The sequence below is a fragment of the Elephas maximus genome, chromosome 7 (assembly GCF_024166365.1).
Source record: "Elephas maximus indicus isolate mEleMax1 chromosome 7, mEleMax1 primary haplotype, whole genome shotgun sequence".
Classification (NCBI taxonomy): domain Eukaryota; kingdom Metazoa; phylum Chordata; class Mammalia; order Proboscidea; family Elephantidae; genus Elephas; species Elephas maximus.
In genome coordinates this window covers 110,146,470-110,218,558 of record NC_064825.1, presented here as the reverse complement: position 1 = coordinate 110,218,558, position 72,089 = coordinate 110,146,470, and the positions used below count along the sequence as shown (strand labels likewise).

The window sequence follows — 72,089 nt, the reverse complement described above, 5'->3', positions numbered from 1 at the left end:
CACTATGGGTACATTACTTTTTCTACTTCACTGCTACATGCACTAAGAATTTTTCTTTACTCACTTCTACTTTGCAGATAACCCATTGCATTCAAGTCCATTCCAACTCATAGCAACCCTATAGGACAGAGAACAGCTGCTCCACAGGGTTTCCAAGGAGCGGCTGGTAGGTTTGAACTGCTGGCCTTTTGGTTAGCAGGCATAGTTCTTAACCACTGAGCCACTAGGTCTCCATTTTGCACGTAGTCCCTATATAATACGTGTCTGCTTACGCCTGGCCAGAGATGATTAGTATGGCAATACCCAACATGGTCCAGTCAGAGCACTTCCCTGTGGCTGTTTGAATAAATGCTAAGATTGTAGTTATAATTTTTTAAGCTTGGGAATTACTGGCCATGTCTCCTCCTGTATTAGCTATGGTAGAACTTTAGGGACATAGAGGATAATTAAAAAAGATGCACATTCAATAGCAGAGATAAGACAAGGAGATAGAATCCTATGTTGTATATGAGTCCTTGCTTCAAGTTGTTCCCTGAATCCAGCTACTGGGTTAGACCCTTTTATTCATGCAGTGTACCCCAGAATCTTGATTAGAAATCTAGCTATTGTAATGTCTCTCCCATGCCTACCCTCCCTGAAGACAGACATAAAACTGGACACTAATATTCACTGTACATTTGAAATGATTCATCTCTGGCCTCTGAAGTGCAGCAAAAATTTGAAGATGGAGCCATTCTCCTGCTAAGAAAAGTGATACCTTTGACAATGACATTGATGTTTATATTCAGAGAAGATATCACAAAATAGTAGCAGAGAAATGGTATGAGAAGGCTGGAGGAGAAAGAATTCATGTGGGATAGTTCATGGATATCTCTTTGCTCTTTATCTTGTGCATCACCTCCTTTCGGAACATTTAAAAGCCTAAGTAGGTGCCCTTTCTCATCCTCAACTGAATCAAGTATCATCGCCTTATTGTAGTTGCATGGGACAAAATCAAATGTATAATTTTAAAAACCTTATCATATATCTGATTTTCTCCTATGATTTTTTTTTCTTTCTGCTTTTCATATAGTTTCTTATTCTTAACTTCTTAATTATGTAAGGCAAATTTGGATGATATTTATTCCAATGTCTGTTAATATTAAAAGCATATAAACTTCTTTCAAGGCTTAATAATAGACTGGGGTAGAGTATGGTGTATCTCAGGAGAAATCTCTTTAAATAGTTTCAAAAAGACATTTTGGAGGAATGCTATCAATTCCACACAGCTGTGAGCTTGGGATTCAATATCTGTACTCAAAGCTGTTGCTTCATAAGCTCATGCTAATTTTCCTTAAGAACCAGCTCTATCAACTACGTTGATGCATGGTGTGAGCTGATCAACAACATTGCTCAAAACTCCAAAGTACAAATCAGATCTCCACGTACACTGCTTGGCCTGGGAAGGAGATCACCTACTCGTGAAAAGGTGCAGGAGTCTGTGAACTTGTATGGGAATTCTAGAGTGTTAGAAAAAGTAAGACCCTTCTAAGTAGGGTCAGCACAGCAGAGATCTTGTTCCTGATCTTTGTGGACATGTCTATAGGTTTCCCTCTATTCAGTAAGACACCGGTTTAAATCTACTAAAATAAATGAATATGATGATGGACAATAGATGACAGATAGTGGCTTAGTTATCTAGTGTTGCTATAACAAAAATACCACAAAGGTATGGCTTTAACAAAGAGAAATTTATTCTCTCACAGTCTAGTAGGCTGGATGTCTGAATTCAGGGTGTCAGCTCTGGGGGAAGGCTTTCCTCTCTATTGGCTATGGTGAATGGTTCTTGTCATCAATCTTCCCTTGGTCTAGGAGCTTCTCTGCGCTGGAACCCCAGTGCTGTTTTCTTGGTGGTATGAGGTTCCCTGTCTCTCTGCTTGCTTCTTTCTTTTATATCTCAGAAGAGATTGACTTAAGACACAATCTAATCTTGTAGATTGAGCTCTACCTCACGAACATAACTGCCGCTCATCCCACCTCATTAAGGTTATTGAGTTAGGATTTACAACATATAGGAAAATCACATCAGATGACAAAATGGTGGACAATCACACAATACTGGGAATCAAGGCCTAGCAAAATTGATATACATTTTGGGGGAACATAATTCAATCCATAACAGCTAGATAGGTAGGTAGGTAATTAGGTAGAGATATACATAGACAGAGAGAAAGAAAAAAGATGTTCGATAGATGAAATCATGCCAAAATATCCATCAAATTCTATTTTTAGGTAAACCTGTATTATAAGGTAAACTTGTTGAATTATGTAAAAATGCTATTCACAATCTATGGAACTATGTTTTGCACCATTGCTACAATGTGTGCAATTCAAAGGGAAAAGAATAGTTACTATGGGTGTTTACTTGCAAATCAAATTTAAATTTAAATATCTTGAATTTATAATCCTATAACTGGATTACGTATCTAGTTTTTTTCCACAATTTTTTGAGATATAAATCATATAGAATAAAATATACTCATTAAAACAGACTTGTGAAACTTTCACTATGGTCTAATTTTAAAATATTTCATCACTCCGAAAAGGAACCTCATACTCATTTGGAGCTACAACTCATCCTTTCTACCACCCTTCCCTCCTCAGCTATAGGTAATCTACTTTCTGTCTTTTTAGATTAGCCTACTCCGGACAGTTCATAAAAATGGAACACAAATGTTTTGTGTGTGTGTACATATGTGTGAGTGGTTTCTTTGACTTGGTATTCTTTTTTTTTTTTAGGTTCATCCATTTTGTAGTATTTTTCAGTATTTCATCCCTTTTTATTGCTGAATAATATTCCATAATATAGGTAAACCATATTTTATGTACTCAATTGATGAACATATGAGTTGTTTTCACTTTTCAGTTATAATGAAAAAATACTGCTATAATATATATGCTAATACAGTTAGAGATATCAGTATGAGCTAATGTTTAGTTTAATATAGATATTGATGGTTACATATGGAAATATTCATACACACGTGTATTTACACAGGGGCTCTGGTAGTGCAATGGTTAAGAGTTCGGTTGCAAACCAAAAATGTCAGCAGTTCAAATCCACCAGCAACTCCTTGGAAAACTTATGGGGAAGTTCCACATTGTCCTATAGGGTAACTATAAGTCAGAATCTACTCAATGGCAGTGGATTTATATATGTATATATATATAAATAATGTATAAATATATATACACACAAGTTAATATACACACAGATATTTCCTTGCTCTATCAGCTCTATCAGCTGAGATGGCCTAGAAGCAACGACATTTCAGTAGCAATGAGCACAGCTAGTTCCCAGATCTTTGTTTCTAATGTCAGTTTCCAATCAAGAACTCTTTGAAGAAACGGCTAACTCTATGCCTAGGGCAGGAAATATACCAGATGACTCTGGAGCAGCTTTTATTGTAGAAAAGAAGGAGTGCTAAAAAAATCCAGTCAAATTACAAAAACAACAATGAAAAGACACACATTGATGCGGGTGTGTCAAAGGAACAGAGGAGTCTACTTTAAGAGCTCCTATTGGCCAAAGAGAAACAATTTGTGTAAAAAACCTCTAATACTTAATAGCTAATGGTATTAATAGCTAATAAAATAATAATAATAATAAAAAATAGTATTGTATTATAATCCAAACATTAAAGTAAATGGAGCCCTCATGGTGCAGTGGTTAACAGATTGTCTGCTAACTATCCATGAGCCCACACTTATATGAATAAAGTATTGAATTAATAAATAAATTGGGTAGAAGATGTAAATCACTCATGCAGAATCATTCCAAATGATTTAGGTAGATATTCTACATGTGGGTATTCAGTGATGCCAACATCATTTACTGAAAATACTATTTTTTCCCCATTGGATTGTTTTGGCATTGAAAATCAATTGACTACAAATATGAGGTTTTATTTTTGGACTGTCAGTTTTATGCTATTGATCTGTATGTCTATCTTTATGCCAGCAATACAGTGCCTTGGTTAGCATAGCTTTGTAATTAACTTTTGAAACTGGAAAGGGTAAGTTGTACAATTTTTTTTTCTTTTCCAAATTGTTTAGGCTGTTTTTGGTCCCTTGCTTTTCTGTATATTTTATGATCAGCTTGTCAATTTCTATAAAACATAGTCAGCTGGGATTTTGATAAGAATTATTGTGAATCTATAGATCAATTTGAGGCATATTTCTACCTTAACAATATATTAAGTCTTCTGATCTTTTAACATGGGATGTCTTTAAATTTACTTAGATTTTATTTAATTTTGTTCAACAGTATTTTCTACTTTTCAGTACACAGGTCTTGCATGTTCTGTGGTAAATTCATTCTTAAGCGTTTTATGCTTTTCTATTCTTCCTTGCTACCATAAATAAATAATCTTTGCATATTGATCATGTGTCCTTTAACCTTGACTTCTTGGATGTATAATGTGTTTCATCAAATTTATGAAGTGTTTGATTATTAATTCTGCAAATAATTTTTCTTTCCCCCTTTCTTTCTCCACTTTTTATGGGACCACCATTAAGCATATGTTGGTATGCTCAATGTTGTTCTGTAGATCTGAAGCTTTGTTAATTTTTCTTCATTCTTTTTTTTCCTATTCCTCAGGCTCAATGTTCACAATTGACTTATCTTCATGATCGCTGATTATGTTTTCTACCAGTTTAAATTTGCTGTTTACATCTCTAGTAAAATTATCATTACACTTAATGTATTTTTTAACTGCAGAATTTTTGTTTAGTTATTTTTAAACATAACTCTTCACTGATTTTGTCTATTAATAAACCATTTTAATACAATCCTTTAATTCTTTGGACATGATTTCCATCAGTTCTTTGAACATGTGTGTAATCACTAATAAAGTCTTTGTCTTGTAAGCCCAACATTTGGGCCCTATCTGCAACGGTTTCTCTTAACTGCCACTTTTCCTGTGTTTGTTGCTCTGTATTTCTTTATATGGATTTGAAATTTTTCTTGTTTCATGGTACGTTTCATAATTTTTTTGTATAAAACTAGAAATTTTGATAACATAATGTGGCAACACTGGAAATCAGGTCCTGCCACTCTACTTTCTTCTCACCCTTCCCACCTCCCCCTGCCACACACGCCCCACACCCCACCCACACTTACCTGTGTGCTCATCATGGTTTTTTGTTGTTACTGGCTTTTCTGTTAGTTCTTAATTTTTGCAGTTTTTGCTATAGTTTTCTGTTGCTGTTTGTTAATGATTTGCATACAATTTCTCTAAAGTTTGCATTTCCTCTATTCTGAAGTAATTAGAGTGTGTTTTGCTTAGTTATCTGAGGGGTCAGCTAATGATTATTCAGAGATATTCTTAAAAGTTTTGATCCAATAAGTCTTCCATCCTTTGCTGAGCAATTGTGTGTGTGTGTGTGTGTGTGTGTGTTGGGACATTCCTTCAATACTCAACTTATAACTTAAAATGTTCACTTTCTGATTGTACGAAGTCTAGAGATCAGCCCAAGGTGACAGATTGGGGTTTCTCATTTTTTCCCACACAGCTATTCAGATCTGCATGTGCATGGGATCCTATACAGCTCAAGGAATATTTCAGAATTTTTCAAAACCCCTATCGGTGTCTCATTCACCAGATTTTCTTTTTAAGTTTTCAATCAGTCTCTTCTTGGCTTCACCTGGCATTGCTGAGTCAGACAGCTGTGATGTTAAACAACTGCTTATTGATATTTTCCCCAACAAATTCCCTAGGGATATGACCATTTGCACTGAGTGAACTCTGAGTCAAGTAAATTAACAGCACTTTATGAAGAGGACTTTTCAGGAAGCCTTGAGACAGGTCAAGTAACAACAGTAGTCTGGGGTTGGGTAATCCTTATGAGATGCAAATAGAGTCTTCACCCTCATTTGGCTGAAAGATTGCAGCTTCTCACGTTTATCAGTGTGGCCAAGATGCTGGCTTTCAAACCTACTGCATAGCTGCAGAGAGTGGCATGGCATTAGGTTAAATGACCATAAACCTAGCTGTTCTTAACAAAGTTTATAAATTTTTATTAGTTAAACACTCCTCAGATAGTTTCAAAACTTTGGTTTTCAGAGTTCTGCAAATGTTTATTTGGAAAAAAATTTTTCAGTGCATCGTTGTTTTATTGGAGGGACGAATTCTCAGAGATCCTCATTCAACCATTCACAATTCCATCACATTTTTATTTTTCTTTATGAAAAAAAAAAAAGATCACCTATTAGAATCTTTAATAATCAAATATAAGCACATATTTTGATCCTATGGACAGCCAGGGAATTGAGTAATTATTAGAGGAAATGAAAAATTTGTCTTATTTGGATATATGGTTTACTCTAAGACTATGTGGTGATAAAATTTTTCAAAGGTCATTTTGCCATTTTCTATATAAAGATGTTAAAAGTGTTAAGATTGAAGATTAGAAAAATGTAAGTATGACATATAATCCATGGATTGAAGATTATAACTATACCAGTATTTTAGAGTGTTGTTCATGTAGGCCCTACTGCAAAAACGCCTGTGTCTTAGTTGTACAGTGCTGTTGTAACAGAAATATGACAGGTGGATGGCTTTAAGAAAGAGAAATTTATTATTTCACAGTCTAGGCTAGAAGTCCAAATTCAGGGTGTCAGCTCAAGTGGACGGCTTTCTCTCTGTGTTGGCTCTGGAGAAAAGTCCCTGTCATCAATCTTCCATAGTCAAGGAGTTTCTCAGTGCAGGGAACCTGGGTCCAGAGAACCCACTATTCTGGCTCTACTTTCTTGGTGGTATTAGGTGCCCCTGTCTCTCTGCTATGTTCTCTCTTTTATATATCAAAAGAAATTCACTTAAGACAAAACCCAGCCTTGTATATTGAGCCCTGTCTCATTAACATAATTGCCTCTAATCCTGCCTCATTAACACATTTGTGGTGGTATTTACAATGCATAGGAAAATCACAACAGATGTCAACATTGTGGACAATCACATAATCCTGGGAATCATAGCCAAGTTGATGCATATTTTGGGGGAACACAATTCAACACATAACAGTATGTAAGAGTTATATATGAATTTTCCTAGAGACTATTCCAAGAAGGCTTGAAGTTGCAATGTTTAAGAGCTCAGCTGCTAAGCAAAAGGTTGCTAATCAGAAGGTTTGCGGTTCAAACCCACCCAGCTTCTCCCAAGGAGAAAGTTCTAGTGATCTTCTTCCTTAAAGATTGTTGTCTTTGTTAGGTGCTGTCAAGTCAGTTCTGACTATTAGTGACCCTATGTACAACAGAATGAAACACTGCCCAGTCTTGTGCCATCCTCACAATCATTGTCATGCTTGAGACCATTGTCGCAGCCACTGTGTCAATTCATTTTGTTGATGGTCTTCCTCTTTTTCGCTGACTCTTTACTCCACCAAGCATGATGTCCTCTTCCAGGGACTGGTCCCTTTTTGACAACATGTCCAAAGTATGTGAGATGAAGTTTTACAATTCTAGCTTCTAATAAACATGCTGGTTGTACTTCTTGGAAGACAGATTTTTTCATTCTTCTGGGAGTCTGTGGTATATGCAATATTCTTTGCCTACGCCATAAGTCGAAGGCATCAATGCTTCTTTGGTCTTCCTTATTCATCGTCCAGCATATGGAGCGATTGGAAACACCGTGGCTCTTTCACAGCTGTAGTCAATTTTTTTTCCTGTGTATTCCACCTGGGGTGTTCACATGTATAATTTCAGTTTATGTTGTTGAAAAAAGGTACTTGAGATGAAGAAGTCTTGCAAAATTCTATCATGTGATCTCCAATGTCATTTCTATCAACAAAGACATGTTTTCCAAGTAGTGAGCCATCTTCTTTGTTTCCAGCTTTCACATTATAATCACCAGTAATTATCAATGCACCTTGATTGCATGTTTGATCAATTTCAGACTGCAGGAGTTATTAAAAATCTTTAACTTCTTCATCTTTGGCCTTAGTGGTTGTAGCATAAATTTGAATAATAGCTTTATTAACTAAACTTCCTCACAGGTGAGTGAATATTATACCATCACTGACAGCATTGTATTTCAGGATAGATCTTGAAATGTTCATTTTGACGAAGAACAAGATGCCATTCCTCTTCAATTTGTTATTCCTGACATAGCAGACCACATGTTGTTTGATCCGAAATAACTGATACAAGTCCATTTCAGCTCACTAATGCCTAGAATATCTATGTTTATGCGTTCCATTTCATTTTGGACAATTTCCAATTTTCCTAGGTTCATACTTCATATATTACACTTTCTTAATTATTAATAGACATTTTTAGCTGTTCTCATTTTGAGTTGTGCCACATTAGCAAATGAAAATTTCAAAATCTTGACTCAATCAAGATCATTAAAGTCAACTCTACTTGAGGGAGGCAGCTCTTCCCCAGTCATCTTTTGAGTGCCTTCCTGCCTGAGGGGCTCATCTTTCAGCACTGTATTTGAAAATGGTCCTTTACTATTCATAAGGTTTTCAGTGGCTAGTTTTTTGTTTTTTTGGTTTTTTTTTGAAGACGTAGACCTCCAGGTCCTTCTTCCTAGTCTGTCTTAGTGTGAAAGCTCAGCTGAAACCTGTCCACCATGGGTGACCCTGCTTGTATTAGAATACCAGTGGCATAGCTTCCAGCATCACAGCAACATGCAAGCCCCCACAATACAACAAACACAGATCCATGGGGGCACCTAAGGATTACAGACTAGAAAACCCTATGGGGCAGTTCTGCTCCATCACATGGGGTCACTATGAGGCAAAAATCAACTTGACTGCATCTAGCAAAATTAACAGAGACCATTCCAGACCTACTAAATCAGACTACATGATGTTAATGGCTGATCATTTTCCAATTGAATCATACAAAAAAAATACATGACGTATATATGTCATATATATCATATATCTCATATATATATATCACTTCAGCCATCTTTGAGCTTCAATCATCAGGAATATACATGTGTGGTGAAATAAGCAGAGTTTGTTGCAGGTAGAACATTAAAGGTATACACAGTAGTAGAAAAGATTGACCAGTACTGGAAATGGAAGAGAGAAATGTGATTGTAAGTATAGGAACACCCTTAGCAGTTACAAAAACACTGGTAAAGAAAAACAATTGTTCTTTTAACTATTTCACTTCAAATATGTATGTGATGGACATTTAAAAAGTTTATGATGATTTAAGCATAGAATAACCAAAAACACACAGACTTTTGAGTTTATTAAGAAGACAAAATACACAAACATGCTTTTTTTTTTTTTTTTTTGCTTCATCAATCCATTTTCATAAGTTGATGGTTCTTGAACCCCCAATAATTAGTGGAGTATTATTTACAAGAGTGTTGTATCTTGCTCAATGCTTAATTAAGCTAAATGTAGCTAGATGTTAATTAGTGCAGAATTTCTCTTAAAATAATTTAACAAATTGTAGCTCCCAAAATTAAGTATCAAAATGAATAAACAGTAAAATAATGTTGTCCTTGGTGCCATTATTTTTATTTTTTTAAAATTGCACTTTAGATGAAGGTTTATAGAACAAACTAGCTGCTCATTAAACAGTTAGTACATGTATTGTTTTATGATATTGGTTAACAATCCCACAACACGTCAACACTCTCCCTTTTTGACCTCAGGTTCCCTATTACCAGCTTTCATGTCCCCTCCTGTCCTCTAGTCCTTGCCCCTGGGCTGGTGTGACCCTTTTATCTCATTTTGCTTTACGGTCTTGTCTAATCTTTGGCCGAGGGGCGAACCTTGGGAGTGACTTCATTATTGAGCTAAAAGGGTGTTTGGGGGCCATACTCTCAGGGTTTCTCCAGTCTCTGTCAGTCTTTTTGCTATTGTAAACAATGCTGCAATGAACATGGATATAAGTATGGTATTTTTTTTGAGAGTTAGAATTTTGTTTTACTTTTTTCTCCAGCTCTGTCTGGGACCTTCTACTGTGATCCCTGTCAGAGCAGTCAATAGTGATAGCCACATCAAGCTGTACTGACTCAGTCTGGTGGAGGCCGTGGTAGATGTGGTCCATTAGTCCTTTGGATTAATTTTTCCCTGGTGTGTTTTTCTTTAGTCTTCCTTGCTGCCTAAGGGGTGAGACCAGCGGAGTATCTTAGATGGCTGCTCACAGGCTTTCAAGACCCCAGACACCACTCACCAAGGTAGAATGTAAAACGGTTTCTTTATAAGCTATGTTATGCAATTGAACTAAATGTTCCCTGAGACGATGGTCCCCACAGCCCTCAGCGCAGCAATTTGATCCCTCAGGGAGTTTACATGGGACACCCTGGTGGGGTAGTGGTTAAGTGCTATGGCTGCTAACCAAATGGCCGGCAATTCAAATTCACCAGGTGCTCCTTGGAAACTCTATGGGGCAGTTCTACTCTGTCCTCTAGGGTCGCTATGAGTCGGAATCGACTTGATGGCATTGGGTTTTTGGTTTATGGAGCTCCTTTATGACTTTCCATTGTACAAGTTGTGCTGGCATCCTCAGTATTGTATAGTGTCTTACCCTTTACCAAAGTTACCACCTACCTATTGCCTGTTTAGTGATTTTCCATCTCCACCTCTCCCCTCCCTTGTAACCATCAAAGATTGTTTCTTTTTTTGTGTAAACATTTTCATGAGTTTTTACAGCAATGGTCTCATACAATATTTGTCCTTTTGTAATTGACTTATTTCACTCAGCATAATGCCCTCTAGGTTCATCCACTTTATGAGATGCTTCTCAGATTCATCATTGTTCTTTATAGTTGTGTAATACTCCATTGTATGTATGTACCATAGTTTATCCACCCATCTGTTGAGGCACATCTAGGTGGTTTCCATTTTTTGCTACTGTGAACAATGCTGCAATGAACATGGGCATGCATATGTCTATTCATGTGACGACCCTTACTGAGCAAAGTGTTTAACTTTTAGAAGATTCCAGTCATCTAGCTTGTATTCTGGAGTTTGTGTGTTGTTGGTTGTGGTTTGCCATGTATTAGGGCCTCTAGCGTTGATCCTATTTTTTCGTCTATGAGCTTTATAGTTTTGGGTTTTATGTTTAGGTCTTTGATCCATTTTGAATTAATTTTTGTGTATGGTGTGAGGTATGGGTCCCGTTTCTTTCTTTTTTTTTTTTTTTTGCAGATGAACATCCAGTTTTGCCAGCACCATTTGTTGAAAAGACAATCTTTTCCACATTTGATGGACTTTGGGCCCTTGTCAAAGACCAGGTGACTGTAGGTGGATGGGTTTACATCTGGGTTCTCAATTCTGTTCTATTCGTCAATGTATCTGTCATTGTTCCAACACCAGGCTGTTTTGACTACCATATCTGAATAGTGGGTTCAGAGGTCAGGCAGTGCAAGTCCTCCTACTTAATTCTTCTTCTTCAATGGTGCTGTAATTACCTGAGGATTCTTCTCTTTCCATATAAAGTTAATGATTAATTTTTCCACCTCTTTAAAGAATGATTTTGGTATTTGGATCAGGATTGCATTGTATTTATAAATTACTTTGGGTGGAATTGCCATTGTCACAGTGTTGAGTCTACCTATCTATGAGAATGATTTTTCTAGATATGTAGATCTCTTCCGGTTTCTTGCAGTAGTGTTTTGTAGTTTTCTTTTTATAGTTCTTTTACATCCCTTGTTAGAGTTATTCCTACGTATTTTATTTTTTTAGGGGCTATTTTTTTTTTTTTAATAAATGGTATTGTTTTCCTGATTTCCTTTTATTTGTTTTTTTTTTTTTGGTGTATAGGAATCCAACTGATTTTTTTATGTTTATCTTGTATCCTACTATCTGATGAATCTTTTTCTTAGTTCCAGTAGTGGAGTCTTTTGGGTTTTCTATGTATCATCTGCAAATAGAGACAGTTTAATTCCTTCATTACCAATTTGCATGCCCTTTATTTCTTTTTCTTGCCTTATTACTCCAGCTAGAACTTCTAGTAAAAAGTTAAATAGAAGCGGTGATAAACGGCATCCCCTAGTGTTTTTATTTTAGTCCTTACCCCATTCACAAATCCGAGGATGCAACACTGGTAAAAAATGTGAATCCAAACATCAAATGGATTCAATTAATCCATTAAGATCCTTGATATGAATGATGCTGGTGCTGACAAAATACGATAAAGAGAACAGGATTAAAAAGGTAACTTTGATAAGTAAAGTATATTTGGGAAAGATATGGATCACAGAGCATTTTGAAATGTGTCCTGGCAACTATTTTGGACAGAGCATACTTTTGGTGACATAGTCTTTGGTATCAAGGCTCCCAGTAGCATGTTTTTATTGTTGTTATTGTTAGGTGCCATAGAGTCAGTTTTGACTCATAGCAGCCCTATGTACAATGAAACACTGTCTGGTGCTGCACCTTCCTCACCATCATTGTTATGCTTGAGCCCATCGTTGCAGCCAGTGCCGATCTGTCTCATTGAGGTTCATCCTCTTTTTTACTTACCCTTTTCTTTACAAAGCATGATGTCCTTCTCTAGGGATTAGTCCCTCCTGACAACATGACCAAAGTATGTGAGGAAGAGTCTCACCACCCTTGCCTCTAAAGAACATTCTGGCTGTACTTCTTCCAAGACAAATTTGTTGTTCTTTTGACAGCCCATTCAACGTTCTGCACCAACACCACAATTCAAAGACATAAATTCTTCAGTCTTCCTTGTTCTTCATCCTGCTTTCATATGCATATAAGGCGATTGAAAACGTCATGGCTTGGGTCAGGTGCACCTTAGTCTTCAAGGTGATATCTTTGCTTTTCAACACTTTAAAAAAGTCTTTTGCAACAGATTTGCCCACTGCAATGCATCTCTTGATTTCTTGACTACTGCTTCAATGAGTGTTGATTGTGTATCCAAGTAAAATGAAATCTTTGAAAACTTCAAACTTTTCTCCATTTATCAAGATGTTGCTTATTGGTCCAGTTGTGAGGACTTTTGTTTTCTTTTTGATGAGGTGTAATTCACACTGAAGGCTGTGATCTTTGATCTTTGTTAGTAAGTGCTTCAAGCCCTCTTCACATTCAGTAAGCAAAGTTGTGTCATCTGCATAATGCAGGTTGTTCCTGAGTCTTCCTCCAATCCTGATGCCCCATTCTTCTTCATATAATCCAGTTTCTCAGGTTATTTGCTTAGTATACAGAATGAATAAGTATGGTGAAAGGACACAACCCTGACACACACCTTTCCTGACTTTAAACCCCTTGTTCTGTCCGAACAACTGCCTCTTGATCTATGTACAGGTTCCTCACGAGCACAATGAAGTGTTCTGGAATTTCCATTCTTCACAATGTCATCCGTAATTTGTTATGATCCACACAGTCAAATGCCTTTGCATAGTCAATAAAATACAGGTAAACACCTTTCTGGTACTCTCTGTTTTCAACCAGGTTCCATCTGACATCAGCAATGATATCCCTGGTTCCACACCCCCTTCTGAATCCGGCTTGAATTTCTGGCAGTTCCCTGTAGATATATTACTTCAGCCACTTTTGAATGATCTTCAGCTAGATTTTACGTGTGTGCGATATTAATGAAATTGTGTGATTTTCACATTTGATTGGATCGCGTTTCTCGGGAATACATGTAAATATGAATCTCTTCCAGTCATTTGGCCAGGTAGCTGTCTTCCAAATTTCTCGGCATAGAGAAGTGAGCATTCCAGTGCTGTATCCATTTATTGAAATATCTCATTTGGTATTCTGTCAACTCCTGGAGCCTTGTTTTTCTCCAATGCCTTCAATGTAGCTTGAGCTTCTTCCTTCAGTACCATCGGTTTGTGATTATATGCTACCTCCTGAAATGGTTGAACGTGGACCAATTCTTTTTGGTACAGTGACTCTGTGTATTCCTTCCATCTTCTTTTGATGCTTTCTGCATCATTTGATATTTTCCCCATAGAACCCTTCGGTATTGCAACTGAAGGCTTGAGTTTTTTCTTCAGTTCTTTAAGCTTGAGAAATGCTAAGTTCATTCTTCCATTTTGGTTTTCTATCTCCAGGTCTTTGCACATACTTTACTTTGTCTTCTTGAGTGTATTAATGTCTTTAAAATCCCATGGTTTCTTTTTTTTTTTTTTCCACATCAAATGTATTATGTTGGTCTAGGCAAATGGGCATTAAATCGATACTTCATATGAGTGTTACAAGAAGCTATCAGCCTATGCCCAAGGGAAAAATATTATATATATTATTACTGTAGGAAAAAAAAATCAAAACTATGAAATAGAAAATCACTGGCAATGGTCTATTTAAAAACAGAACTTGTTGTTTGTTGCTCTGTTTCTGATCTTTGACAACCTCATTTTAATAGTCCAAGGTTGGCTAGAAAACTACTATCAGGGAATAAAGCTATGCCATTACAATTAGCCGTAGTATATCTGTATCATTTGATCTTTAAATGTGTTGTTTGTTCCTTCTGACTAATGCTCACATTATCTAGATCTCAAATGATTTTGATACAGAATCATCTTCTGTAACACCTGATTTGGGGATGATGATTACATGATTTGTGAAATGAAGCTTCAATTTTTCTTTTATCTTTTTCATGCTACTTATGTAAGCATTGTGTTTCCCAGGAAAATAAGAATTCTATTTCAATACTCCCTCTGAATTGGCACTTTTTTTTCTACCTTGCCTCTTCTCTTATATTAACAAAATCTTACATTCCTCAACACAAACTCAATTAATAAATTGCATTTTATTTATTTTCTTTTATTTGTTTGTTTTATAACACACACAGTTAAAATGTTCATACAAGTTCTAGGGGTTGAGAGCTTCTAACTTTGTAAGAAGCTCGGAGAAGTTTTTGACAAAAATCTTAATTATGCTGATGGTTTTCTAGAAAAATTTTGAAATTCTGTGGTCAATATTCATCATTTTATATGTTAGTAACAAAACTGGGTGTAGTAGTTCTTGCCAACACGCCCAGCTCTTCTAACATGATGAATATGTGTATTGTTTTCACAAAAGCAGTAAAATATAATCATTTAAAGATAATCTTGAAGGCAATATGTACAAACTTCCCAGACAGAGCAGTGAATCGTGTCTAAATTAAGCAACAAGTGACTGTACTTCTGCTTCTAGATGCCAAACATTCTATTTGATATACATTCTATATTTACCCAAAAACCAAACCCAGTGCTGTCGAGCCGATTCCGACTCATAGCGACCCTATAGGACAGAGCAGAAATGCCCCCATAGAGTTTCCAAGGAGCGTCTGGCAGATTCAACCTGCCGGCCCTTTGGTTAGCAGCCGTAGCACTTAACCACTACCCCACCAGGGTTTCCCATTCTATATTTACATTACAGCTATTAAGTCCTTTGTGTATTCCTCTTTTATAGATTATGTATTCTCACAACAGCTCAACTATACTACATTTGATTTATTGTTCCAAACATGTGACCATTTTGGGGACTATCTCTTTGACTTAATAGTGTGTACTTCTGCCCCCTAAATATGTTGGCTATAAATGAAATGCACTATCTTTGGTTTTATTTGAGCAGCTTGAATTTAAATGGGATCATTACTTCACTTAATGGGGACAGTAGCCTTATCTTACAACTGTTAATGGAAAACATGACTTCTCATATTTATTAGAGCCACATAAAGTATGTTATACATGTTAGTTGACATCTCACAAACCAAATGCAAAATTATTTTTATGCATTAACATGCATTTTAATAAATTATTAATTTGTTTCTTGCTTAAACATGGAGCTCTATCTCTTAATATCATTGTTTTTGGTTTATTATTTGGGTTCATGTGATTCTCGAATCTTGATTCCTTTATTTCTTCAATTTGCTGCTCATTTTTCCAGATTTGTGACCTTTACATGTTTTATAAATAAGTCTTTTTTTGATCTTATCTAATCACTAAGGAGTATGTTGCCCAGAACAAAACCTAGTGGCAAATATTTTAAACTTTATTAATTTTAACATATGAGTTACTCAAAAAACATTGAGCAAAGGCAAAATTAATTAACAACTGGACATATTTTAGGAATTGGGTAACATCAAACATCCAAACTAAAGGAAAGACTGGGAAAATTAAAAAAATAAATAAATAAAAACAGGAAACAATAGAGATACCATAGCAAAGAGACAAAAGGAACATTACATATCATAAAGGAGGGTTTAACAAATAATACTAAGCAAAGAAAGGGGTAAGAAAATAACATTTGCTATAATAATTAGCAGTTTCTTTTTTTTCATTACTTCTAATAGCTAAATTTCTTTGGAACTAGAGTAAATCAAAAAAAGTGCAGGATTTGGAGTTCTCCCCCCCCCCACATAAATGCATTAAACAATAACCAAGAAAGTGGGAAAATAAAAAAAAAATACTATACTACTAGCAATTATGAGCCCTTTCGGCCCAACATTTTAGCACTTGGCTGCAAACCAAAAGGTTGGTGATAAGAACCACCCTGTAGCTCTGCAAGATGAAGACCGGGCAATCTGCTCCCGGAAAGATTACAGTCAAGAAAACCCGAGGGGCAGTTCTGCTCTGTCCAATGTGGTTGCTATGTTTCGAAAATCAACTCAATGACCCCTGACACCAACTATGCGGACTTAGAGAAAGAATCAAAACTGACGTAAAATGTATACATTCAATGAATTAAAAATGAACCAACATCATTAAGTGGTAACAGCTCCTAAAGTTTGAAATATTTGTAGATTTTGTAAATGAGATAAATTAGATTGAGAGCTGAATTAGCGAGCAGAAGACAGAACACGTGTCTAAAATTCCAAATATAAGAAAATTAGATTTTATCTCCAAATTGTTTCTATTCCTAAGTTTTATATTAGAAGGAAGATAATATTAGCATTTGATTTTGCAATATTTTGAATGCATATTTGATTCCCTTAAAACACACATTGCAAATGCACCTTTTATGCTACCTCTATATTAATAGTGCTTAGTGTTTACATCGAGATGAATTTCAGTTTTACTGATAAATGAGGGAAAAATTCTATGAAAAGAAAATCATGGATGCCTTTTCTCAAGCCTGATGACCAGTGTAGGCCAACTGGTGGTTTACATAATTTTTGTGACAGTGTATTCACTAGCAAAATGGGAAGTAATAAAAAACCAAAACAGATGAGCTTTTCCTGAGGAATGATGGGGGTAGGGGAGTAATGGTCTACGTACCAAGGCAGATTCCTTATAGGCTACCCTCTTGAAAACCCACAGGGGAAGTAGCTACAGCTTAATGGTAACGCAGTCTATACTGGTAATCAATTTTGCGATGATGACTCAAGTCACAAGCTCTGACATGCCATAAAGCACTGCACCAGCTGCAATCTGACCTCTGATAAAGATGAAGAAGAAGATGGTGTCACCTTAACCATGAAGGCTGAGGGGGAAGATCATGTCCCTGCTCTGATTAGTCATATATTTGCATCTATAAGTCTTGGACCACAGGTTCTTAATCTCGCTCAGGCCACAGAACAAGCTGTTATTTCCCAAGTGATAAATGTTGAGGAGACAAAATTGTGATTTAGACAAGCTTCTGCTTCTATTGTACTCATATGCTTCATCATACTTCTATTGTATTCCATTCCAGTTTCCAGTAGGAGAGGTACTTGTGCCCCTATAATCATGTGACATAAAAACCCCCAAGAGAAGGACCAAGGTCCTTCTCTTGGATAATAACATCCAGCTATGCCAGGTTACTGATCATGTCACAGGGAATCAAACCCTATTGTCTTAAAATCCAACAGTAATATAATAATGGTTATATATATATATATATATATATATATATATATATATATATATATACATATACACATACTGGAAACCCTGGAGGCGTAGTGGTTAAGTGCTACGGCTGCCAACCAAAGGGTCGGCAGTTCGAATCCCCTAGGTGCTCCTTGGAAACTCTATGGGGAAGTTCTGCTCTGTCCTACAGGGTCGCTATGAGTTGGAATTGACTCGACGGCACTGGGTTTAGATGGGTATATATATATATATACTGTGTGCCAGGCACTGTTCTAAGACCTTTACAAATATTCTAGGAAAATGTATACGTATTAGCTCATTTAATCCTCAAATCATATGTATATTAGTAGCTTTTCGTATAGTAATTTATTTTTCAAAATGATATTATCCAGTGTGTAATATCTTATTGTCTCCACTTACAGAATAGGACACTGAGACACTCAAAAAAGACATAATATTTCAATTTCATTCCAAATTCATTTGGCTAAATTTTTATGTTAAATTAACTAATGCAGTTATCTAAAGTTTCATAATTACTGCAAAATACAGTACTATACATTCCTATGTATAAAATTTACTGTTTTAACTCTTTCAATATAAAACAAGAAGTAATCAGAGACTGAAGAATCAAAAGTAACTACAGAAAATATCTGATAACATAATGATCACAAACGATCCAAAAAAAAAAGGTTGCTTACACTTCAATTAGTTTTCATTGCCAATTTCCACAAGAAAATTATCAGAGCAACTATTCACCTGCTCTTGAAGATATTACCTCAAAGGCCATTTCAGCAATATATGTAGAAATAATAAGCAATTTATGGAATTTATAATCTTGATGATCTTCAAAACCTTGTTTGATATTCACAAATATCTACAGTCAATGGAAGATTCCACAATCTCTTGCAGGAATAAATCTCACCCAAAGAGTGCAAAACATCATTATGATCTAATATTGAAGAGGCTATTGCTATATGCCTTCTTTTTGATTTCCTGAGAACCAATGAACCCCACCTTCCAGACACAACTACAATCTATCATTGGCAACACCATTTCTCCCTGATGATAAATGCTATGTAACTGTAGGATATACACTCCCTCTCGCAAAAACAAACTGAGAGATTTATCCATCTACTTACCCATCCTATCAGCCATCTATCATTCACCCACCGAGCCATAAACACACATGTAATGAAGATATGCAATGCACTAGGCTCTATATAGATGTTAGAAAAATAAACCCATAACACATGTTCCCTGCAACCAACGACCTTCTAATGTGGGTAGGTTAACAGATATGTCAACATATACCTTCAATACAGCATGATAAAGAATTTAGTGAATCAACATACAAAGTATTTTGGGAACTGTCATTGGAGAGCTGTTTAGCTTTCTTTTCAGAATTCAGAAATGTTTCACACAGTAGAAGCATCACAGACAGAAAATTTCTGGAAGAAAGGCGGAGTATTAGAAGACACTGAGGTTGAAAAGGTCTCCTTATTTTTAGCAAATGGTGATACTTTTAAAATGGTTGAACCATGAGCTGTGCATGGGGTAATTGAAGATGGTAAGATTGGGAGGGGAGATTAGTCCTCAAATATTCTTAAATGAAATAAGAATATTTTTATTTCTTATTTATTTGAAAGCCCAGTATCTTTCTAATAGTTTTTCTTTTATTAAATTTTATTGAGCTTGAAGTGAACGTTTACAAGTCAAGTCAGACTGTCACATATAAGTTTATATACATCTTTTTTTTTACTCCGTACTCCCAATTTCTCTCCTCCTAATGAGTCAGCCCTTCCAGTCTCTCCTTTTGTGACAATTTTGCCAGCTTCCAACTCTCTCTATCCTCCCATCCCCCCTCCGGACAGGAGATGCCACCACAGTCTCAAGTGTCCACCTGATATAATTAGCTCACTCTTCATCAGCATCTCTCTCCTACACACTGTCCAGTCCCTTTCATGTCTGATGAGTTGTCTTCGGGGATGGTTCCTGTCCTGTGCCAACAGAAGGTTTGGGGACCATGACCGCCGGGATTCCTCTAGTCTCAGTCAGACCATTAAGTATGGTCTTTTTATGAGAATTTGGGGTCTGCATCCCACTGATCTCCTGCTCCCTCAGGGGTTCTCTGTTGTGCTCCTGCCAGGGCAGTCATTGATTGTGGCCGGGCACCACCTAGTTCTTCTGGTCTCAGGATGATGTAGGTCTCTGGTTCATGTGGCCCTTTCTGTCTCTTGGGCGCTTAGTTGTCGTGTGACCTTGGTGTTCTTCATTCTCCTTTGATCCAGGTGGGTTGAGACCAATTGATGCATCTTAGATGGCCGCTTGTTAGCATTTAAGACCCCAGATGCCACATTTCAAAGTGGGATGCAGAGTGTTTTCATAATAGAATTATTTTGCCAATAGACTTAGAAGTCCCCTTAAACCATGGTCCCCAAACCCCCGCCCTTGCTCCGCTGACCTTTGAAGCATTCATTTTACCCCGGAGAATTCTTTGCTTTTGGTCCAGTCCAATTGAGCTGACCTTCCATGTATTGAGTGTTGTCCTTCCCTTCACCTAAAGCAGTTCTTATCTACTAATTAATCAGTAAAAAACCCTCTCCCACCCTCCCTCCCTCCCCCCCTCGTAACCACAAAAGTTTGTGTTCTTCTCAGTTTATACTATTTCTCAAGATCTTATAATAGTGGTCTTATACAATATTTGTCCTTTTGCCTCTGACTAATTTCGCTCAGCATAATGCCTTCCAGGTTCCTCCACGTTATGAAATGTTTCACAGATTCGTCACTGTTCTTTATCGATGCGTAGTATTCCATTGTGTGAATATACCACAATTTATTTACCCATTCATCCATTGATGGACATCTTGGTTGCTTCCAGCTTTTCGCTATTGTAAACAGAGCTGCAATAAACATGGGTGTGCATATATTTGTTTGTGTGAAGGCTCTTGTTTCTCTAGGGTATATTCCGAGGAGTGGGATTTCTGGGTTGTATGGTAGTTCTATTTCTAACTGTTTAAGATAATGCCAGATAGATTTCCAAAGTGGTTGTACCATTTGACATTCCCACCAGCAGTGTATAAGAGTTCCAATCTGTCCACAGCCTCTCCAACATTTATTATTTTGTGTTTTTTGGATTAATGCCAGCCTTGTTGGAGTGAGATGGAATCTCATTGTGGTTTTAATTTGCATTTCTCTAATGGCTAATGATCAAGAGCATTTTCTCATGTATCTGTTGACAGCCTGAATATCTTCTTTAGTGAAGTGTGTGTTCATATCCTTTGCTCACTTCTTGATTGGGTTGTTTGTCTTTTTGTGGTTGAGTTTTGACAGAATCATATAGATTTTAGAGATCAGGCGCTGGTGGGAGATGTCATAACTGAAAATTCTTTCCCAGTCTGTAGGTGGTCTTTTTACTGTTTTGGTGAAGTCTTTAGATGAGCATAGGTGTTTGATTTTTAGGAGCTCCCAGTTATCTGGTTTCTCTTCGTCATTTTTAGTAATGTTTTGTATTCTGTTTATGCCTTGTATTAGGGCTCCTAAGGTTTTCCCTATTTTTTCTTCCATGATCTTTATCGTTTTAGTCTTTATGTTTAGGTCTTTGATCCACTTGGATTTAGTTTTTGTGCTTGGTGTGAGGTATGGGTCCTGTTTCATTTTTTTGCAAATGGATATCCAGTTATGCCAGCACCATTTGTTAAAAAGACTATCTTTTCCCCAATCAACTGACACTGGGCCTTTGTCAAATATCAGCTGCTCATATGTGGATGGATTTATATCTGGGTTCTCAATTCTGTTCCACTGGTCTATGTGTCTGTTGTTGTACCAATACCAGGCTGTTTTGACTATTGTGGCTGTATAATAGGTTCTGAAATCAGGTAGAGTGAGGCCTCCCACTTTCTTCTTCTTTTTCAGTAATGCTTTACTTATCCGGGGCTTCTTTCCCTTCCATATGAAGTTGGTGATTTGTTTCTCTATCACCTTAAAAAATGTCATTGGAATTTGGATCGGAAGTGCATTGTATGTATAGATGGCTTTTGGTAGAATAGACATTTTTACTATGTTAAGTCTTCCTATCCATGAGCAAGGTATGTTTTTCCACTTAAGTAAGGTGGAAAAAAATTTCTTTGTATAGGTCTTTTCCATCTTTGGTAAGATTTATTCCTAAGTATTTTATCTTCTTGGGGGCTACTGTGAATGGTATTGATTTGGTGATTTCCTCTTCGATGTTCTTTTTGTTGATGTAGAGGAATCCAAGTGATTTTTGTATGTTTATTTTATAACCTGAGATTCTGCCAAACTCTTCCATTAGTTTCAGAAGTTTTCTGGAGGATTACTTGGGGTTTTCTGTGTATAAGATCATGTCATCTGCAAATAGAGATGATTTTACTTCCTCCTTGCCAATCTGGATGCCCTTTATTTCTTTGTCTAGCCTAATTGCTCTGGCTAGGACTTCTAGCACAATGTTGAATAAGAGCAGTGTTAAAGGGCATCCTTGTCTGGTTCCCGTTCTCAAGGGAAATGCTTTCAGGTTCTTTCCATTTAGAGTGATATTGGCCGTTGGCTTTGCATAGATGCCCTTTATTATGTTGAGGAATTTTCCTTCAATTCCTATTTTGGTGAGAGTTTTTATCATAAATGGGTGTTGGACTTTGTCACTTGCCTTTTCTGCATCAATTGATAAGATCATGTGGTTTTTGTCATTTGTTTTATTTATATGTGGATTACATTAATGGTTTTTCTGATATTAAACCAGCCTTGCATACCTGGTATAAATCCCACTTGGTCGTGGTGAATTATTTTTTTGGTATGTTGTTGGATTCTATTGGCTAGAATTTTGTTGAGGATTTTTGCATCTATGTTCATGAGGGATATAGGTTTGTAATTTTCTTTTTTTGTAATGTCTTTACCTGGTTTTGGTATCAGGGAGATGGTGGTTTCATGGAATGAGTTGGGTAGTATTCCGTCATTTTCTGTGCTTTGAAATACCTTTAGTAGTAGTGGTGTTAACTCTTCTCTGAAAGTTTGGTAGAACTCTGCAGTGAAGCCGTCCAGGCCAGGGCTTTTTTTTTGTTGGGAGTTTTTTGATTACCGTTTCAATCTCTTTTTTTGTTATGGGTCTATTTAGTTGGTCTACTTCTGAATGTGTTAGTTTAGGTAGGTAGTGTTTTTCCAGGAATTCATCCATTTCTTCTAGGTTTGCAAATTTGTTAGTGTACAATTTTTCGTAATAATCTGATATGATTCTTTTAATTTAAGTTGGGTCTATTGTGATGTGGCCCTTCTCGTTTCTTATTTGGGTTATTTGTTTCCTTTCCTGTATTTCTTTAGTCAGTCTAGCCAATGGTTTATCAATTTTGTTAATTTTTTCAAAGAACCAGCTTTTGGCTTTGTTAATTCTTTCAATTGTTTTTCTGTTCTCTAATTCATTTTTATTATTTGTTTTCTTCTGGTGCCTGATGGATTCTTTTGTTGCTCACTTTCTATTTGTTCAAGTTGTAGGGACAGTTCTCTGATTTTGGCTCTTTCTTCTTTTGGTATGTGTGCATTTATCAATATAAATTGGCCTCTGAGCACTGCTTTTGCTGTGTCCCAGAGGTTTTGATAGGAAGTCTTTTCTTTCTCGTTGCATTCTATGAATTTCCTTATTCCCTCTTTGATGTCTTCTATAACGCAGTCTTTTTTCAGGAGGGTATTGTTCATTTTCCAAGTATTTGATTTCTTTTCCCTAGTTTTTCTGTTATTGACTTCTACTTTTATTGCCTTGTGGTCTGAGAAGATGCTTTGCAATATTTCGATGTTTTGGACTCTGCAAAGGTTTGTTTTATGACCTAATATGTGGTCTATTCTAGAGAATGTTCCATGTGGGCTAGAAAAAAAAGTGTACTTTGCAGCAGTTGGGTGGAGAGTTCTGTATAAGTCAATGAGGTCAAGTTGGTTGATCGTTGTAATTAGGTCTTATGTGTCTCTGTTGAGCTTCTTACTGGATGTCCTGTCCTTCTCCGCAAGTGATGTGTTGAAGTCTCCTACTATAATTGTGGAGGTGTCTATCTCACTTTTCAGTTCTGTTAAAATTTGTTTTATGTATCTTGCAGCCCTGTCATTGGGTGCATAAATATTTCATATGGTTATGTCTTCCTGATCAATTGTCCCTTTTATCATTATGTAGTGTCCTTCTTTATCCTTTGTGGTGGATTTAAGTCTAAAGTCTATTTTTTCAGAAATTAATCTTGCTACTCCTCTTCTTTTTTGCTTATTGTTTGCTTGATATATTTTTTTCCATCCTTTGAGTTTTAGTTTGTTTGTGTCTCTAAGTCTAAGGTGTGTCTCTTGTAGGCAGCATATAGACGGATCGTGTTTCTTTATCCAGTCTGAGACTCTCTGTCTCTTCATTGGTGCATTTAGTCCATTTACATTCGGCGTAATTATAAATAAGTGTTTAGTGTTGTCATTTTGATGCCTTTTTATGTGTGTTGTTGACAATTTCATTTTCCACTTACTTTTTTGTGCTGAGACGTTTTTCTTAGTAAATTGTGAAATCCTCATTTTCGTAGTGTTTGACTTTATGTTTGTTGAGTCGTTATGTTTTTCTTGGCTTTTATCCTGAGTTATGGAGTTGTTATACCTCTTTGTGGTTACCTTAATATTTACCCCTATTTTTCTAAGTAAAAACCTAACTTGTATTGTTCTATATCGCCTTATATCACTCTCCATATGGCAGTTCTATGCCACCTATATTTAGTCCCTCTTTTTGATTATTGTGATCTTTTACATATTGACTTCAATGATTCCCTGTTATGAGCATTTTTTTTAAATTAATCTTAATTTGTTTTTGTGATTTCCCTATTTGAGTTGATATCAGGATGTTCTTTTTTGTGACCTTGTGTTGTGCTGGTATCTGATATTATTGGTTTTCTGACCAAACCATTTCCTTTAGTATTTCTTGTAGCTTTGGTTTAGTTTTTGGGAATTCTCTAAGCTTGTGTTTATCTGTAAATATCTTAATTTCGCCTTCATATTTCAGAGAGAGTTTTGCTGGATATATGATCCTTGGCTGGCAGTTTTTCTCCTTCAGTGCTCTGTATATGTCATCCCATTCCCTTCTTGCCTGCATGGTTTCTGCTGAGTAGTCTGAACTTATTGATTCTCCCTTGAAGGAGACCTTTCTTTTCTCCCTGGCTGCTTTTAAAATTTTCTCTTTATCTTTGGTTTTGGCAAGTTTGATGATAATATGTCTTGGTGTTTTTCTTTTTGGATCAATCTTAAATGGGGTTCAATGAGCATCTTGGATAGATATCCTTTCGTCTTTCATGATGTCAGGGAAGTTTTCTGTCAGCAGATCTTCAACTATTCTCTCTGTGTTTTCTGTCCTCCCTCCCTGTTCTGGGACTCCAATCACATGCAAGTTATCCTTCTTGATAGAGTCCCACATGATTCTTTGGGTTTCTTCATTTTTTTTAATTCTTTTATCTGATTTTTTTTCAGCTATGTTGGTGTTAATTCCCTGGTCCTCCAGATTTCCCAGTCTGCATTCTAATTCCTCGAGTCTACTCCTCTGACTTCCTATTGCGTTGTCTAATTCTGTAATTTTATTGTTAATCTTTTGGATTTCTACATGCTGTCTCTCTATGGATTCTTGCAACTTATTAATTTTTCCACTATGTTCTTGAATAATCTTTTTGAGTTCTTCAACTGTTTTATCAGTGTGTTCCTTGGCTTTTTCTGCAGTTTGCCTTATTTTGTTTCTGCGGTCATCCCTGATGTCTTGAAGCATTCTGTAAATTAGATTTTATATTCTGTATCTGATAATTCCAGGATTGTATCTTCATTTGGGAAAGATTTTGATTCTTTTGTTTGGGGGGTTGTAGAAGCTGTCATGGTCTGCTTCTTTATGTGGTTTGATATCGACTGCTGTCTCTGAGCCATGGTTTATCCTGTAATTGCCCACTGAGTCTTATCTTGTTTTGTTTTCTTTCAATATACGTGGATGGGCTACTAGATTGTGCTTTCTTGTTTGTTGTAGCCCTTGACTTACTTATGACCTATTACCAGCTGGTTTGGGCTGTTGCCAGATATATATGCCTGAGTCTATTCACTATTCTTGAGTAGAATCTGATTTTGGGTCATCAAGTGTGTGCTGCACCCTAACACCTATCCACCTCGAGAAGTAGTGGTGATAGTTGTGTGCACCAGATTCTATTAGTAGCTGGGTTTCACCCTCCGGGGGGGCAGGATGTTGACAGGCTTCCCCCAAGTGTCAGTGAGGTAGGTGTGTCTCTTGGTGGGAGGGCACTGCAGCTGTACTTTAGCCCCCCAATGCAATTACCTCTACTGATTGGTAGGAGTCACCCTCGTTAGACCCCTAAGGCAAGAGGCTAGGTGGTCTGGGGGGAGCTTCAGCCCTCACTTCCCTGTTGTGGGTCAGTTAGGGCTCTGTTGAATAAGCAGAGATATCAGACCTGGGAAACTTGTTTTTCCAGAAAATCCGCTAAAAAAAAAAATGCAGTCAGATCCCTATCAGAAATGCCTTTGGATTATAACCGCCACCTTGTTCCCTGTAAGGATGAAAGTCTGAGATTTGGATCATATACGCTTTGCTGTAGCTGTTTCTGTGTTTTTAGTCCAATTAGGGATGGATTTTTGGTCTCTGGGTTTTTTGTGGTTCCTTCTCTCAGGCCAGAAGAGTGGGTTAGGAAAAGACCCCCCAAAAAAAAGGAAAAGCAAAGCCGCCGCGGAGCCGGAACCGTTCTCCCTCTGGCTCAAGAAATTCCAATATTAACGAAGCCTCCTGGGAAGGATGGGGGAGGGTTCAGAGAAACAGGGGAGTAGCACCCTGGAATATAGCCAAAGTTGCTTATCTTGCTTGGAATGACTATTTTATCTGAGATTCCTGAGGGGCGTGTCACCTATGTGTGCTGGCTGTGTGGAGATTGCCCCCGAGGGTCTGGCCCACTGAAGCCGTGGTCAGATCCTCTGCTGCCAGTCCAAAGCCCAGTGTCAAGGTTCCCCTGCTGGGACACTGCACTCCTGGCTCCAAAACCAGTCACTGCCTCCCGGGCACTTCTCCCACCAGCCTTGTTGCCACACCACCCGCGCACAGGCTGGACCCCCTCCCGGGGTCAGTTCAGGGGGGTAAGGCTGCACCTCTTCTTTGCGCCATCACAAGGTTTTAAGTTCAGCTCCCCTGGGCCCAGACCTAAGCCTGGTGCCAAGGTTACCTGACTGGGATGCTGGCTCCAGGCTCCGAAAACAGTCGCTGCTTGCCCGTATTTGTTCATTCTCCATCTCTAAATCTGTGTTTGTTGTTCAGGGTTCGTAGATTGTTACGTCTGTGATTGATTCACTTGTTTTTCCGAGTCTTTGTTGCAAGAGGGATCAGAGGTAGCATCTACCTAGTCCGCCATCTTGGCCCCGCCTCCGAGAATTTATTTTTATTGAACATAATGAATCTGTAGAAATCAGAGTGAAGACAACGATTTTTTGAAATATCCAGAAGTCCAATGGAAGTAATTTATTGAGGCTTGTTGACAATCATAGAAAGGTAGGATTTTCAAATGTACGGCAAGTTTACACTAATGATACAGAACTGTTCGCAAGGTTTTAACCTGTTGAGTTTACAACTTTCCAGGTCCAAAGGTGTTACAAATATTGTAAGGATGTGCATATTCTAATGAAAATGAGCAGCATTTATTAGTACTGTACAAAATGTACTTTCTGTCAGATTTAAACTTTATAGACCAGGAATAATTTCTTTTTCACGGTTAAGAAAACTGAGGCTTAAGATGTTAATAACTTATTAAGGGTCATGCAGCTAAGAGGGTAGCAGACCTGGAATTTAGTCTGCCATGCCTAACTCTAAAACAACTGCCCTTAACCATTGTGCTATACTTCTTCTCTGTATAATACATAAACTGACTTCTGAAACCGTTATCATTATGCCAAAAATGTAGCTAATGTCCATAACTGAATTCTATGAAATTGGTTATGCATGGAGGTTGGTATGATACAGTTTTAAAAAACCACCAAACCAAACCCTTTGCCACCAAGTCAATCCTGACTCATGCTGACCTACAGGACAGAAGTAGAACTGCCCCACAGGATTTCTAATGGACAGCTCATGGATTTGAGCTGCCAACCTTTTGGTTAGCAGATGAGCTCTTAACCACTGGGCCACCAGGGCTCCATTGCCCATAACTAAATTCTTTGAAATCAGACATCCATGAAGGTTGGTCTGATATAGTTTAAAAGATGATACCATATTTTCTTACTTTGCACATTAATTTCCCTTAAAAGCATAAATATTTAAATGACAAGTTTAACTCATATTTACTGGTTTCCAATTACAATACAGATTTCTAAAAAAAGCTTATTGCTGGAGATGTCTAAGATCATATGTAGTTAAATAAAGACTGGCACAACAGAAACAGAGACTAATTGAAAGATTAGATTGTTTTTAGAGAGAAAAACCAAAGAAATACGTACTAGGAAAGAAAGAAAATTTGAGATTAAATAGGGAACATCACTGTCGTCTTACATGCCTTGTGCTCTCTCCTGCATAACTCTAATGAGAGCATTTCTCACTTCTTTGTTCCTGAGATTATAAATGAGTGGATTCAGCATGGGGATCACAATCATATAAAAAACAGAGGCCACTTGGTCCTTTCCCAAGCAGTGGACTTACCTGGCTTTAAATAAGTAAAAATCATGGTACCATAGAAAATGGTGACACCCAGGAGGTGGGAGGCACAGGTAGAGAAGGCTTTTCGCTTTCCTGAAGTGGAATTGATTTTCAGGATAGTAGAGAGAATGGATGCATAGGACACAGAGATCGTGGTAAGAGACACCATTAGCATCCAGCCAGAAACAACAATTACCATGATCTCAATGTTGTGTGTGTCAGTGCGGGACAGGGCTAAAATTGGGGGTGTGTCACAGAAAAAGTGATGGATTACATTGGAATCACAGAAATGCAAAGTGTTTATGCAAAGCACACTGACAAAGGAGACACTGAAGCCAATCATATAGGATGCAGTGATGAGGGAACGGCAGAGTGTCGTGGACATAACAACTGGGTATTGTAGAGGGTTGCAGATAGCTACGTAGCGATCATAGGCCATTGAAGAGAGAAAAAAGCATTCAAAGGCACCCAAGAAGACAAAAAAAATAAAGCTGGGTGAAACAGCCCACAAATGAAATATACTTGGTCGAAGTCAGTAAGTTCTCTAAGGTTTTAGGAGTAATGACCGTCGAGTAGCTGAGGTCAAGGAATGACAGATGACTGAGGAAAAAATACATGGGGGTGTGAAGCTGGAGATCCAGGCGGATTATTAGTATCATCCCTGTATTCCCCAGCAGAGTAACCAGGTATATCAGGAGAAATAGAGTAAAAAGGATCAGCCGGATCTCTTCAGAGTCTGTCAATCCTGTGAGGATGAAGTCAGACACGTTTGTATTATTCCTTCTGCCCATAGTGTGCAGCTCCTCTAAGCCACAGGAGGTTAGAGTTGATACTTAGCATCAGTGACTTCAAATAGGCTTTTGTTTGGATGAACCACCTGGCGTTAAAAAAAAAAAAAATAGTTTTGTGTTTCCGGAAATTGATAATGAAGAGTGGTTTACAAAATATGACTGAACAAAATCTTAATTTCGTTTCCATGTATAAATACGGGTCTAAATTGACATTGGAATGTTATATAATCAATAAGTAACATATATTCTGTAATTAACATGAACCTACCAGCGTCCACAATGCTTCTGTTTGCTAACATGTTCAATCTCCATGGAAATATCATACTGTAGGTGTTAATATTATGCCCATTTTTAGATAAGAACATTGGCAAGGAAGTTTAAGCAATTTATCCAAAATCAGAGCTTGTAAATGTTGCCCCTGTGATTACACCATGTTAGGTTTGTTACAAAAACATGTTCGTAACACTGTATCCTTAATTATAATTAATTTCAGCCACCTAAGAAAATTCTAAAGAAGGTAGTAAGTAGAAGTAGAAACATAGTTTTAATGCATCCTTTATTGTCCTCTTACTTCCAATATTATTGAACACTACAGACAAATCAAAATTTTCAGCCTCTGGGGTCTTTACTGTCATGTATTAAAATTAAAGACGGCAGATTATTCATTTCCAGAAGACATTTTGTTTTCTTCACTTGAACATTAAAAATCAAATTCCTTCTGAAAGTTATATTTCCAAAAAATGTACATTGCTCATATGCAATTGATTCTATTAACTCTGTATATCTGTTTCCTCAAATGCTGGCCTTACTGAGGGTAAAAAAAATGAAGACCTAACCGGTTGCTGCGAAGTCCGACTCTTAGCGACCCGGTATATGTACACATGTATTATATTCTTCCTAGAATGTCTCCGTTTTATTTGATCTGACCTAAACCAAATCCAAACCCATGGCTTTCCAGTTGATTCTGACTCATGGCAACCATATAGGACACAGTAGAACTGCCCCACAGGGTTTCCAAGGCTGTAAATCTTTACGGAAGCAGACTGCCACGTCTTTCTCCCATGGAGCAGCTGGTCGGTTTGACTTTTTGGTTAGCAGCGGAGCACTTAACCACTGAGCCTACGGGGCTTCTTGATCTGACCTAAAACCCTCTAATTTTGAGAATCATACTTACATTGAGCCAAAGTTGGTGAAAATTTTTTTTCTTTAAATATTACCTGACTAGAATTTTGTCAAGCTCAAAGTTTTCTTCCAAAAATACATATATAAAACATTTATAGAGATGAAAATTTCTGTGATATATTTTTTTCCTTTCAGGTGCATTAATTTTACATTTTTATGCATGCAGTTTTTTCCTGAGATAAAATAAATCAACCTACAAATTTTGTTCAATTCCTAGTCAAATGTAAAATTCACGAGAAAATTATATCTCTTAAAAAATACCTGCGAGCTACTATGAACTTAAGCAGAGCAGAACATCCCTTACCACTCACCCTAATAATTTCAGGGCACCTTATATACTGGGAATTGTTGATAATGCAACGTTCTGTCATCCTGGGGGGCTGATTTCCAAGAGAGATTTCCTGGCACATTTCCAAGGATAAAAGTTCAAGGACTAAAGTATTCATGTTAGGCTTGTAACAGATTCTTGCCTACTCTCTTTGAAGCCACATAATGAGGACCATGGTGGTTTGGTCTTCCTTTGTGATACTCCACATTTTTTACTAGGATGTTAGAGAACTCTTTCTAGAGAAATAATTACTCTGTAACTCAAAGTCCAAGTAGTTAACTATGAATTTTTGAACAGTATATATTTTACACTGAATTATTTTAAAGTATGATACTATCATAGGAACAAAACATGTTTATTAAAAAAAAAAGTTTGAATACATGAAAATACAAAAAAAAACCTCATTCAATTCTGTTATTAATATTTTGGTTGTTTTTTCCAATTATTTTTATTTGTGCATAAAATGCTTACATGTCTATTTACATATTGTATCAATTATCATACTACACATTCAGTGTCTTATGCTCATTGTATCACTAAACACTTATAATACCCCTTGACCTATTACACATAATTTCATGTGTCATGCATTGACTGGTTCCCTGCAGATAACTTATCTCCAGGAATATTCACTAGCAGACGGGGGTACACTTTGCTGCATCACAAGGAAAGCATGGTGCCGGTTCTCCATTCAGGTCGCCAGTGTCATCTAATTCATCTACACAGAAATCCATGCAAACTGTTTTACCATTTTAGTGCACTTGGCTTTTGTTTCACAGAAAGAAAAATGAGAGCAAAAAGAAGAAAAAAAAAAAGGATCCTGAGACAAGTCAACATTTTACACTGCTTTATTATAAAAGATTAATATATTTAAAAAAATTATTATTCCTCTGAATATGATCAGGTCAAAACATTTCTTAGTTACAAAGGAAAAGGAATTAAAATATGAAAAAAGCTGAAATATTTTATTTAAGATTATTTGTCCAAGATGAAGAAGCAAAGAACAAATCTGAAAACAAATATAAACTTGGAAGCAGAATAAAATATTCTTGTGATTCGTGTTGCTGGTATCTAGAAACATAATTACTTTTCATATACTGTATCTGTACGCAGATAAAGCATGTCTTCAGCTTTTATTCATCAGCTGCACCCTCCTCCTGCAGCGCACCCTCATAAGTAAGACCTGCCACGCCAATTCTTTTCTACATGTTGCTGTAAAAAAATTAACATAAGGAGCTTCTGAATATACCTTGAGGGGTTAGGGCATAGCCAACAAACAAATGCAGAAGGAGAACGTTATTTGTGTAAAAATACTGTATTTACTTTATCTTAATATATTGTCACATTTTATCTTATAGTTTTTTTTTTTTTTTTTTTTTTTTACTTAGTCTATTGTTATATTCATTTATTTTATACTTTTTTGTGGATTCTACAATCAGGAATAAAAAAAATAGTTTAACTTCTTTTCAAATCCATATGCTTTTCATTTCCCTTGCCTTTTTGTCCAGGCTAGGTTAATCCACAAAATGCTGAATAGAAGGAGTGAGAGTATACGTATCCTTGCTCATTTCAGGTCATTGGGGAAAAAATTAGATATGCACCAATTAAACACTAAGTTAGCCATTGCTGTTCCACAATGTCCTTGATCAGATTGAGGAAATTATTTTTATTTTTATTTTTTATATCATGAATCCATTATGATAACATCTTCTTGTTTATTATTATTTTAATATGGTAGATTACATTGACTAGTTTTTTTTAATATTTACCCAATCTTATGTTTCTGAGATAAAACTCACTGGATTATGATACGTAATTATTTTCAGTGTTTCTGGTTAAATTTGCAATTTTTTATTAAAGATTTTTAAACATATGAGCTTAAAAATGTTGTCTTTTTTTTTTCCTGTTTTTTTTTTTTTTGTGTGTAATAAATATTTCAAATTTTGGTATTAGGCTTCTATTAGACCCATGTAATGATTTTGGAAGAGTTCCTTCTATTCTCTTTTCTGAAAGAACTCAGTAGTATTTGTATTGTTTCTTCCTTAAATGTTTGATAAAACTTACCGTTGAACTATCTGGGTCTAAAGATTTTAGTATTTCTTTCTTTTTTTTTTAAGGTAGTGGCACTTGTGAATTTATAATCATAAACTTAATTTTTAGTATATAGTGGGATGTTTCAATTTCTTTTCCATCACATTCAATTCTGGTAAATTGTGTTTTAAAAACAATATTCCCATTTCATTTCATTTTTTAAAATTCATTATTATATATATGTTTATAATATATTCCCTATTGCATATGGTATCTGTCATTATTTGTGTCTTATCTCATATTTTGCTGAACAATCTTTCTAGTGATTTATCAATTTTATAACTTGTGTTTTCAAAGCAGAAAATTTAGACTGTATTCATTTTCTCTATCTGTTTTCTGTTTTACTTATCTCTACTTTACACATGTTCTTTCCTTCAGTTTCTAAACTTCGGGAAATTTGTTCTTCTTTTACAAACTTGTCAAGGTGAAAACTTTGATCATTGATTTAAGACTTGTCTTACTTATCATGTAAAATTATAATTCCCCCTCCCCCCCGGGACTACTTAAGCTGCATTCACAGTTTGTGATACATTGTGTGTTCATTTTCCTTCAGTTTAACACTTTCTTATGATTCAATGAGAAGTTGACATTTGAGCTAAGACTTAAAGAAGGGAAGAGTTAGTGATGCAGGTATGTAGGAAGAAAGTGTTCTCAGCAGGCAGAATGTCAGGTCTTTGATCCAGTTTGAGTTAGCTTTTGTACGTGGTGTGAGGTATGGTTCTTGTTTCATTTTGTCCAGGGGATGGGCTGGTTGTGCAATTGCAGGATTACTGAAGAGGCCTGCCTATCAAGAATGCCATTAGGGCGGAGCCAAGATGGCGGACTAGGCAGACGCTACCTCGGATCCCTCTTACAACAAAGACACGGAAAAACAAGTGAATCGATCACATACATAACAATCTACGAACCCTGAACAACAAACACAGATTTAGAGACGGAGAACGAACTAATACGGGGAAGCAGCGATTGTTTCCAGAGCCTGGAGCCAGCATACCAGTCAGGTACGGCACAAGCACAGAGACCTGCTCCACCCCCCTGAACTAACCCCGGGAGGGGGACTAGCCGGTTCCACGGGCGGCGTGGGACGCAGCCGTTAGGAGAAGTCCCCGGGAGGCAGTGACTGATCTTGGAGCAGAAAGAGCAGCATCCGAGCCGGGGAACCGTCCCACAGGGATTTGGACTGCACGCAGGTACGCCATAAACACGGAGAGTTGCTCCACCCCCTGAACTAACCCCGGGAAGGTGACCATCCGGGTCGCGCGACCCCGGGAGGCAGCGACTGGTATTGGAGCGGGGAGAACAGCGTTCCAGCCGGGACACTCGGTCGCGGCCCAAGCACGGGGAGCTACTCCACCCATCTGAACTAACCCCGGGAGGGGGCCCACCTGGTTCACGGGGGCGGCACGGCCACGCGGCTGGAGGGACGAGAAGTCCCCGGGAGGCAGCGACTGATTTTGGAGTCGAGAGTGCACCGTCCCAGTAGGGGAGCCTTGACGCTGGGCGTGGGGCTGGAAGCGGAGGATCTGACCGTGACTCCAGCGGGCCAGACCCCCCGGGGGCAATCTCCACACAGACAGCACACATAGGCGACGCGCCCGCGGGAATCTCAGATATAATAGTCATTCCAAGCAAGACAAGCAACTCTGGCTATATTCTGAGGTGCTACTCTCCTATCTCTCTGTTCCCTCCCCCACCCTCCCCAGGCGGCTTCATTAACATCTGAATAGCCTGAGCCAGAGGGAGAACTCTGATAGGGATCTGACTGCAGTTTTTTTTTAGCGGATTTTCTGGAAAAACTAGTTTCCCAGTGATGGCTCGGAGACAACAATCCATATCAAACCACTTAAAGAAGCAGACCGTGACAGCTTCTCCAACTCCCCAAACAAAAGAATCAAAATCTTTCCCAAATGAAGATACAATTTTGGAACTATCAGATACAGAATATAAAAAACTAATTTACAGAATGCTTAATGATATCACAAATGAAATTAGGATATCTGCAGAAAAAGCCAAGGAACACACTGATAAAACTGTTGAAGAACTCAAAAAGATTATTCAAGAACATACTGGAAAAATTAATAAGTTGCAAGAATCCATAGAGAGACAACATGTAGAAATCCAAAAGATTAACAATAAAATAACAGAATTAGACAACACACTAGGAAGTCAGAGGAGCAGACTCGAGCAATTAGAATGCAGACTGGGACATCTGGAGGACCAGGGAATCAACACCAACATAGCTGAAAAAAAATCAGATAAAAGAATTAAAAAAAATGAAGAAACCCTAAGAATTATGTGGGACTCTATCAAGAAGGATAACCTGCGGGTGATTGGAGTCCCAGAACAGGGAGGGGGGACAGAAAACACAGAGAAAATAGTTGAAGAACTTCTGACAGAAAACTTCGCTGACATCATGAAAGACGAAAGGATATCTATCCAAGATGCTCATCGAACCCCATTTAAGATTGATCCAAAAAGAAAAACACCAAGACATATTATCATCAAACTCACCAAAACCAAAGATAAACAGAAAATTTTAAAAGCAGCCAGGGAGAAAAGAAAGGTTTCCTTCAAGGGAGAATCAATAAGAATATGTTCTGACTACTCAGCAGAAACCATGCAGGCAAGAAGGGAATGGGACGACATATACAGAACACTGAAGGAGAAAAACTGCCAACCAAGGATCATATATCCAGCAAAACTCTCTCTGAAATATGAAGGCAAAATTAAGATATTTACAGACAAACACAAGTTTAGAGAATTTGCAAAAACCAAACCAAAGCTACAAGAAATACTAAAGGATATTGTTTGGTCAGAGAACCAATAATATCAGATATCAGCACAACACAAGGTCACAAAACAGAACGTCCTGATATCAACTCAAATAGGGAAATCACAAAAACAAACAAATTAAGATTAATTAAAAAAAAAATACACATAATAGGGAATCATGGAAGTCAATAGGTAAAAGATCACAATAATCAAAAAGAGGGACTAAATACAGGAGGCATTGAACTGCCATATGGAGAGTGATACAAGGCGATATAGAACAATACAAGTTAGGTTTTTACTTAGAAAAATAGGGGTATATAATGAGGTAACCACAAAAAGGTATAACAACTCTATAACTCAAGACAAAAACCAAGAAAAACGTAACGACTCAACTAACATAAAGTCAAACACTATGAAAGTGAGGATCTCACAATTTACTAAGAAAAACGCCTCAGCACAAAAAAGTATGTGGAAAAATGAAATTGTCAACAACACACATAAAAAGGCATCAAAATGACAGCACTAAAAACTTATTTATCTATAATTACCCTGAATGTAAATGGACTAAATGCACCAATAAAGAGACAGAGAGTCACAGACTGGATAAAGAAACACGATCCATCTATATGCTGCCTACAAGAGACACACCTTAGACTTAGAGACACAAACAAACTAAAACTCAAAGGATGGAAAAAAGTATATCAAGCAAACAATAAGCAAAAAAGAAGAGGAGTAGCAATATTAATTTCTGACAAAATAGACTTTAGACTTAAATCCACCACAAAGGATAAAGAAGGACACTATATAATGATAAAAGGGACAATTGATCAGGAAGACATAACCATATTAAATATTTACGCACCCAATGACAGGGCTGCAAGATATATAAATCAAATTTTAACAGAACTGAAAAGCGAGATAGATACCTCCACAATTATAGTAGGAGACTTCAACACACCCCTTTCGGAGAAGGACAGGACATCCAGTAAGAAGCTCAACAGAGACACGGAAGATCTAATTACAACAATCAACCAACTTGACCTCATTGACTTATACAGAACTCTCCACCCAACTGCTGCAAAATATACTTTTTTTTCTAGCGCACATGGAACATTCTCTAGAATAGACCACATATTAGGTCATAAAACAAACCTTTGCAGAGTCCAAAACATCGAAATATTACAAAGCATCTTCTCAGACCACAAGGCAATAAAACTAGAGATCAATAACAGAAGAACGAGGGAAAAGAAATCAAATACTTGGAAAATGAACAATACCCTCCTGAAAAAAGACTGGGTTATAGAAGACATCAAGGAGGGAATAAGGAAATTCTTAGAAAGCAACGAGAATGAAAATACTTCCTATCAAAACCTCTGGGACACAGCAAAAGCAGTGCTCAGAGGTCAATTTATATCAATAAATGCACACATACAAAAAGAAGAAAGAGCCAAAATCAGAGAACTGTCCCTACAACTTGAACAAATAGAAAGTGAGCAACAAAAGAATCCATCAGGCACCAGAAGAAAACAAATAATAAAAATTAGAGCTGAACTAAATGAATTAGAGAACAGAAAAACAATTGAAAGAATTAACAAAGCCAAAAGCTGGTTCTTTGAAAAAATTAACAAAATTGATAAACCATTGGCTAGACTGACTAAAGAAATACAGGAAAGGAAACAAATAACCCGAATAAGAAATGAGAAGGACCACATCACAACAGAACCAAATGAAATTAAAAGAATCATTTCAGATTATTATGAAAAATTGTACTCTAACAAATTTGAAAACCTAGAAGAAATGGATGAATTCCTTGAAAAACACTACCTACCTAAACTAACACATTCAGAAGCAGAACAACTAAATAGACCCATAACAAAAAAAGAGATTGAAACGGTAATCAAAAAACTCCCAACAAAAAAAAGTCCTGGCCCGGACGGCTTCACTGCAGAGTTCTACCAAATTTTCAGAGAAGAGTTAACACCACTACTACTAAAGGTATTCCAAAGCATAGAAAATGACGGAATACTACCCAACTCATTCTATGAAGCCACCATCTCCCTGATACCAAAACCAGGTAAAGACATTACAAAAAAAGAAAATTATAGACCTATATCCCTCATGAACATTGATGCAAAAATCCTCAACAAAATTCTAGCCAATAGAATCCAACAACACATCAAAAAAATAATTCACCCTGATCAAGTGGGATTTATACCAGGTATGCAAGGCTGGTTTAATATCAGAAAAACCATTAATGTAATCCATCACATAAATAAAACAAAAGACAAAAACCACATGATCTTATCAATTGATGCAGAAAAGGCATTTGACAAAGTCCAACACCCATTTATGATAAAAACTCTTACCAAAATAGGAATTGAAGGAAAATTCCTCAACATAATAAAGGGCATCTATGCAAAGCCAACAGCCAATATCACTCTAAATGGAGAGAACCTGAAAGCATTTCCCTTGAGAACGGGAACCAGACAAGGATGCCCTTTATCACCGCTCTTATTCAACATCGTGTTGGAAGTCTTAGCCAGGGCAATCAGGCTAGACAAAGAAATAAAAGGTATCCGGATTGGCAAGGAAGAAGTAAAGTTATCACTATTTGCAGATGACATGATTATATACACAGAAAACCCTAAGGAATCCTCCAGAAAACTACTGAAACTAATCGAAGAGTTTGGCAGAGTCTCAGGTTATAAAATAAACATACAAAAATCACTTGGATTCCTCTACATCAACAAAAAGAACACCGAAGAGGAAATAACCAAATCAATACCATTCACGGTAGCCCCCAAGAAGATAAGATACTTAGGAATAAATCTTACCAAGGATGTAAAAGACCTATACAAAGAAAACTACAAAGCTCTACTACAAGAAATTCAAAAGGACATACTTAAGTGGAAAAACATACCTTGCTCATGGATAGGAAGACTTAACATAGTAAAAATGTCTATTCTACCAAAAGCCATCTATACATTTAACGCACTTCCGATCCAAATTCCAATGTCATATTTTAAGGGGATAGAGAAACAAATCACCAATTTCATATGGAAGGGAAAGAAGCCCCGGATAAGCAAAGCACTACTGAAAAAGAAGAAGAAAGTGGGAGGCCTCACCTTACCTGACTTCAGAACCTATTATACAGCCACAGTAGTCAAAACAGCCTGGTATTGGTACAACAACAGACACATAGACCAATGGAACAGAATTGAGAACCCAGACATAGATCCATCCACGTATGAGCAGCTGATATTTGACAAAGGACCAGTGTCAATTAACTGGGGAAAAGACAGCCTTTTTAACAAATGGTGCTGGCATAACTGGATATCCATTTGCAAAAAAATGAAACAGGACCCATACCTCACACCATGCACAAAAACTAACTCCAAGTGGATCAAAGACCTAAACATAAAGACTAAAACGATAAAGATCATGGAAGAAAAAATTGGGACAACCCTAGGAGCCCTAATACAAGGTATAAACAGAATACAAAACATTACCAAAAATGATGAAGAGAAACCCGATAACTGGGAGCTCCTAAAAATCAAACACCTATGCTCATCTAAAGACTTCACCAAAAGAGTAAAAAGACCACCTACAGATTGGGAAAGAATTTTCAGCTATGACATCTCCGACCAGCGCCTGATCTCTAAAATCTACATGATTCTGTCAAAACTCAACCACAAAAAGACAAACAACCCAATCAAGAAGTGGGCAAAGGATATGAACACACATTTCTCTAAAGAAGATATTCAGGCAGCCAACAGATACATGAGAAAATGCTCTCGATCATTAGCCATTAGAGAAATGCAAATTAAAACTACGATGAGATTCCATCTCACACCAGCAAGGCTGGCATTAATCCAAAAAACACAAAATAATAAATGTTGGAGAGGCTGCGGAGAGATTGGAACTCTCATACACTGCTGGTGGGAATGTAAAATGGTACAACCACTTTGGAAATCTATCTGGCGTTATCTTAAACAGTTAGAAATAGAACTACCATACAACCCAGAAATCCCACTCCTCGGAATATACCCTAGAGATACAAGAGCCTTCATACAAACAGATATATGCACACCCATGTTTATTGCAGCTCTGTTTACAATAGCAAAAAGCTGGAAGCAACCAAGGTGTCCATCAACGGATGAATGGGTAAATAAATTGTGGTATATTCACACAATGGAATACTACGCATCGATAAAGAACAGTGACGAATCTCTGAAACATTTCATAACATGGAGGAACCTGGAAGGCATTATGCTGAGCGAAATGAGTCAGAGGCAAAAGGACAAATATTGTATAAGACCACTATTATAAGATCTTGAGAAATAGTAAACCTGAGAAGAACACATACTTTTGTGGTTACGAGGTGGGGAGGGAGGGAGGGTGGGAGAGGTTTTTTTTATTGATTAATCAGTAGATAAGAACTGCTTTAGGTGAAGGGAAAGACAACACTCAATACATGGAAGGTCAGCTCAATTGGACTGGACCAAAAGCAAAGAAGTTTCCGGGATAAAATGAATGCTTCAAAGCTCAGCGGAGCAAGCGCGGGGGTCTGGGGAACATGGTTTGCGGGGACTTCTAAGTCAATTGGCAAAATAATTCTATTATGAAATCATTCTGCATCCCACTTTGAAATGTGGCGTCTGGGGTCTTAAATGCTAACAAGCAGCCATCTAAGATGCAGCAATTGGTCTCAACCCACCTGGAGCAAAGGAAAATGAAGAACACCAAGCCCACATGACAACTAAGAGCCCAAGAGACAGAAAGGGCCACATGAACCAGAGACCTACATCATCCTGAGACCAGAAGAACTAGTTGGTGCCCGGCCACAATCGATGACTGCCCTGACAGGGAGCTCAGCAGAGGACCCCTGAGGGAGCAGGAGAGCAGTGGGATGCAGACCCCAAATTCTCATAAGAAGACCAAACTTAATGGTCTGACTGAGACTGGAGGAATCCCGGCGGTCATGCTCTCCAGACCTTCTGTTGACACAGGACAGGAACCATCCCTGAAGACAACTCATCAGACATGAAAGGGACTGGTCAGCGGGTGGGAGAGAGACGCTGATGAAGAGTGAGCTAATTATATCAGGTGTACACTTGAGATTGTGTTGGCAACTCTTGTCTGGAGGGGGGATGGGAGGATAGAGAGAGAGGGAAGCCGGCAAAATTGTCAAGAAAGGAGAGACTGAAAGGGCTGACTCAAGACGGGGAGAGTAAGTGGGAGTAGGGAGTGATATGTATGTAAACTTATATGTGACAGACTGATTGGATTTGTAAACGTTCACTTGAAGCTTAATAAAAGTTATTATAAAAAAAAAGTTTAGGCTAGTTAGCCCAACACTGGAACCATTCCCAAAGCCAACTCTTCAGACAGGGAGTGGACTGGATTATAAGACAGAAAATGATACGGAGTGAGCTTCTTGGCTCAAGTAGACACATGAGACTATGTGGGCAGCTCCTGTCTGGAGGGGAGATGAGAAGGCGGAGGGGGACAGAAGCTGGCTGACTGGACACAGGGAATACAGGGTGGAAAGGAGGAGTGTGCTGTCTCACTAGGAGGAGAGCAACTAGGAGTACATAGCAAGGTATATGTAAGTTTTTATATGAGACACTGACTTGATTTTTAAACTTCCACTTAAAGCACTATTAAAAATAAATTTCAGGCTGTTTACAAAAAAAAAAAAAAAAAAAAAAAGAATGCCATTAGTCAGTGGGGGTGGGGAAAGGATAAACAATAAAATATATGTGTGTTGATGGTTATAATGTTATGCAGACAATGTGGTGGGAAAACATGGGGAGAGTTGGGTTTGCTATCTTAAGAAAGAATTTTCAAGAGATGGAATCCGTGTAACCTCATCTTAAACTTGGGCAGTACGTTTTGGACTTCATGCCTGGCTTGTTAAATAAAATGGAGCAGAAGTGACACTGCATGTCTTTTGAGGTCATAAAAGGTGGTACACTCTCCACCTGGCCCTCCCTCTCCTTCAGGAAACTCTCCTTTGAAACCCAGTCACCTTGTTGTGAGGAAGCCCAAACCAGCCCATGTGAAGAGATCACATGGAGAAGCACTGAGGCCTTCAGGTAACCACCAACTGTTTTCAGTGTCAGCTGTCACAAGTGAGTGAACCTTTAGATGATTCCAGTTCCCAGGTTTCGAGTCTTTCAGGTGGAGCTTCAGACATTGTGGAGATGAAATATGTCATTCTTGCCTACCTGAATTCCTGACCTACAGAATTCATGAGAAAAATAATGGTTGTTTTACACCATTAAGTTTTGGGGAAATGTGTTATACAATCATAGTAACCATAACACAACTGCTTAACTTTGAGATTAACCATGAGTAGCTTTGAGCAAAAGAATGTTACTAGATGGGTTGTAGCCAAGTCTTGAAATATATTTGTGTTCTCAGGAGAGCCCTCGTGAATGTCTGTCATTGATGCCAGAACAACAAGCTCCACTAACCTGCTGGTCCAAAGAGGATGAGAGACATGTGGGGCAAACCTGAGCCCAGCAACAGCCTGGAGTCCAGCCTCGTTGAGCCCAGCCCAGATCAACAATCTAGCCAACGTGCAGATGCATGAATGAGAGTTTACAAACACCATTTGAAGCAACTCAGTTTTGGCTGATTTATTGTGTAGTAAATACGTGATCAAAAGTCATCCCCAACCATTTGAACACAACCCGGAAAAAAGAGCCTAAGTTTTAACCTAATAATGGCATGAAAATAGAGAAAAATAATCTCTAATAACTCTAAAACACAGAACTTTGACTATACATTCCTAGAAAGATAAACCTAAGGAAAAAGGATAACAACGAAATCTTGAACTACATTTGGAAGCATCATTTTTAGTAAAAATATCTATTTATTAGTTTGAAACAAAATCACACACATACATTTATGCACACACACACAGGAGTATGTACACACTCTAGAATAAAGCAAATAGGTAATAATGACAATGTCTTAAGAGCTGAGATTTTTTAGTTCAAGAGATGCTGAAAATGTCCAGGTTCTATAAGAGCATGCGGAACTGGAATTCTTGCTGAAAGAAATGTTTGGAAATACAGTCTGCCACAGCCAGGAAACTCTACTCAACCACCGCTGGGAAGAAGTGCAAAGTTACAAGGCAAAGGTTGGGAATCCACAGGAGGTAAAGAATTGAGAACAATAATGCCATCTACCTACATGTGAAGACTGCTGAAATAGTGACCTTTTTGTTACATATCAGGGAGTCCCCAACACATGATGGGTTTTCCTTCTGACAACTGCTGTGCCATAAGTTGGTTCTGAGATAAGCCGAATATCTAATTTTTTTTTAGGTTTCATTAGCATTTCCTTTTATTATCAGGATGTTTATAAATCTGATCTCTATTTGTATTTGGAGGTTGGAAACATTGCATCTGAGAACGATAGTATTAACAAATTATGTGCTACAGCGTTCAATACAGTACATATTACTAACAATCAGATGTACAAAAATAATGGTTAGTCGTTAAGTGCAGATCATTGCAACTCAAATACATCATACATTGGTGACTACCTGTATATTTATCACAATTAAAGAAAAAATAATGCTATCTACCATACTTCATTACCATACTTTTTTCTTTTTTGATTTACTTTTTAAGTATGTAAACTTTCATGTGATTCCAAAGAGAAAACAATAAAACAAGCTCTACTGAAAAAAATAAGATGAAATTTACAGAGAAGTCTTCAGTGGACAGATCACATTTCAGCAACTCAAAAGCAGTGAAGTAGAGAGCCGTAGAGACACCTGGAGGAAGTGAGGGTGTGGCAAATGGAGTAGCCAAAACAATGTTCTGTAAAATAAGACCACAAATGAAAGAAATACAAGGACTTTTTTAATAGGGCACCATACACTTATAGACTGCACACAAATAATTACCTTTATTTTGAAGCCTGATACATCAAACATATTTTGAACTGAATGGAGGAATTTGAATATGGAGAAATGAAATATATTACTACTTCTTACGATGGGCAAGGAAAACATAACATGCTTTTGCTCCAAGGGACGAAACAACAAGAAAATGTAAATAATTTTCAAAGAACAATTAGATGTATGATTATATTAATGCTAAAGAAACAAGCGTGAAAGCCACTTGACGTTAGTCATAGAAGAATACATATTCAATACAATTGGAAAATAAAAATAACACATAAAAACTATATGATGGGAAATATAAATAAGATGGCAAGCTGTGATGTTTCACACAATTTTTAAAAACTGAGCAGGAAATTTAGAATGACAATCTCTGGTAGGAAAAAAAATAAAATCAGTTTATAATTTTCAATGATGATGATGGTTAAAAGCCTTTAAAAACCCATTGCCATCGAGTGAATTTCAACTCACAGCAAACTCATAAAAGTCTTTAGGGTGACCAACATTAATCACAAGGAAAGAACTCGTATGAGCATAATAAAGGGGAATGAATAATGAGGTAGACAGTACCTTCAACACATCCCTCCAATAATGCAGTAGTGTGTTTCAAGGTTGTCCCTTATGACAATTTAAAATACAAAATATTACATTATGAAATGAAGTTTGCAGGAGTCAGACCCCTGTAATACAGATCAGAGAAGAAAAAAGCTAACAAGTACACTCACAGGTGCACACAAACACAGACAGATCCCATCCCATGAACTACTTTAAGCCATTCCCAAGACTAAAGACTGATTCTCTTTATAGAAGATTTGTTTTAGATAATAGGAAATATGATCAAAACTTGAACTATTATGATGAAATGACTCCACATGATCAAGAGATTTCCTTATACGACCCACTGTCCTCTAGCCTTATCAATGCTGGCACCTCACTGAAATGACCATGATTTTTTTTTTTTTTTGTCCTCTGTTTTTATTAGTTCTGTACACTTTACTGCTTTGCTCCCAAGTTATCTGCTGTCATTTCTTATTGTGAGTGAAACTTAGGGGCACTCACACGTTAATTCTCTAGTTTTCTGCTCTCATTTTGCAAACAGCTGAGAAAACAGAACATCAAGCTGTATTGAGGGTCAATTTACTCCTTTGTTTACATGTTTCAGTGTGACAGCCTTCTCATACATGGATGGCCAAGCAAAAATTCAGCCACTGCTCAGATAGCTCTTTACTTACTTGTACAGGTCTATGTTCTAAATAAGGATGTTTCTAAATAATCTAATACCGTGATCGGTATTCACTATAAACAAATAAGTGATAATTCACCTCCTAAATTTCAAGACTCAAATTGATCATTTATTTTGTGATATGTCATATTAGGTTACCATAATATTTTTCTGAAGGTTGGAGCCATTTAATGTGTGAATCCACCTAGGTTTGTTTTTGTAACATGCATAGATTTGTCATGGAGATAGTTTTTTATGTATGACTCTCAAGAGAGCGTTCTTCACATCCTTGTTCCTCAGACTATAGATCAGTGGATTCAGCATGGGAATGACAATGGTATAGAACACAGATGCCACCTGTGCCTGAGTCAGGGAGGATGTGTTTTCCGGCTGTAAATACGTGAAAATCAGGGACCCGTAGAAAATGGTTACACCTATGAGGTGGGATGCACAGGTGGAGAAGGCCTTCTGCCTGCCCGCTGCAGACTGGATCCGCAGGATGGCTGAGATGATGGCAATGTACGTGACTATGATGATCAGAAGAGAACTAAGGATGGTGGACCCAGCTAAAACAAAAATCACCATTTCTGTGCTGAAAGCATCTGCACAGGACAGGGCCAAAAGGGCTGTGGTGTCACAGAAAAAATGACTGATGCTGGAATCACAGAATGCCAAACTGCTTATCACACAAACAGATATCAAAGAATTTGTGAAGCCAATCACATAAGGCATGGTTCCCAGCCAGTTGCACGCTTTCTGGGACATAACCACTGAATAGAGTAAGGGATTGCAGATTGCTACATAGCGGTCATAGGCCATGGATCCCAGAAGAAAACACTCACTACACAACAGACCAACAAAAAAGTACATTTGGGCAAAGCAGCCAACAAAGGAGATGGTTTTCTGGTTGCACTGGAAATTGACCAGAGCCTTGGGCGTCACGGTGGAGGAATAAAACACGTCAATGAGTGCCAGATTGCTAAGGAAAAAGTACATAGGTGTGTGAAGTTGAGAGTCCATTCTGATTAACATGATTAACCCAAGATTCCCCAAGACAGTGAACAGGTAGATAAATAGAAATATCAGGAAAAGACTGACTTGAAGTTCAGGGTGGTTTGCGAATCCAGAGAAGATGAATAGGGTCACCTCAGTGAAATTGGACTCAGCCATTTATTTCAACTGAGGTCGTTGGTTTACCTGGTAAGCAAGAACAATAAAAATCAGAGAAGGGTTCAGGTCTAAGGACCTAATAATCACAGCTTACTTAGACTCAAATAGTGAGATATCACCATAAAGTCAAATATCTAATGATTTGAACACAGTTAAGGATTTATGTGATTTTCATTTCTTATAACAATGAGCTCAAGCATAACAACGATTGTAAGGATGGGTCAGGACCGGGCAGTGTTTCGTTCTGTTGATCATAGGGTTGCTATGAGTCGGAATGACTCAATGGCACCTAACAACAACAAGAAAAAGAAATGGCAGCCGCTGATCAAAAAAAAAAAAATTCCAAGTTCAAAACTGTGTGGAATTGATAGCATCTCCCCAAATTTCTCTCTGAAATGATTTAAAGAGATTTCTACTGAAATATACCATCCTCTAGCCCAGTCTATTATTAAGCCTTAAATTGTACACTTGTCAGTTTATCTACTGGAATTAATTATACTATTGGAAAATAAACAGCTCATTTGAAAAAAAGACACTCCACGATTTGTGGATTGAATGATACTGTTGTGTGGCAGCCTTATTTTCTTGACACCTGACGGCTACTTCTCAGTGTTTTTTAAGGAGCTGAATAAAAACTTAGATGGACACTTCTAATACTTCCATTGACTAGACAAAGTTTTGCAAGAGTTTGTAAAAAGAAAATTAGGAATACCCTGCTTATTTTACAAACGTATGCTAAAGTTATTTGTGCTTTTCTTCTATTACTGTTTTTCTTTTTTTTTTTTTTCCTCTATTGGTTGGTTAAGACCCAATCAGGAACTTAATCTGTGATACATTGCCAATTATTTTGTTTGTGGGGGAACACAAAAAAAGATTGCAATTGCTTCCAATGTAAAGCACGTAACTGTCTATGACATCAGGCAGTTGCCAATTCCTTGCCAAACACTGATATTCAAAAGTGGTAATAAAACAGTGATAATAAAAAAGCTAGAAACAGTAAAATAACTATGGTTTGATATATTTAAAACAAAGTTTAAAAATACAAGGTGATCTAACATTAGAAGTAAATAAAAATATAGGATGATCTATCATGAGACCTGTAGGGTCCCTATGAGTCAGAATCGATACAACGGCAAGTTTTTTTTTTTTTTTTTTTTTTTTTTGGTTTATCATTAGAAGTTAGATTGCTAATTCAATTGAAGTAAATTTGTTATAAATACAATTGAAAGCTACCTGTTCAGTTAATTCCAGTTGGTTTCTGACCAAAACACTCTACTTAAATAACTCAAAAGGATTTGATGTTATTTAAGCGTACTTAAACGTTCAGCTGCTAACCAAAAGCTTGGCGATGGGAATTCACCAATTACTCCTTAGAAAAGCTATCGGGGAGTTCTGCTCCGTCCTAAAGGATTACTGTGAGTCAGAATTGACAGGACAGTAGTGGATTTGTTTTGTTTTGTTTTTGATTTAATCATTAAGTATCCACACATTTCTTTCTGTTTATCCATGTATTGATTTAGGAAACATTTATTCAAAGAAGGCATCTTGTCTCGCTTCTCCTTAAAGCCAGTTTACTTAAGTCCTACTGGAAAATGCAGACAAGTAAAAAGGATACGTCTCATTACGGGAGATTCACACACACACACACGCACACACGAGTTTCAGCTCGGACACACACACACACACAAACCCTTTGCCGTCGAGTCAATTCTGACTCATAGCGACCCTATAGGACAGAGTAGAGATGCCCCATACGGCTTCCAGGGAGCACCTGGTGGATTCGAACTGCCGACCTTTTGGTTAGCAGCTATAGTTCTTAACCACTACACCACTAGGGCTTCTGTCATCAATAATAATAAAAAAAAAATACGGCATGATAAATAATTTAGTGAATAAATATACAAAGTATTTTAGGAACAGTCACTGGAGAATGGTTAAGCTGTTTTAGAATTCAGAAATGTTTCACATAGTAGAAGCTTTAGAAAGGGAATATTTCTAGAAAAAAGGACAGAGAATTGGAAAACACTGAGGTTGAAAAGTTCTCTTTATTTTTAACAAATACGGATACATTTAAAATTGTTGAATCATAACCTGAGCATGGAATCATAGAAAATGGAGAGATTAGAAGGGGAGATTAGTCCTCAAATATTCTCAAATGAAATACGTTTTATTTTTTATAAGATAATAAAATTAGACTTACCTGGAATTCAGTCATCCAAAGAAAATCTCCTTCGCTCTCTCAACTACCTTCCTAGTTTCAGGTTTATGATTAGACGTTAAGAAAAGAAAATCACCACTAGTTTTTTTGCATATATTTGCCTCATCTATGATTCTGAATCTTGTGAATTGTCTGTTTAATGATCTATATTTGTGGTTTTTGTTGTTTAGCACAGAGCTTTATTTCCTATATAATGGATCCCTATAAATATGATGTTGATGAAAAATACATAGGTGTTTATGGTCATAGTACTGGGTATTGTTTCCTTCCATTGATAGGATAGAAAGAGAAACTGAATTAACTAAGATAATTATTTAAAGTCTTTTTTTTTTTTCCAGCTCAAACCTAGATTTGTATTCAGGGTTAATTCTGTTCTTAGTGTATTTCTAAAGCAGTGTCATGACAATGAGTTTTCTACTGAAATCTAGTGTGTTAAACCATCTTGTAACAGCATTTCTTCCTGAAACTCTCAAACGCATCTCATAAAGGAATTGGACAATTAGCATCTTTCTTCTCTCTAGATTTGCATTTTAATTGTACCCCAAGGTCTTTCCTTAATCTGCTTGGAATACTTCTTCAATTGAAATATACAGAAATGTATATTTCTCACTTTTATCTATTTCAATGTAAATGGTTGCACACATATTAAAAAAACTTACAGGTTATCATTTTAAAAATCATGTTTATATCCAAATATGATGTATAATTACTAGTGTATAAGAAATATTTTAAAGTTCTATAGGGATTATTGTATGTTTGCATATTTGCCTCCAATTACAAAGCACCTGCGCATATATTATCATCACCATTCATCATCATCATCAAAATTTCTAAACTTATGGAATTCTTAGTATACATCAAGCATAGTTTTAAGGAAAGTAATTTATAACCTTATCTAATCTTATTACAGTGAATGAAGTTGGCACTAATAAAATACCATTTTATTAATAAATAAACTGAGTCAAGCTCTCCTTTTGTAATGTTATCATGTCTTAAGTGAAAGTTTACAGCTCAAATTAGCTTTCTTTTCAAAAACTGTGTACACAAATTGTTTAGTGACATTAGTTGCAATCCCAGCAATGAGTCAGCACTCTCCCCCTTTCGGTTTCACTCTGGGTTCTCTGTATCCCTTCTTGCTTTTGAGCAGGTGTTTCCCATTTAGTCTTGTATACTTGATTGAACTAAGAAGCAAGTTCCTCACGTGTATTATTATTTTATAAGTCTGTCTAAACTTTGGTGGAATGGTGGATTAGGGAGTGCTTCAGTTCTGAGTTAACAGGGGGTCCAGGGGCCATAGTTTTAGAGGTTCCTCCAGTCTCTGTCAGACCAATAAGTTTGGTCTTTTTTTGTGAATGAGGGTTATTGTTCTACATTTTTCTCCCACTCTGTCCAGGACCTTCTATTGTGATCTCTGTGAGAGCGATCATTAGTGGTTGACGGGCACCATCTAAGTTCTTCTGGTCTCAGGCTGGTGGAGCTGTGTTTCAGGTGGTCCATTAGTCTTTTGGTCTATTATTTTCCTTGTGTCTTTGGTTTTATTTGGAGCCCTGGTGGTCCAGTGGTTAAAAGCTACAGCTACTAACCAAAAGGTAAGATGGCTGCTTGAAAGCTTTTAAGACCCCAGGTGCTACTCACCAAATTAGGATGTAGAACATTTTCTTTATGACCTATGTTATGCCTGTTGACCTAGATGTCCTCTGACACCATGGTTCCCACCCATCAGCCCCAGTAACAGTCCTTCAAGGTGTTTGGAATATGTCTAGAAAGCCTGTATGACATTGCCTTGGTCAAATTGTGCTGACTTTCCCCATATTTGTGTTGTCTTGTCTGCTATCTAGTTAGTGATTCTCTCTTGTCACCCCTCCCCTCCCTCTTAACTATCAGATTTTTTTTTCTGCAAATAAACCTTTTCTTGGGTTTTTATAATAGTGGTTTCATACAATATTTGTCCTTTTGTGATTGACTTATTTTGCTTAGCATAATGCCTTCCAGATTCATCCATGTTGTGAGATGTTTGGTGGATTCACCGTTATTCTTTATCATTGCATGATATTCCATTGTGTGTATGTACCATAGTTTGTTAGTCTGTTCATTTATTGATGGACACTTAGATTGTTTCCATCTTTTTGTTATTGTGAATAATGCTACAATGAACATGGGTGTGCATGTGTCTATTAATGTGACGGCTCTTATTTCTCTAGAATATATTGCTAGGAGTAGGATTGCTGTATCATATGGTACTTCAACTTGTAGCTTTTTAAGGGGATGTCCTATTATTTTCCATAGTGATTATACCATTTTACACTTCCTCCGGCACTGTATAAGAGTTCTAATTTCCCTGCAACTGCTCCAATATTTGTTATTTTCCTTTTTTTTTTTTTTTTTAATTTGTGCCAGTTATATCGGAATCAGATGGTATCTCAATGTAGTTCTGATTTACATTCTTCTGATGGCTAATGATCGGGAGCAAGTCCTCATGTGTCTGTTAACTTCTTGAGTGTCTTCTGTGGTCAAGCATCTATTCATATCTTTGCCCATTTTTCAATTGAGTTTTTTGTCTTTTTGTTGTTGTTGATGAGGTGTTGAAGTATTCTATAGATTTTAGAGATTAGACTTTTGTCAGATATGGTGCAGCCAGATTTTTTTCCCTAGTCTGTGAGTTATCTTTTTACTCTTTTGGTGAGGTCTTTTGATGAGCATAGGTGTTAATTTTGAGGTGCTCCCAGTTATCTAATTTTTCTTCTTGTGTTAGTGCATTGTTAGTTATGGTTTGTAGCTTTTTATGCCATGTATTAGGGCTCCTGGTGTTGCCCTTATTTTTTCTTCCATGATCTTTATCTTTTTAAGTTTTGTGTTTAGGTTTTTGATCATTTTGAATTAGTTTTTGTGTGTGGTATGAGGTATGGGTCCTTTATCATTTTTTTTTTACAGATGGAAGAGTCAAACATTTTTAAGTAACCTTTCAAAAGCTATTTCTTAAGTATTAAAGTTCAGTTTAAACATGGTTTTCTTGTTTTCAGATGTTATCTTAAGTATCCCCTTTTACTGTTCTTAAGTGTTTATTATTATGACAATTATTTTATTATGGGGGTATGTATGAGGGGTATTGGGTTCTGAGATATTAATCACAAAGAGAATATTTAGTGGATATGCCCATCAACCCTTTTTTAAAGCACTGTCAAAAAAAAAAAAAAAAAGGCTCCAGGATTTAACTTGATACCAACTGAGATGTTCCAACAAATGGATGCAGCAATGGAAGTGCTCACTTGTCTATGCCAAGAAATTTGGAAGACAGCTACCTGGCCAACCATCTTGAAGAGATCCATATTTATGCCTATTCCAAAGAAAGGTGATCTAACCCAATGTGGAAATTATTGAACAACACCATTAATATCACACACAAGTGAAATTATGTTGAAGATCATTCAAAAGGGGCTGCAGAAATATATGCATGTGATAGAAATGGAATATCCCACTATATACTAAATACTAAATTTATGATTATAAATTCACAAATGCCACTCCCTTAAAAGAAAAAAAAAAAAAAAAACCTAAAGTCTTTAGACCCAGATAGATCAATGGTAATTTCTGTTAAACTTTTAAGGGAGAAACAATACAAACACTACACAAGTTCTTTCAGAAAAGAGAATAGGGGCAACTCTTCCAAAAATTGTTATATGGATCTAATATAACCCTAATATCAAAATTTGAAATATACATTATGGGAAAAAAAAATGACAGACATGTCTTTAATGCTCATGTATTTAAAAATCTTTAATAAAATAAAATAATAGAAAATTTAATCCAGAAACTCTAAAAATAATTATCTATCATAATCAAGTGGGATTTATCTCAGATTTTTTTTTTTTATGTAGGATTGGGTAAATATTGAAAAATCAACCATATTAAAATAAGAATAAAGGAAAAGATGTTATATTGGATTCAGAAAAGATTCCTGAGATTTATTTGATATTTCAATTTCTTTATCAATTAAGAAAGCTTTTGACCTGATCATATTCAGAGTTTTTATGATATATTAACATATCTTAATAATTATTTTAATATTTATTTTTAATAATAATTTATATTACAATAAATTAATATATTTTATGATATATTAATATTTTTCTGATATAACATTGTAAAATGTTTACTAGGCTCAGCATCTTTTTTTTGTCCTTTCTTCTCTCATTTTTCTTTCTATAAAACAAAAGCCAAGTACCTTAAAATGGTAATACAAGTTGTACGTATTTCTGTGCAGATGAATTAGGTAACACTGCCAAACCTGAATGGAGAACCCACGCCACGGTTTCCTTGTTATCCCTCAAAGCGTCCCCCTGTCTGCTGGTGAATACTTCTGGAAAGAATTTATTTACAGAGCACCAGTCAATGCATGACACTTGAAATTGTCTGTTTTGTAGAAGACTAATCTAACATAGTCTAAGGGGTATTATTAGTGTTTAGTGATAAAATGAGAATAAGATACTGAATATATAGTATGATAATTGATACACTATGTAAGTAGATGTATAAGTGAACATTTTAAACACAAAGAAAAATTATTGGAAGAAATACATCAAAATATTAAAAACAGTTTTGAATGAGCTTCATTTTCTTTGAATTTTGTTGTATACTCTGCTTTTTCTAATAAGCAATGCTTTATTCCTATGATAGTATCATACTTAAAAGTATAAAAAGAATTCAGTGTAAAGAATGTACTATCCTACCATTCGTAGTCAACTACTCGGCCTTTGAGTTACAGAGTAATTAAGCATTTCTCTAGAAAGAGTTTATCTAACATTCTAGTAAAAAATGTGGAGGGTCACAAAGGAAGACTAAACCATCATGGTTCTCATTACGTCTCTTCTAAAGGAGTAGGCAACAATCTGCTACAAGCCTAGCGTGAATATATTAGTCCTTGAGCTTTTATCTTCGGAAAGGTGCCAAGCAATGTCCCTTGGAAATTAGTCCCCAAGGATAATGGAATGTTGCATTCTCAGCCACTGCCAGTATATGAAGTGCTGTGAAATTATTAGGGTGAGAGCAAGGGATATTCAGCTCTGCTTAAGTTCATAGTTGCTCGCAGGTATTTTTTAGAGGTATAACTTCCTCTCAAATTTTGCTTTTGACTAGGAACTGAACAAAATTTGAAGGTTGATTTACCTCAGGAAAAAAAATGCATGCACAGAAATGTGAAAATTATGCATTTGAAAGGAAAACAATATTATATCACAGAAATTTTCATCTCCTTAAAGGCTTTATTTTATTTTACTTTATTTTTTTGAAGAATACTTTGAGCTTGACAAAAGTCCAGACAGGTAATATGGGAAGAAGAAACTTTTCACCACATTTGGCTCACTGTAAGTATTATTCTCAAAATTAGATGGTTTTAGGTCAGATCATGCAGCCCTGGTGGTACAGTGGTTATACGCTCGGCTGCTAATCAAATGCTCAGCAGTTCAAATCCACCAAGTCAACCCGTGGGAGAAAGACGTGGCAGTCTGCTTCCGGTAAAGATCTACAGCCTTGGAAACCCTGTGGGGCACGTTGTACTCTGTCCTCAGGGTCACAATGAGTCGGAGTCAACTCCACGGCAACGGGTTTTGGTTTCGTTTAGGCCAGATCAAATAAAATGGAGACATCTACATATGCCTTACCATAAGTGACGCTAGGGTTTGTGGAAACAGACTTACGGAGTTGGTGGAATCAGCTGTATATGAGCAATTGTTCATATTTTGGAACTATAACTTTCAGAAGGAATTTTATTTTAAATAGTCAAGAAAACAAAAAGTCTTCTGGAAATGACTATCCTATGGTCTCCAATTTTAATACATCACAGTAAAGACTCCAAAGGTTGAAGTTTCCGATCTGTCTGTTGTATTAAATGATATTGAAAGCAAAAGGACAGTAAATGATGGATTAAAACTTTGTTTCTATCACTGCTTACTACACGTTTAGAATTTTTCTTCAGGTTGCCGAAATTAATTATAATTAAGAACATAATGTTATAAGCATGCTTTTTGTAGTAAACCTAACATGGTAGAATCACAGAGCCGACATTTACTCACTTTTACTTTGGATAAATTACTTAAACTTCTGTGCCAATTTTCTTACAAAAAAATGTGAGTAATAATAACACCTATGGCATGATATTTTCATGGAGATTAAATGTGTTAGGAAAGGGAAGCCTTGAGAACACTGGTCATTGCATGCTAATTACATAATATATGTTAACGTTCTGATTATGTAACATTCCAATGTCCTTTTACACCCATATTTACATATAGCAATGCAATTAAGATTCTGTTCAGTCATATTTTGTAACCTACTCTGTGTTACCAATTTATAGAAACACAAAACTGTTCTTTTTTTTTTTTTTATGCCAGATCATTCATCCAAACAAAAACCTGTTTGAAGTCACTGATGCTAAGTATTAATTTAATCTTCTACAGTTTAGAGAAGTTGCATACTATGAGTAGGAGTAATAACACAAACGTGTCTGACTTCATCCTCGTGGGACTGACAGACTCTGAAGAGATCCGGCTGGTCCTCTTTACTCTATTTCTCCTGATATACCTGATTACTGTTCTGGGGAATACAGGGATGATACTAATAATCCGCCTGGATCTCCAGCTTCACACCCCCATGTATTTTTTCCTCAGTCATCTGTCATTCCTTGACCTCAGCTACTCGACGGTCATTACTCCTAAAGCCTTAGAGAACCTACTGACTTTGACCAAGGATATTTCATTCAGGGGCTGTTTCACCCAGATGTATTTTTTTGTCTTCTTGGGTGCCACTGAATGTTTTCTTCTGTCCTCTATGGCCTATGATCGCTACGTAGCTATCTGCAATCCTCTACGATACCCAGTTGTTATGTCCACGACACTCTGCCACTCCCTCATCACTGCATCCTATGTGATCGGCTTTATTGACTCCTTTGCCAATGTCCTTTGGATGAACACATTGCGTTTCTGTGACTCCAATGTAATCCATCACTTTTTCTGTGACACACCCCCAATTTTAGCCCTGTCCTGCACTGATACACAGAATACTGAGATCATGATATTCATTTCTGCTGGCTCTACCTTAATGGTGTCTCTTACCACAATCTCTGTGTCCTATGCAGCCATTCTCTCCACTATCCTGAAAATCAATTCCACTTCAGGAAAGCGAAAAGCCTTCTCTACCTGTGCCTCCCACCTCCTGGGAGTCACCATCTTCTATGGTACCATGATTTTTACTTATTTAAAGCCAAGTAAGTCCTACTCCTTGGGAAAGGATCAAGTGGCCTCTGTTTTTTATACGATTGTGATCCCCATGCTGAATCCACTCATTTATAGTCTCAGGAACAAAGAAGTGAAAAATGCTGTCATTAGAATTATGCATCAGAGAGAGAGCACAAGGCGTTTAAGATGACAGTGTTGTTCCCTATTTAACATCAAATTTTCTTTCTTTCCTACTAGGTATTTCCTTGGTCTTTCTCTCTAATAACAATTTCATCTTTCAATTGGCCTCTATTTCTGTTGAACTATTTTTTGCTTGACTATATATGATCTATGACATCTTTAGCCATATTTTTTTTTTTTTTTAGGAATCTATATAGTAATTGGAAGCCAGGAAATATGAGTTAAACTTGTGCTTTAAATATATATGCCTTTAAAGAAAGTTAATATGCAAAATAAGAAAATAGGCTATCATTTTTTAAACTCTATTGCACCAACCTCCATGCATATCCAATTTCAGAGAATTTAGTTATGGGTAATGAAGCCCTGGTGGTGCAGTGGTTAAGAGCTCGGCAGCTAACCAAAAGATCAGCAGTTCAAATCCAGCAGCTGTTCTTTAGAAACCCTGTGGGACAGTTCTACTATGTCTTATATGGTCTCTGTGAGTCAGGATGGACTCGACAGTAATGGGTTTGGTTTGGTGATTTTTTTGTTTGTTTTAAATTACATTATATCAACCTCCATGCATATCCAATTTCAGAGAATTCAGTTGGGGATAATAGCTACATTTTTGGCACAAAGATAATAGTTTCAGAGATCAATTTATGTATTATACAGAGGGATGTATATATAGCTCAGTGATTATGAGCACTTGTTTTTGAGTTAGACATTCCAGGGTGGATTCCAGGTCAGCTACCCATTTAGCTGTATGACCCTTAATAAGTTACTAACACTTTAAGCCTCAGTTTTCTTAACTGTGAAAAATAAATAATTCCTGGTCCATAGAGTTATAGTAAATTTAAATCTGCAAAAACGCATTTCTTGCAGTACTTAAATGGTGCTCATTATCATTAGAATATACGCATCCTTGCAATATTTAAGGAGGCCTGATGGTAGAATGGTTAAAGCACTCAGCTGCTAACCAAATGGTCGGAGGTTCCGACCCACCAGGCACTGTGCGGGAGAAAAATGTGGCAGTCTGCTTTCGTAAAAATTCGCAGCCTTGGAAACCCCATGGGGGAGCTCTATTCTGTCCTACGGAGTCGCTATGAGTTGGAATCAACTAGAAGGAAGGGGATTAGGGTGCAATACTTTGAATGCACAATGCCATTTGTTATGAAGAATTTTCACAGGTGTGTTGTAAATTATTTTTAATTAACTTAATTGATACACACACAAATAGCTTAAAAATTAAAAAAAAAAAAAACTCACCCCTTCACATTTTTGGACTTGTAATGAAGTAGATATTGTAATATAATTAAGTATGGAAAAATAATTTACGTTAATATTAAAGAAATCCCTTTGTCATTTAAACCTCTGAAATGAAGATGACCTTATCACGTGAGAAAATCAGGGCTGTCATCCTGCAACACTTTTGAACCTAGAAAGTTATAAATTCATCAGGTTAAAAACCTGCGTGCAGTGATCTATCGTTGGTGTAAACTTGCAGAACACTTGAAAATTCTCATTTCTATGCTTGTCCACAAGCCTCGATACATTACTTCTATTGGACTTTTGTCTATTTCAAAAAATCAGTGTCTTCACCCTGATTTCTATAGGCTAGTCATGTTCTTTAAAAATCAGTTTTCAAGTTAAATGCTTCATTCACTTTTCTCAAAACTGTCGATAGGGAAAAATCAAAAAGCCAAGAATTGACAATGAATTCAGGATTTGGACATTCCATACATTTTGGTTAAGTAGATTGCTAAACATATTTTTTTTTTTTTTAAATATCCCCTACATATCCTACAACTGGGGTTTCAATTTTCTGTATTGTTCAAAGATTATTCCAGAAAGTATTGTTTTCATTTTCCATGTATTAGATTTTTAATTTCCATAATGGTTACTTCATATGTTGTTTCCATTCAGGTAAAATCTTTATTATTATTGTCTTTTTAATTTATATTAGGGTTTTCTTTTAAAAATTAAACTTTGTTATTTGTGTTAAATTTGTTTCTTTAAATGTTTAACATGAAGTGTAATCTCTGTTTTAGGATTAAAAACAAATTATTTTTCACTATTTGAAAACTGTTCATTGATTTGTTCAAATCCTGTAAATCAACATTATGTTTTCTACTTTCTTAATTTATTTAAAAAATGTGCCTTTTATAGCAATACCGTATAGAATTATTTCATTATACCTTATTTCTACTTTGAAGCATGTGTTGTCTGGAATCTCTCTCTCTATTTACATTAGAGATAAGTGGTAAGCATTTTTTCAATAAGAATTTGTTGGTTTATTTCTGATCTTGTAAATGCATTGTGTCTTTTCTTATATTTACATGTTATTTCCATTTTCTGGTCTTTTCTGTAAACTGCATTTGGCTTGCTTTCATTTATGTATTCTTTTATATATCCTGTAGGTCTGTATTGGCAACAGATTCTACTATTTTGTAGACAACACAAATCTCAGGAAATGCTTAAAAATTAACTCAGGCTACACTACCATCTTTATAATAACAATTTAAAAGTAAAGAAAATATATATATACAACATTAAATAAGAATAGTATAACCTATGGGCAATATGACTTCGACTATCTGTATTGCCCATCTCATTTTTCTACTACGTAAGTGCTTTCCATGTTTTATGTACTATTTGTTCTTATGTATTTTTAAAACATAATTTTCTTGTTCACAGTACTATGCCAAAAATCTATGTATGGTAAAATTTCAACTATTTATGTAGTAATAAAGACAATAAGACTGGAATAGAGCATGACAAAATGTGAACAGTTTCCAAGTACATTTTACTTCCAAATAATTGATGAATAGATAGTAATATTAATGGGCATGGCTTACCTTCACAAGATAATTCTCAGATTTAAATAAAAATAAAACAATTGCTATCAACTTTATTCTGATTCATAGTGATCCCAAGTATGTCATAGTAGAACTGTGCTTCATAGTGTTTTCAAAGGCTGATTTTTTGAATGTAGACCTCCAGTCCTTTCTTCTGAGGTGCTCTGGGTAGACTTTGACCTCAGTCCTCTCAGTTAACCATTTGTGCTGCCCAGGGACTCCAGCTTGCAGATGGGTAATAGCAATATTAATAACTTAATTTTAGGTAATGGGAAGCCATCCTTCTACTTGGTCATATTAAAACTAAGAAAGCATCCATAGGTTTTCTTTTTATTTCACAAAACTCACAATCAGTCCTTCAGCATATCATGTTGATTCTACCCACAGTATACACTCAGAGTTTGACTACTTCTCAACGCCTCCTCTGCTACGGCCCTGGCCCAAGGAACTATTATATCAGCCTGAATTACTGCTGCGTCCTCTTAGTTTGTCTCTGTTCATTCCCTTACTCCCCTTGAATCTAGTTTCAAAAGTACCATTTTTCTTCTCACACCTTGCAAGTCTTCTAGCATACTAAGAGTAAAGGCCAAAACACTTAAAAGAGCCTAAGGTACAACATGATCTTGCTCCCGCTTCTTACCTCTGGAAATTCACCCTTTACTATTCTGTCATACTCACTTTGTTTTGGCCAAATTGATTCTTTCACTCCTCCCTGGACACATCAGTTCTGATACTGCCTAAGACTTTCCTGTCTGTTCTTCTTCATTCAGAAATTTTCCTCCCCCAGATAAATGCTTGACTTTTTTTTCATTCTCTTTCTAGTAAGACCATCCTGCCCCATCACTCTTCTTGCTTCATTTTGTTTTCCATAGCACTTATCTCCATTTGGAAACCCTGGTGGTGTAGTGCTTGAGTGCTATGGCTGCTAACCAAAGGGTTGGCAGTTCAAATCCACCAGGTGCCCCCTGGAAACTCTATGGGGCAGTTCTACTCTGTCCTATAGGGTCACTATGAGTCGGAATCGACTCCAAGGCACTGGGTTTGGTTTTATTTTGGTTATTTCCATACTCTTACTGAAAACTTGCCTTAGCAAGGCTTGAAAGGCCAAAGTCATCAACCTGTGTTAGAAGCAATAGTTAAATTTTAAAATCATGCTCACATGAAGTATAAATTTTACCTAACACAAAAGTTACTATTAAATTCAAAGCTCACAGCCAAACACTAGGTCCAAATGAAACTTTCTTTTTCTTGAGGAGTATGTGCACCAAGATGCAAATTCCCTTCAAAAGAATAGCCTTTTATTCCTATAGTAGTACAAATGTAGTTTGGGGTTAACAGGCAAGCTTGCACATTATTCTCACATCATACCTATTTTAGTTTTGGAAAATCTCAAATTATACACCTTCCATTATAGAGTTTATGTATCTAGCTCCCACTCACCAGTGTGTCATGCTTTATAAATTCATATACTCCCAGTTTCCTGATAGTCAACGATCTATTCTAATAAGGTATTTTTACCTGTTGTCTGCAAGTTGATTCTGACTCGTGGCAAACCCACACGTTTCAGAGTAGAACTACAATCCATAGGGTTTTCCGACATTGTAATCTTACTAAAATTTCCCTAGGTGGCACAAACCAGTTGTCCTTGACTACTAACCTAAAGGTTGGTTGATTGAACTCACCCAGCATCTTTGCAGAAGAAAGGCCTTGCAATCTGTTCCATAAAGATTACAGCCAAGGAATCCCCTTGGAACATATCTACTCTGTAACACATGATGTCACCATATGTCAGAATCGACTGCACTGGCACCAGGTTTTTCTTTTCTTTTTTTTTTAATTTTTTGGAAGTAGGTCTCTAGACCTTTCTTCTGTAGCACCTCTGGGCTGGATTTGAACCACCAACCTTTCGGTTAGTATCCAAGAGCAAACCATTTGTACTACCTAGAAACTCTCTGTTGTTGTTGCTGTTAGGTGCCCTAGAATCAGTTCCAACTCATGGCAAACTTAAGAAAACAGAACGAAACACTGCCTGGTCCTGCGCCATGCCTACAATCGATGTTATGCTTGAAGCCATTGTTGTAGTCACTGTGTCAATCCATCTCCTTGAAGGTCTTCCTCTTTTTTGTTGATACTGTAATTTACCAAGCATGATGTCCTTCTCCAGGGACTGATCTCTCCTGACAACATGCCCAAAGCATGTAAGACACACTCTCACCACCCTTGCTTCTAAGGAGCATTCTGGTTGTACATCTTCCGAGACTGATTTGTTTATTCTTTTGGCAGTCCATGGTATATTCAATATTGTTTGTTAACACCTCAATACAAAAGTGTCAATTTTTCTTCTGTATTCCTTATATATTGTCCAGCTTTTGCATGCATGTGATCCAACTGAAAATACCATGGCTTGGGTCAGGTGCATCTTAGTCTTCAAGGTGACATCTTTGCTTTTTAACACTTTAAAGAGGTCTTTTGAGACAGATTTGCCTAATACAATGAGTCTATTGATTTCTTGACTGCTGCTTCCATGGGTGTTGATTGCAGAGACAAGTAAAATGAAATCCTTGACAGCTTCAATCTTTTCTCCATTTATCATGATGTTGCTTATTGGTCCAGTTGTGAGGATTTTTGTTGGCTTTATGTTGAGGTGTAATCTATACTGAAGGCTGTGGTCTTTGATCTTCATCAATAAGTGCTTCAATTCCTCATCACTTTCAGCAAGCAAGGTTGTGTCATCTGCATAATGCAGGTTGTTAATGAGTCTTCCTCCAACCCTGATCCCCCGTTCTTCTTCATATAGTCCAGCTTCTTGGATTATTTGCTCAATTTACAGATTGAATAGGTATGGTGAAAAGATACAACCCTGACACACAACTTTACTGACTTTAAACCATGCAGTATCCTCTCATCCTGTCTGGATAACTGCCTTTTGATCTATGTACAGATTCCTTATAAGTTCTAGAATTTCCATTCTTCACAATGTTATGCATAATTTATTTCAATCCACACAGTCAAATGCCTTTGCATAGTCAGTAAAACACAGGTAAACATCTTTTTGTTATTCCCTGATTTCAGCCAGGATCCATCTGACATCAGCAATGATATCCCCAGTTCCACGTCCTCTTCTGAATCCAGCCTGAATTTCTGGCAGTTGCCTGTTGATACACCGCTGCAGCTGCTTTTGAATTATCTTCTGCAAAATTTTACTTGCATATGGCACTGGGTTAAATGGGTTTTCATGATGTTAATGATTTTGTTCGATAATTTCCTCATTCGGTTGGATCAATTTTCTTGGTCATAGGCCTGAATCAGGATCCCCCTCTTCCAGTCATTCGGCCAGGTAGCTGTCTTCCAAATTTCTTGGCATAGACAAGTGAGCACTTCCAGTACTGCATCCACTTGTTGAAACATCTCAATTGATATTCCATCAATTCCTGTAGCCTTGTTTTTTGCCAATGCATTCAGTGCCGCTTGGACTTCTTCCTCAGTACCGTTGGTTCCTGATTGTATCCTACCTCTTGAAATGGTTGAACATCTAACTCTTTTTGTTATGACGGTTCTGTGTATTCCTTCCATCTTCTTTTGATGCTTTCTGCACTGTTTAATATTACCCCTATAGAAACCTTCACTATCGCAACTTGAGGCTTGAATTTTTTCTTCAGCTCTTTCAGCTTGAGAAATGCTGAGCGTGTCCTTCCCTTTTGATTTTCTATCTCCAGCTCTTTGCACATGTAATTATAATGCTTTACTTTGTCTTCTCAAGCCATCCTTTGAAATCTTCAGTTCTTCTACTTAATCAATTCTTCCTTTGGCTTTAGCGACTCAGTGTTCAAGAGCAAGTTCCAGAGTCTCTTCTGACATCTATTTTGCTGTTTTCTTTCTTTCCTGTCTTTTTAATGACCTCTTGCTTTCTTCATGTATGATGTCTTTGATGTCATTCCACAACTCATCTGGTCTTCTGTCATTAGTGGTCAACGTGTCGAATCTATTCTTGAGATGGTCTCTAAATTCAGGTGTGATATACTCGAGGTCGTTCTTTGACTCGCACGGACTTGTTCTAATTTTCTTCAGTTTCAACTTGAAATTACATATGAGTAATTGATGATCTGTTCCACAATTTCCCCCTAACCTTGAAGTGACTGATGGTATTGAACTTTTCCATTGCCTGTTCCCACAGATGTAGCTTTTTGATTCCTGTGTATCCCATCTGGTGAGGGCCATGTGTATAATCACTGTTTATGTTAGTGAAAAAAGGTATTTGCAATGAAGAAGTCATTGGTCTTGCAAAATTCTGTCATGTGATCTCTGAGATCATTTCTATCACCAAGGCCATCTTGTCCAACTACCAATCCTTCTTCTTTGTTTCCAAATTTGCATTCCAATAACCAGTAATTATCAATGCACCCTGATTGCATGTTTAATTGTACTGTAGACATTGTAAAAATCTTCAGTCTCTTCATTTTTGGCCTGAGTGGTTGGTACGTAAATTTGAATAATAGTCATTGGCTTAGTTAATTGGTGCTGGTATAACAGAAATACCACAAGAGGATGGCTTTAAAAAAGAAATTTATTTTCTCACAGTCTACTAGGTTACAAATCCAAATTTAGGGTGTCAGTTCCAGGGGAAGGCTTTCTGTCTTTGTCGGCTCTGGAGGAAAGTCCTTGTCCTCAATCTTCCCCAGGTCGAGAAGCTTCTCAGGTGCAGGGACCCCTTGTCCAAAGGATGTGCTCTGCTTCTGGTGCTGCTTTCTTGGTGATATGAGGTCCCCAACTCTGTGCTTGCTTGCTTTTCCTTTGATCTTTTGGAGATAAAAGTTGGTGCAGGCCACACCCCAGTGAAACTCCCTTTACCTTAATCCTCTCAACAGAAAATTAAAATCACAAAATGGAGGACAACTACATAATACTGGGAATCATGACCTAACCAAGTTGATACACACATTTTTAGGGGGACAAAATTCAATCTGTGACAAAGTATTAACTGGTCTTCCTTGTAGGAGTATGGATATTATCCAATCACTGATAGCCTTGTACTTTAGGGTCGATCTTGAAATGTCCTTTTTTGAGGATGAATGCAATGCCATTCCTCTTCAAGTTACCATTCTGCACATAGTAGGCCATATGATTGTCTGATTCAAAATGGCCAGTGCCAATCCTTTTCAGCTCACTAATGCCTAGGATATCAATGTTTATGCATTCCATTTCATTTTTGACAATTTCCAGTTTTCCTGAATTTATGCTTGGTACATTCCGTATTTTTGAGTAGTACCACATCAGCAAATGAAGGTCCCAAAAGTTTGACTCCATCCGTGTCATCAAGGTCGACTCTACTTTAAGGAGGCAGCTCTTCCCCGGTAGTCTTTTGAGCATCTTCCAACCTGGAGGGCTCATCTTCCGGCACTATATCAGAAAATGTTTTCACTGGGTAATTCTTTTCAGAAGTAGACTGCTGGGTCCTTCTTTCTAGGCTCTCTTAGTCTAGAAGCTCAGCTGAAACCTGTCAGCCATAGGGGACCCTGCTGGTATCTGAACACCTGTGGCATAGCTTCCAGAGTGACAGCAACACACAAGCCCACACAGTAGGACAAACTGACAGACATGTGGGGGAATAACTCTCTAGACAAGGTGTATCACCTACAAAATTTTATAGGAATGGCAGTCCCTCCATTAGCTTTTCATTAATCACTACTTAACACTGTACTGTTTACCAAGAGGTTTGTTTGGGTGCATGGACATTAGCCTATTTACAAATAGATTTGGTTGAATCCATTTATTCCTTTCTAGTGTCCTGGCTGAGACAAAATGGGTGCAGACTTCGTGTTAAACCTTCCTTCCCATGACTGTAATATGAAAGATCACACTAAGAGGAAGAAAAGAGAGAGAGAACAAAAAATACAGAAGGAAGCTGAAGAAGAAAATATAAAAAGAAACAAAACAAAAACCTCTCACTAGTATGCTTAGAGATGTAAAATTTCATTTTCACCCTGAATATAAAAGAAATACTAAATGAACAAAGACAATTCCTGAAATTTAAACATAGTAGCATAAATTAAACATGATTGGAGATTAATAAAGAATCTTAAAAAGGCTCCATCAAAGTAAAACAAAAAGATGAACAAATCAGAAAGAAAATAAGAGATTCAGTCAAGCAGGTTCAACATCTGAATTGGAGTAGCTTCAAAAAGAGACATTAAAAAATATAAGAGGGACGATTCCTGGAGAATTGATTAAAGGCACATTTGCAGACCAGAGAAAATGATCCCCCATGTGTCTGGTAGAATACTTGAAAATTGTCAGAAAACTTTAGAAGAATGAGGAAATGGGAAAATTCTAAAAGTTTCTGAAGAGAGAGATGTGGTCTCATTAAAAGAATCAGTCAGAATATCTCTGATTACCTCTCATTTCTCAACAATAAAGTCTATAAAGCAAAGAAAAAAATTCCAAATTTTTATTCATCTAGAACAATGGTGTTATTAAGGTTAGTTTCACCCAGTGCCGAACTCATGGTGTCACCCCCTCCCTCCATGGGCGGGCTGGTGGGAGAACTGCCTCCCCATGGATGGAGCTGCCCAAAACCTCCCCCACTCAGGACCAGGCACCATGCTGAGCTGCACCATCCCTCCAACATCCACCTCCCACATCTGCCCCTCACAGCTCCCCACAGCTCCCCCCCACTGGCCTGTCACTGACAGTCAGGGTGCATGCTGGTGAGCCTCCATGCTGCCATTGAACAGAGAGAGGGTCTCAACATTGGGATATTGACAACTTACTACACTGGGTGATGGGTGACACCAAAATTAGTGAAACCACTGCCGTGTCAGCCCCTCTTGATGAGGTGTCAGCCCGCTTACCACCTCTGCAGACCCTGGAGACATTTTGGAGTCACCCCCTCTGCCAGTGCCAGGGGGTGTGGTTCACACATCACCCACCCAGTCCCCTAAAAAATAGTGATGCTACTAATGTAGAAAATTTTAAAAGGATTTATTTGATTTCTCTAAGAGATTATTTAATGGGTTACCCATTTTTTTTTCTGGTATGAACCTTTTAAGAAGTATCTATTTCATCAAAATTATCAAACATATTAGCAAAAAGGTCATTTATAATATTTTCTTATCATTCCATTAATATGTATGAGGATATTGTGATATCCCTTCTTTCATTCCTAGTAATAGTAATTTGTGTCTTCTCTTTTTTCTTTTTCTTTTTGATCAACCTCATCAATCTATTAACTTCCTCATAGAGAGAAATTTTGATTTCATTTTTTTTCAAATTTATTGATTTCTGCTATTATTTTCATCCTTTTGTTTGCTTTTATTTTTAATTTATTATTATTTTTTTCCTTTTTTGGTCAAAGCTTAGCCTGTTGATTAAAATCTTCCCTTGTTTTCTAAAATAAGTATTAATTCAATAAATTTCTTTTAAAACAGGAAGGTCAGCTCAACTGGACTGGACCAAAAGCAAAGAATTTTCCGGGATAAACTGAATGCTTCAAAGGTCAGCAGAGCAAGGGCGGGGGTTTGGGGACTATGGTTTAAGGGGACTTCTAAGTCAATTGGCAAAATAATTCTATTATGAAAACATTCCGCATCCGACTTCGAAGTGTGGCGTCTGGGGTCTTAAATGCTAACAAACGGCCATCTAAGATGCAGCAATTGGTCTCAACCCACCTGGATCAAAGGAGAAAGAAGAACACCAAGGTCACACGATAACTATGAGCCCAAGAGACAGAAAGGGCCACAGGAACCAGAGACTTACATCATCCTGAGATCAGAAGAACTAGATGGTGCCTGGCCACAGCCAATGACTGCCCTGACAGGGAGCACAACAGAGAACCCCCAAGGGAGCAGGAGAACAGTGGGATGCAGACCCCAAATTCTCATAAAAAGACCATACTTAATGGTCTGACTGAGACTAAAGGAATCCCAGCGATCATAGTCCCGAAACCTTATGTAGGCCCAGGACAGGAACCATTCCCAAAGACAACTCATCAGACTTGGAAGGGACTGGACAATGGGTTGGAGAGAGATGCTGATGAAGAGTGAGCTACTTGTATCAGGTGGACACTTGAGACTGTGTTGGCATCTCCTGTCTGGAGGGGAGATAGGAGGGTAGAGAGGGTTAGAAACTGGCAAAATCGTCACATAAGGAGGGACTGGAAGGAGGGAGTGGGCTGACTCATTATGGGGAGAGTAAGTCGGAGTATGGAGTAAGGTATATATAAGCTTATATGTGACAGAATGAGTTGATTTGTAAACTTTCACTTACAGCACAATAAAAATTATTTTTTAAAAAAGATACAATTCAAAAAAAAATCAGGGACTTAACTACATCCCTCAGATTGAGAAATGTTCTATTTTCATTTTCATTCAAATAAAAATATATTGTAATTTCCCTTAAGATTGCCTCCTTGACTCATGGATGATTTAGAAATGCACTGCTGGTATTAACCATTTGCCCCATCCAGGAACAAATTATAAAACATGTGAAGCAGATTTCAGTAGTGATTTCTTTTATCTATGGATTTTTTCAATTACTGAGAGAAGAATGTGCAAATCTCAAGTTATAGTCGTGTATTTGTATATTGCTCCTTTCCATTCTAACAACGTTTTCTGCATGCATTCTGAACTTCCATTGTTAGATGTATACAAGTTTCAAATTTTTAGGTCTTAGGGATAAACTGAAGTTTTTTGGTCCCCCCCCACACACACAATGTAACAACTGCGTTTATCCTTATAATATGCCTTTGTCTGGTCTACTTCACTGTTCTCACCAGTGCAATATCTACTTGGGATTCTAGTTCTACACTTTGAAAATGTTACAAAATATCATCTCAACTGATGATAAACAAAATGTATATTTCAAGGTGCTGTGGCTTCTAATTGCATGATTTTTATAAGATAAAATGTTTCCCATATTGCATCTTTGAAAATTAGTGTTTCAGAGAATATCTTTGCTGTCCAGTGCTGCTAAAATGGAAATACCACAAGTGGATGGCTTTAACAAAGAGAAATTTATTCTCTCACAGTCCAGGAGGCTAGAAGTCCAATTTCAGGGTGCCAGCTCCAGGGGAAGGCTTTCTCTCTCTATCGGCTCTGGGAAAGGCACTTGTCATCAGTCTTTCCCGGTGGAGGAGCTTCTCAGTGCAGGGATCCCAAGTCCAAAGGACACGCTCTTCTCCTGGCTCTTGTTTCTTGGTGGTATGAGGTTCCCAAGTTTCTCTGCTCTCTTCACTCTTTTATATCTCAAAAGTGATTGGTTTAAGACACAACCTAATCTTGTAGACTGAGTCCTGCCTCATCAACATAACTGCCACTAATTCCATCTCAACAACATCATCGACATCATAGGGATAGGATTTACAGCACACGGGAAATCACATTAGGTGGCTAAATGGTGGATGATCGCACAAAACTATGAATCATGGGCTAGCCAAGTTAACACTTATTTTGGGGGAACACAATTCAATCCATGACATTCCACACTTTGGCCTACAAAATTCATGTCCTCACCACATGTAAAATGCATTCACTCCATCATATCACAGCAAAAGCCTTAAATCAACTCCAAGTCCAAAATCCAAACATTCCTATTCATCTGTGAAATCTAGAATAGAAGTTATCTGTTTCCAAAGTACAATTGTGGAACAGCCACAAGCTATATATTTCCATTACAAATGGGAGAAATTAGAGGGAAACAAGGGATAACAGGCACCAAGGAAATCAGCAGAACACATTACATTAGCTCTCAAGGCTTGAAAATAATCCTCTGTTCTCTGAGACCATTTACACAATGACCCTACCCTCAAGACTCTGGGTATTGGCCACACTTTCTGGATTCTGAGTGAAGCCCCCTTGGCCCTGGGTTTCAACTCTGCCTTCCAGGCCCACTGGAATGGCAACTCTGCTTCCTTGGCTTTGGGAAGCCCCATTCTCCTACTCCATCTGAGTGGCTACTCCACCCTTTGAAACCTCAGAATTCGCGGTCATACCCTTCGGGATAGAGGTATCTCTCTCTGCTTCCTGTGTTCCTTCTCTTTTCAGCATCTGCTTCCTGGTCCCTTGGCCTCTTGGCCCTTTGGGACTCTCCTCCCAAGTTGCTGTTCTTGGGCAAGTGTTCCAAAGCTCTGTATATCCACCAGTAATCACCTGGAGGCACCCCACTTGGCCAATAAACTTAGTCTGGGAGGCACTCAGCTCTCTTGCTTCATGGTTAAGCAAGCCTAGCTCCACCAATAAGTTCTTAAAGGCACCCCACTCCACCAGGAAACCTCATTCGCAAAGGCACTCACCACTCTAGCTCCGTGGGTCAGCTCCAGCACCATCACGCCCTGGTGTGGTTGTGCCACTTCCAGTTCTCTGTTACGGCTGGTTCTCTACTGCTGCTGGTTTTCACCATCTACAGCTTTAAAACCACTTCCATATTTAGGTATCTGTTAGAGTAGCACCCCACTCTCTCGGTACCAAATTTCGTCTTAGTTATCCAGTGCTGCTATAACAGAAATACCCCAAGTGGATGGCCTTAACAAAGAGAAATTTATTCTCTCAACGTCCAGGAAGCTAGAAGCCCAAATTCAGGGTGTCACTTCTAGGGGAAGGTTTTTTCTCTCTGTTGGCTCTGGGGGAAAGTCTTTGTCATCAGTCTTCCAGTTCAAGTAGTTCTCAGCGCAAGGACGCTGGGTCCAAAAGACATACTATTCTCCTGGTTCTTGTTTCTTGGTGTCATGAGGTCCCCAGTCTCTCTGCTCATTTTTCTCTTTTAAATCTCAAAAGAGATTGTCTTAATACACAACCTGATCTTAGTTCAGAACTCAACTTACACTTAAGAATTGACTCTTAAAGGAACATTGTTTTAATTATAATATTCTGATGACTTTGTTGTGGTTGAGTCACATGTTAGGCACCACAGATGGGAAGAGAGTGACTTTCACTGAGAGAAAAAGAACTCTTCATTCTCAGTGACTCTCAAATGAAAAGTCTTGGAACAAAAACCAATAAATAAATGGAACTTGGCATAAGCAGGACAGAGTTGCCGTGATGTGGGATCTATTTTAATTTCCTGGGTCTTGATCATTGGGCTTTTGAGGAACTTTGAGGAACAATGGCCAGTGCAAGACTGTTCCTCACATTTACTGAATAAAAGTAGAACTAAGGATCAACCCAATGGCAACTAACAACAACAACAGAAATTGAACTAAGATCACTAAAGGGTTTCCCAAAGGTGGGCTAGTTTTTCAGATCTTGGAGAAACCACACATAGTAGTCAGTTGTAGGTTATTCTCTAAGTTATATCTTTGTTTTTCCTGGGCTATACTCTCAACAAATATTACTACCTGGTCTCAGTATCAATACAATAACTTGAAATGTGTTGTTGGCAAGGAATATTGAATATACAATGGAAATTCTGAAGAACAGACAAATCCATAATGAAGGAAGTACAGCCATTATGTTCCTTAGAAGTTAAGGTATCTACACTTTGTCTTGCTTATATTGGACACATCATAAGAAAAGACCAATCACTAGGAAGGAAGAACATGTTTGGTAAAGAAGAGGGTCAGCAAAAACGAGTCAAAACCTTCAAGAGATAAACAAGACATAGTGGCTGCAACAATGATTCAAACAGACGAAACTGTGAGGATGGCACAGGATCAGACAATATTTCATTCTGTTATACATAAGGTCACCAATAGTAGGAGCTGACTTGACAGCAACCTAACAAATAACAATAAAGTCTTAGCATGGGATTCCTGGAAGGTACAAATGTTTAATACACCCAGCTGATAATCAAAAGTTTGGATGTTGAGCTCACCCAGAGATGCCTCAAAAGAAAAGCCTGGTGATCTACTTCCATAAACTCAGCCATTGAATAACCTATGGAGTACAGTTCTACTGTAACATACTTGGGGTCACAAGAGTTGAAGTAGGCTCAATAGCTATTGATTTAGTTTAGTCTCAGTATATATTTCATATTTTCAGAATGGATAGAGTCAATTCCTGAGACTGGGCAATGTCAATGAAAAACTTTAATAACAGAATAAAAGTTTATGCTATTCAGCCAAACAAGGCAAAAGACGTGATCAGAGGATGCATGGATTTGAATGTGTGAGGGCACAGAGGGCAAGTAAAGTAACCTTTGGGAGATTCTTCACAGGGATTGCAGGGTGAGGAATTAAACTTCCAAAAGAGTGCTGAGTAATTGTTATAAAAATTGTGAGGGTAAGTTACGTCATAGAGTTTTGAGGGCATCACCATTATACCAAAACCTGTTGCGGTCGAGTTGATTTTGACTCTAGCAACCCTGTGGGACAGAGTAGAACTGCCATGTAGAGCTTCTGAAGAGCACCTGGCAGATTTGAGTTGCAGACCCTTTGGTTAGCAGCCGTTACACTTAGCCACTACGCCACCAGGGTTTCCATCATCATTATAGTAAGTGAAAATAGTTACACAAATACTAATTCATCAATAAATGTTTAATATGGATCATTTTGAATACAGCCATAGGTATATAGAGGTAAAATTTATTTGCACTTGTAAAATTCTGCATTGAAAGATAAATTAGTGGTTTATTTGAAAATGTTCTAGGACATATGGACACTATTAACTACAAGCAAGACATTTTCTTTGATAGTTTTGAGTAGAAATAGGGACTAACATCCAACATTCTTTTCGGTTTTACTCAATGCTAAAAATGTACTTTACAAACCAATTTCTCTCAAACACTTTTTTCATTGCTTCTTTTACATCTTTGTTCCTCAAACTGTAGATGATGGGATTCAGCATGGGAATCACAATGGTGTAGAATATAGACACTATCATGTCATGGTCTAAAGCATAGCTGGAACTTGGTCTCATATACATGAAGAGGATTGCTCCATGGTAAACTGACACTCCAGTTAAGTGAGAACCACAAGTGGAAAACACTTTTTGCCTCCCTTCAGGAGAGTGCATCCTCAGAATGGCCAACAAAATGAAGCCACAGGAGATCAGGACAATCAGCATGGTGAATACCTCAATAGAACCCACAAAGTAGAAGAGCAGAAGCTGGTTGATATGAGTGTCAGAACAGCAGATAGCAAGGAGTGGAGGGATATCACAAAAGACACGTCTAATTTCATCGGATGCACAGAAGGAGAGGCTAAAAGTCGCAACTGTGTGTAAAGTACCATGCCCAATACCACCAACATACGAAGCAGTGATGAGTGGCACATTGACTCTGGGTGACATGTTAACTGAATACAGAAGTGGGTTGTACATTGCTACATAGCAATCATATGCCATTGACGCCGAGAGAAAGCTTTCTGTGGTCCCCAAAGTGACAAAGAGCAGCATCTGTGTTGCACATCCAATGAATGAAATGGCTTTATTGTCTGTCAGAAAACTGACCAACATTTTTGGAGTGACAACTGAAGAATACCAGGCATCCAAGATGGATAACACGCACAGAAAATAGTACATTGGATTGTGAAGTCGGGCATCTGCTGTGACTAATAAAACCGGCCCCTAATTTCCCAGCAGAGTAAAAATATAAATTGCCAAAAATAGCAAAAAGAGGTAGACCTGAATCTCAAAGTCATCTGTGAATCTCAGCAATGTAAACATGGTGACTTCGGTGATATTCTTCAACTGGATCCTGTAGGGCTCTACTGCTGCTGACAACACTGTGGCTGTGTCTGGGTCCTAAATGCAACATTCTGACATCCTGTGGACACAGAGTGTACCCAATTACGTCTTCA

General features: G+C 37.3%; 3 protein-coding genes and 1 pseudogene across 3 annotated transcripts; 1 reads left to right on the top strand and 3 right to left on the bottom strand.

The window, feature by feature from the left end:
- Positions 1 to 28,274: 28,274 nt before the first annotated feature.
- On the bottom strand, positions 28,275 to 29,213 carry LOC126080330 (olfactory receptor 8H1-like; annotated as a pseudogene).
- Positions 29,214 to 44,966: 15,753 nt separating this feature from the next.
- On the bottom strand, positions 44,967 to 45,899 carry LOC126079896 (olfactory receptor 8I2). Its single transcript, XM_049891254.1, has one exon. It carries the CDS (start codon positions 45,897 to 45,899, stop codon positions 44,967 to 44,969), a length of 933 nt encoding a protein of 310 aa, XP_049747211.1.
- An 8,689-nt stretch (positions 45,900 to 54,588) lies between these two features.
- LOC126079888 (olfactory receptor 8H1-like) lies at positions 54,589 to 55,536 on the top strand. The gene has a single exon (XM_049891246.1). It carries the CDS (start codon positions 54,589 to 54,591, stop codon positions 55,534 to 55,536), a length of 948 nt encoding a protein of 315 aa, XP_049747203.1.
- A 15,492-nt stretch (positions 55,537 to 71,028) lies between these two features.
- Positions 71,029 to 71,745, bottom strand: LOC126080329 (olfactory receptor 5T1-like). The gene has a single exon (XM_049891581.1). It carries the CDS (start codon positions 71,743 to 71,745, stop codon positions 71,029 to 71,031), a length of 717 nt encoding a protein of 238 aa, XP_049747538.1.
- Positions 71,746 to 72,089: the final 344 nt, after the last annotated feature.

Bases quoted from the DNA above. Each gene is read 5' to 3' on its own strand.
- LOC126080329 (XM_049891581.1), bottom strand. From the start codon at position 71,745: ATGTTGGTCAGTTTTCTGACAGACAATAAAGCCATTTCATTCATTGGA.
- LOC126079888 (XM_049891246.1), top strand. From the start codon at position 54,589: ATGAGTAGGAGTAATAACACAAACGTGTCTGACTTCATCCTCGTGGGA.
- LOC126079896 (XM_049891254.1), bottom strand. From the start codon at position 45,899: ATGGCTGAGTCCAATTTCACTGAGGTGACCCTATTCATCTTCTCTGGA.